The sequence below is a fragment of the Rattus norvegicus genome, chromosome 10 (genome assembly GCF_036323735.1).
Source record: "Rattus norvegicus strain BN/NHsdMcwi chromosome 10, GRCr8, whole genome shotgun sequence".
Taxonomy (NCBI): Eukaryota; Metazoa; Chordata; class Mammalia; order Rodentia; family Muridae; genus Rattus; species Rattus norvegicus.
The window spans coordinates 58,673,832-58,745,920 of NC_086028.1; the positions used below are offsets into that span (position 1 = coordinate 58,673,832).

General features: G+C 40.1%; 3 protein-coding genes and 2 pseudogenes across 3 annotated transcripts; 3 read left to right on the forward strand and 2 right to left on the reverse strand.

Moving 5' to 3' along the window:
- Positions 1 to 1,655: 1,655 nt before the first annotated feature.
- Positions 1,656 to 2,594, reverse strand: Or1e22 (olfactory receptor family 1 subfamily E member 22). Its single transcript, NM_001000027.1, has one exon. The coding sequence runs from the start codon at positions 2,592 to 2,594 to the stop codon at positions 1,656 to 1,658; it is 939 nt and encodes a 312-aa protein (NP_001000027.1).
- Positions 20,667 to 21,171, forward strand: Or1e19b-ps1 (olfactory receptor family 1 subfamily E member 19, pseudogene 1; annotated as a pseudogene).
- Or1e21b (olfactory receptor family 1 subfamily E member 21B) lies at positions 39,345 to 40,280 on the reverse strand. Its single transcript, NM_001000721.1, has one exon. The coding sequence runs from the start codon at positions 40,278 to 40,280 to the stop codon at positions 39,345 to 39,347; it is 936 nt and encodes a 311-aa protein (NP_001000721.1).
- Or1e20-ps1 (olfactory receptor family 1 subfamily E member 20, pseudogene 1) lies at positions 47,579 to 48,519 on the forward strand (annotated as a pseudogene).
- Positions 62,544 to 63,488, forward strand: Olr1481 (olfactory receptor 1481). The gene has a single exon (NM_001000527.2). The coding sequence runs from the start codon at positions 62,544 to 62,546 to the stop codon at positions 63,486 to 63,488; it is 945 nt and encodes a 314-aa protein (NP_001000527.2).
- The last annotated feature ends 8,601 nt before the right edge of the window (positions 63,489 to 72,089 follow it).

Here is a 72,089-nt window from a genome sequence, read left to right on the forward strand (position 1 = left end):
TTGAATTGTCCCTGTTTATCAATCAAGTTCAACTTAAGACAAAATATACAAATGACAATTGTGCAAAATGATTCTAACAAATTTGTTCAGGGTAAAGACTAGTCTGAAAAGATAACATGGGTAGGAAAATAATATGGGGAGTTGAGAGAAAAAAAATAATGCCAAGTAGGAAATGTTAGAAGGAAGTAGGGTAGTAAAGATGTTTCATTGTTATCCAGTATCATTAATTCATTGCTCAAAATATTTTAACTGTTATATCATTGAACATAGAGATCAGGGTAAAATGATAAATTTTTGCAGTAACATAAGATGAATGGAGACCATATTAGACAATACCTGGAAATGCATTAGACAATATGCATTTCCAGGGTTGTTTATGCAAGGTTAGGAGGAAGTTGTAGCCAGATACAAAAGACAACTTTTCCTACTTTGGCTACTCTGCTAAACCTCCTCTCTTTCATGTATTGAAGAGTTATGTAACATGTTATTCATGTTGTTCCTATGAGAATGGATAATATCTGATATAAAATATTTACCTCAATACATTTATTACAATCCCAAATGCTACCATTACAAATTTTTATTGTAGATAACTCATGTTATCTACAATCTTCATGTCTTTGTTCCTCAGGCTGTAGACGAAAGGACCTCATGCCCTACAATGAACCAGAGACTGAGACCTTAGAGAGACCTATGGTAGAACCAAACATTATTGGAAAAATGTCAATGAAATAACTCCTAATGATATTATGCTGTACAAATATATTAATACCTTGTTCAGGTGTTATCAGATAGAATCTTCTGGCACCAGATCCAGAAGATGCAGAGACCTACTGTCAAACATTATGTAGAAAAACAGTATAAATTGGAATATTCCATTGTGTTCCTCTATTCAAGATGAGAGATAATGGTACTGTGTGGACAAGGGAGTGGGAATACTGTAGGAGTCAAAGAGGTTGGAGGATAAAAGGAGAACGTGGTACCACCCAATTAAATAAACAATCACTCACATGGGCTCTTAAAGCCCATAAAGGCAAGTATGGGTTCTGCAGGGGACTCTACCAGGTCCTCTGCCTATACCTTAGGGCTGTTAACTTGTCATTTTTGTGGGACTATAAATAGTGGGATCAGGTTTATCTCTGAATCTTTTGCCTGATCTTAAGTCTTCCTTCTGTTGTGAGGGCTATCCTCGATATGAGTGCTTTCATTTTTTCTTTTTGTATCTTGTTTTGTAGTATTTAGCTCTCCTCTCTTGGAGGGCAGCTGTTTTTAGCAGAGGAAAGGGAGAGGGAGTAAATTTGGGGCGAGAGGAAGGAGGAGGAACTAAAAGGAATGGAAGGAGAGGAAAATGTGGCTGGCATATATTGTATGAAAGAATGTATTTTTATAACAATAAAAAGAATGTAAGAAATAGAATCTGATAAAACATTAGCTCTTACCTTATGATTTCCTAGAATCACATATTCAAGGCTTAGGATGGCATTACTGAGTCAACAAGATCCCTTTATCTGACTGAACCATTTTGTAAAACTTCCTTTTGCAAATGAGATTATGTAGTATGTTCTTGTATGTGGGTCTCCTTTGAAGGTACATTTTGTAATCTTAATATCAGTGTATTCATTAGATAAATTTAAGTTAATACCCCAGTGTTGCCATTATAAAGATATTTTTTTCTTGATAAGGACTCTTACAAGGGCCTCCTTTATATCTCTGTTCCTCAGGCTGTAGATGAAGGGATTCAGCATGGGAGTCACCACCGTGTACATCATGGCCATGACAGTCTCCTTCACAGTAGAGTTATTAGCTGATGGACATAAGTATAGACCAATGACTGTCCCATAAAACAGTGACACCACAGACAGGTGGGAGCCACAGGTGGAAAAGATCTTGTAGATAGCCCGAGTAGATGGAACCTTTAGAATGGAGCAGACAATTTGTACATAGGACATAACAATGAGTAAGAATGGGATGACAATAAGGAGCCCTCCCAAGATAAATATCATTAATTCATTAATATATGTGTCAGAGCACGCTAACTTGAGCAGAGCAGATATGTCACAGAAAAAGTGTGGGATCACATTGTCCTTACAGAATGACAATCTAGCCAAGAGTAAGGTGTGCAACATAGAATATAGCACATTAAATACCCAGGAGAGACTCCCTAGACACACACAAAACTTGGGACTCATGATGCTGGTATAGTGGAGTGGAAGGCAGATAGCCACATAGCGGTCATAAGCCATGGATACAAGAAGGAAGATTTCCATGCCTGCAAAAACCATGGAAAAATACATTTGTGTTAGACAACCTGTGTAGGTGATGGATGTGTCCTGGTTTTGCATGTTCTGGAGCAATTTGGGCATTGTAACAGAGGAAAAGCAGAGATCAGAGAAGGACAAGTTGCTGAGAAACAAGTACATGGGTATGTGGAGATTGGAGTCCAGTAGAATGAGGATGATGATGATGAGGTTCCCCAGGATGGTGGTGAGGTACATGGCCAGGAGTAGGGTGTAGAACAGATGCCAGTGCTCTGGGGGTATAGGCAGGCCCAGGAGGAGGAACTGGGAGATGACAGTTTGGTTGTTCATTATCATTCTTTCTCTCCAGTATACTACTGAAAAAAAACCCAGCATCTTTTAAAATAAAAAAAGATCAACATATATCTATGGTATATATTATACAACAATAAATCTGACTACCATCCTAGAAATTATAATCTCAGAACTCTAAATGTCTGTACTCAACAAAATGATTAATTATTTTTCTTAACTTTTCTTTAACTGATTTCTGCCTCCAATCCTTTTCTAAATACTTTTATATACTTCCACTAAGAGAAAATTTGACTATTTTTCCTTTCTTGCCTCCTGCTCAATTATTGTTTGTAATTTGCTTTATGTAATTTTATACATTGATGTTCTTTATGGATTTGGATAAGCTTTGCCAACACAATTTAATATAAATTTCAAGAATAACTCCCATGCCATAAAATGCCATTTGAACTCAAACATTCATGTCCCTGTAACATACACATTTCTGCTCCACAGTTAACTAATCACCTTCTGTTCATCTCATGTATGGCAGGCATCAGCATCTCAGAACCTCTTCACTTTATTGTTTACCAAAGCATTTCTTATTCTCCCACCTTTCCAGTTTCCTATAGTACAGTAGAGGAAAATAAGTTTTTTTTGTCAGAAAACTGCAAATTTAGATCCATTTATGTTTTTCTTACTTTGAACTGCCGTCATAGTTACTACAGAATCTCCCCTAAATTCTCCTCCTATTTCATCCAATCCTTTATGTGAGATTGCATCCATATATCAGGACCACATCTTGCCTTTACCGGAATATAGAAGCAGATTCAGTTCACATCTATGTTCTTATGTCTCCTGACTCTTCACGTTCAACATGCTCCATTTATACTGTGGCATTCGAACAGAGGAGTTCCATTGTATCCTTTCTGATTCAATTTTTAGATTACCACTGTTGCTCTGAATATAAGGACAAAGATCCTATCAGGGACACAAATGCTGTTTCATTATCTCACTCTTGCCAGTGGTACATTCCATATGGTCACACTAGCTTTGCTCTCATCATTAAACCCTGGAATAAATCTCTTAACCTCCTACAGTTTTGAGTTCCTTCTCCACTTGCCTCTCAGTTCCTCCACTCCCTTTCCCTTTCATTTGGTTCACCCTCACTCATATGGAAGGGGTATTGCTTGTCACATACACAGTTAAACTTACTCTGTCCTCCCACACTATGTCAAACATTCAGCCATGCTCCATAGATTTCTATGCATATCAGATTTATTTAATACTTTGACTGTGGCTTTATCATATCTTCCCACCAATTGTAAAGTATATACAGGAAAGGTCACATATTTATTTATTCCATTTGAATGTTTATAATTATTTTTAATCTCTCACTAGGGCTAATATCTGTCATATTTCATGAATTTAGTCAGTGAGAATTTCTTCCTTTCAGCTCAAACTGATGCAAATTTATTCAACTTCAATGGTAGGAAAATACCATTTAAATAGAAATGCTCAAATACTTAATTTTACATTTTATACTCTCTAATGAGTGTGAGAGATATAATGTATTTCTTCAGTGCTAGGATTAATCATTTGTTTCACTCCTCAGAAAGAATGATGACTACAAATCACATTCGTATGCTTTGATTTACAAGTGTCATTGATTTTGGTGCAGAACACAGATAGGATGAAATGTTTATGAATTATAAAAAGAAGACGCAATGAAGTTACTATGAATCTTCACTTGAGTTATTCTTCAGATATGCTATTTATGCTATTTATGATAGTTAATTTATGCATCAAATGGGTTAAGTCCACCAATTTTAAATAATTCTAGTTGATATGTAGATATTCTCTAAATGTCATTCAAATGTGTGGACTTTGAGTAAATAATTAACACTTCATCACAGAATGAGCTTCATACAATCAGATGATGAAATTAGGTGGAAAAATACAGAAAAGTTTTGCGTCTTCTGCTTTAGGTAAAAGTTTGTAACCTTCACTCTTCTCAGGGGTTCCAGTGTTCTAGACAGTTCTTTAAGTATTGACCACATGAATTTCACAATATGCAGTCTTTATCCTAAGTCACATGCATAGGAACACACACACACACACACACACACACACACACACACACACACACACACACCACACTGTGAATCTTGACAATGGATAATGAATCTTTTATGCCTTTTAAAGTTAACAAAACAGGAGAAATATCAACAGATCCAAGTAAGATTTCTGAAATGTTACAACCTAGTCTGACTTCTGGCGTCTTCACAGAATGACAGTGGTTAGTCCAACTGTATTCAGAGTTTGCACATTTAAGACATTGTGAATAAGCATTTCAGAGGAAAAACCATGTAGGAAAAAAATCATGCATAATTTAAAAAGACACTCTCCTTGTGCATCTCAGACTGGCCTTAAACAAGCAACACACATGCCTTTTTTTCCTGAGTACTGGGATAACAGGCATGTACCCATGCCCAGTTTTTGCTTTTCCTGTAAATGAAGAGTGCCTGTATGTTATGTATGCATGTGTACAACGATCAGAATCCAGAGAAATTACTATAAATTGTTACCACTTATGGATTGATGGACTCATACCTTCTTTAAATGTTAAAACCATAGTTCTCAAATTAAACATTCCCTTAGGGTTCTCTAGAGTCACATAACTTAAGGAATATATATATATATATATATATGTATATATATATATATATGTGTGTGTGTGTGTGTGTGTGTATATGTGTATATATATATATATTTGTTGTGATGAATTACAATCTGTAGCCCAACTACCCCAACAATGGTCGGCTGTAAATGGGAAGTCCAAGAATCTAGTAGTTGCTTAGTCCCATGAGACTAGTTGTTTCAGCTGGTCTTCTGTAGAAGTAGATTTCAACAGATGTGCTGGCAAGTAAATGCAAGCAGGTGAAGAAGACTAAGCCTTCCTTTTTCCAATGTCTCTAGGTAAGTCTCCAGCAGAAGGTGTGGCCCAGATTAAAGGTGTGTATCACCACACCTGATATGGGCTTTGTTTTGTCCAAGGCTGATCTTGAACTCAGAGATCTCCTCGCCTTAGCCTCCTGGGTTTAAAGGTGTATACTACCTTGACTGAGCCTAAGCTTTTCATAGCCACTAAACCTCAAGATCTACATGCAAAGTTCTAGGTCAGAAACTTGTGTCTTACAGCCTCAAGAGCTGGATCATGGGTGAGCCCTCCAATTCTGGATTGTAGTTTATTCCATATATAGTTGACAACTAGGAAGAGCCATTATAAACAGCACAGAAAGATCACAACAGATACATCTCTAACATTTGCTACATATGTGTATCATCTTGTATTCTGTAGAATCATTGAGTTTTGTTGAGTAGCGCTCATTCTACATTTACTTGAACACCTAGATTATATAAACACCACTCCAATGGACTGTATTTAGGAGTAAACTCATACAATACCAATAAAGCAGAGCTTTGTGAACTCATGCAGATAAAATTAATCATCATCGTGGGAAGGAAATTGTTAAGAGTTTGCTAAAGTCTCACAAGCTAAAGCATAGTAAACTTCTCTTTAGCACAACAGCAGTGAACTCCATCTCACAGGGATGCTCCTGTGATGAAATGGTATGATACTGAGAGAAAAATATAATCAATAATTATAATGAACCTGCCAATATGAAAGTGGTTACATGAGGACCATGAAACAAATACTTTTACAGTGCAGTGAAGTCTTGGAAGACAGAGAAAAGAATTTTATTGTACCTGAAAAACTGTCCTGCATCACACCAGAAATTTAGATTCACAGAAAGATGCCTGCTTATTTTCATGAATGTATCCAGCTCTGCTGAGGCCAAGTCCTAGTTTCTGGGTCACAATTCTTCTCATTTTCATTTTATTTTCAGGTGTAAGATATAGCAGCACCTATCTACACCATCCCTACTTGCATCCCTGTTACCATCCTTGGGCCTTAGATGCTCTGCATCCCAGAGGAATCTAGATCCTGAATAACTCATTAAAGGCATAGTAATTACTCAGGACCTTTCTAAGACCAATTTACCACAGGAATCTCTAGTGGAGACCAATTATAGTCAGTGATCACCATTTCCTATATTGAAGAGAACATAGAATTTAAAGTCAAAAAGAAGCAAAACTAATTAAAAATAGAACCAACAAGAAAGCCAAAAAACATGTAAGGATATATACACATTCCATGTTCAGGCAATGAACAGGGCTTGTACTTGATTGGAGCTCACTTTGTTATCAAGAAAAGGGAAAAAAAGGTGTCTGAATATGATCCCAAATTATCAGGAAGTATTCTGATTATTAATGACTTAAAGTGTCTCGGCCAGTTTAAGCGGTGTGTCTCACACACAAGAAACATTTATATGAACAGCCATCAGTAGTTTTTATATTTTTGGATGTGAGCCTACTCTTTTAATGGCTGAGCCATTTCTTTAGCCCATCCTATGGTTTTTTTTTTCAGCATGAGATCATAGGAAACCACACACATGGGGAAATTTAAGGACAGTATCTCAATTCAACATGATTGACTACCTGTTATAGGACTTAGTAACAGGTATATAGAACTTTCTGAAGAAATTTAAACTTCATAATTCAACATTCTATGTGTGCCAGTAGGTGAAAAGGGCCAGTATATGGCAAGCAGATGGTATGTTTAATATTTCCTTAAGCTAATGGAAAATCAGTCTATATTTTCATTATTGTTCACTAATTTTGCATTCTTAACTCTTAATGAAAATGTTAATTGTACCTACTACCACCATTATCCAACCACCAGCCATATATGTGATAGTACTTCATAACGCTGTGTTCTGTGAGTTCACCATTGATTACAAGGTCATAGGTAGCAATTATAATTCCTCCCTTCAGGATTATTTCCTAAACTGTAATTATTGGCTAGATAAAGTTCTGTACAAAATAATGAAGCACAACATTCAACCCCAGTGGATCTTGATCCTTAATGATTGAAATTTTTTTAGGTTATTAAAGATGACTAACTTTTGTCTTTGTGTGTAGACATAGTAAGTAGGATCTAAGGATTTATCCAGGATTTTAGACACAGTGATATCATCTCTGGTTGTATAGAACAATCACATTTTACTTACTAATCAATTGATTTCAAATAGTTCCAGAAGAATGATGGTTCTTTCTCTGTTGACATGAGACACAGAAATGATTCTATGGTGGGCTTAAGTTCAGATTCAATCATCTCTATGAACCATGAAAATAGCCTAGTATTTTCAGTGTCATTCAAGCAGTGTATAATCTGTTTTAGAACTCATAATTCTACAGAGAATTGTGCCCATTCACGCATACTCTTATCTCAAACCATCCACAGGCAAATACATTCTATTTACACCCTTACTGATTTTTCTATTCTTGATTTTTAACATAAATATAAGACCTTTAGGATTGACTTCAGTATGCTAGTATTTCTTCAAGTTTTTTCTGGGTAATTTTATGTGCCAATAATTTTTTAGCTGCCACATAATGTGTCATGGTACAGATATGTCATTGTCAATATTCAATAAGCCTCCTTGCCATTTTTTTGTTGACATTTTCATTCTTGATGATGGCATTTCTTAATTGAATGAAATGTAATCTTCAGGTAGTTTTCATTTTGATTAATTTCATGGTGAGGAATGTTGAATCCTTGAAAAAGAGTGTGTTGGACATTTGCATGTCTTCTTTTGAGACCTCTCCATGCAGTATTTTGCCAATTTTTTATATTTTTATTAGATGTATTTCTTTACTTACTTTTCAAACGTTATTCCCCTTTTTGCCAATTTTTATTTGGTTTATTTTTCCCTGTTCTTATTTTAGAGTCGTTTGTGTATTATGGATATTAATCTCCTGTCAGGTGTGCACCTGCCAAAGATTTTCTCACACTCTAAAGGCTGTATTTTCACTCAGGCCACTTTATGTTTTGTTGCATGAAGCCATTTTATTTTAGAAGATCACATTTGTTAATTGCTATTATTTACTGAGCATCTAGAGTCACTTTTGATGGTCCTGATCCTATTTCTGGAATTTTTCCTGTTCTTTCCTCTCATGGAACACTTTCAGTTTCAGGACTACCACTTGAATCTTGGATCCATTTGAAATTAATTTGTGTGCAAGTTGAGAAATAGAATCTAGTTCCATTCTTTCACACTTAGATATTCAGTTTCTCAGCACTTCCAACCTCTGGAGAGAGAGGCTCTTCTCTCTCCAGTGAGCATCTTTCGAATCCTTGTAAAATATTAGGTGGTTTATCAGGTGCCTCAGGAGTTTATACCTGGATCTTTATCCTGCTCCATTAGGCTGTTAATGCTCCTATGACTCTGAAATGTAACAGAAAATCAAGTACGGTGATTTCTTCAATAGCATTTTTATTATTGTTTTGAAGGATTTACTGATTTATGTGGTTATCCAAAATCTTGGCTTCCCTATGATGTGTGTTTTTTTTTTTTTTCCAATGAGTAGTGTCAGCAGATTTTGCAGGATTTGGCATTGAATCTGTCTATTAGTGAGGCATCCATTTTCACAATATTAATTCTTTGAACTCATAAACATGCAAGGTCTTTCCTTCTACATGTACCTTTTTGTAATTTTTCTTTTACAGTTCTAAAATTTTTGTGTTTTTGACTCCATTGTTTACATTTATGTTTTCTCTTGATTTTGTAGAGAATTTTATGCATCAGTACTTTACTTACATTATTTCCATTTCTTTCTCTACTCCACCATATCTTCTCTAACCCCTTTCAAATTAATGACCAATTCTTCTTATCTTCTTAATTAATTCTTCTTCTTCTTTCTCCTCCTCCTCCTCCTCCTCTTCTTCTTTTTCTTCTTTTTCTTCTTCTTCTTCTTCTTCTTCTTCTTCTTCTTCTTCTTCTTCTTCTTCTTCTTCTTCTTCTTCTTCTTCTTCTTCTTCTTCTTCTTCTTCTTCTTCTTCTCCTTCTCCTTCTCCTTCTCCTTCTCCTTCTTCCTCTCTCTCTCTCATTTTTTCATTAAATGATAACAATTTGTAAGGCTTTACATTTTGTTAGAGCCATCTTCATACTTCTAAAATATTTGGTTTTGAAATGAAATTTGCTTTCTCTAGTTCTGAACATAACATGCTTGCTTATGTTAGCACAGCTTAGGTCCCACACCTATACTAAGAGAACTTACTGATTTATCAAAAAAGGAGAAAAGAAAGGAAGACATGAAGTTGTGAGGAAGTTGATGGGAGGACATAGGGTGGGTTGTTTGAAATATTGGGAGGTTGGATATGACAGTATCTCAATTATTCTTGGGAAATTCTCAACAATAAAAATGGCTTTAGATTTTTCAAATTTAGGGCAGAAAGTCACATTGAATCCTAATACTGTTTCTTTTTAAAATGCATAGTAAGAATATTTATTTATTAAATCTTTATATACTTAAAAAAGAACCTTTAAATTTTATGTTTTCCAATACTTTATACAAACTTGTCCTTTTCCTTTAAGTATTTATTTTTGCTTCCATGATCCTACCTTCCTGTATTTTGGAATGTTTAAGACCATAGCCAGTGGATAGGCATGGCTCCCAATTGAGGGATGGGGCCACCCACTCACCTCAAAAATATTAATCAAGAATTCCTCCTGTCAAAAGGAAATGCAGGGACAAAGAATGGAGCTGAAACTGAAGGAAAGGCAACCCAGAGACTGTATTATCTAGGGATCTATTCCATCTGCTGATACCAAACCCAGACACTATTGCTGATGATAACAAGTGCTTATTGCTGATTTCCCCAGACCATCCCTGACCTCAATCAGTATCTCAGTGAAGTAGTGCTAAAAAATGTATGGTGTTGGCATAGAGACTGGCAGGTAGATCAGTGGAATAGAATTAAAGACCAAGACATGAACCCACACACCTATGGTTACTTGTTTTTTGACAAAGGAGCTAAAACCATACTGTGGAAAAAAGATAGCATTTTCAACAAATGGTGCTGGTTCAACTGGAGGTCAGCATGTAGAAAAATGCAAATGGATCCATTCTGATCACCTTGTACAAAGCTTAAATCCAAGTGGATCAAGGACCTTCACATAAAATCAGACACATTCAAACTAATGGAAGAAAAAGTGGGGAAGAGCCTCAAACAAATGGGCACTGGGGAAAATTTCCTGAACAAAACACCAATGGCTTATGCTCTATGATCAAGAACCAATAAATGGGACCTCATAAAACTGGAAAGCTTCTGAAAGGCAAAGGACACTGTTTTAAGGGCAAACAGTAACTAGCAGATTGGGAAAAATCTTTACCAATCCTATATCTGATAGAGAGCCAATAGCCAAAACATACAAAGGACTCAAGAAGTTAGACTCCAGAAAGCCAAATAATCCAATTAAAAATGGGGTGCAGGGCTAAACAAAGAATTCTCAGATGAGGAATATCTAATGGCTGAGAAGTACCTAAAGAAATGCTCAATATCCTTAATCATCAGGGAAATGCAAATCAAAGCAACCCTGAGAGTCCACCTCACACCAGAAAGAATGGCTAAGATCAAAAACTCAGGTGACAACAGATGCTAGTGAGGATGTGGAGAAAGAGGAACATTCCTCCAGTATTGGTGGGACTACAAACTGGTACAGCCATTCTGGATATCAGTCTGGAGGTTCCTCAGAAAATTGGACATTGCACTACCTAAGGACCCAGCTATACCTCTCATGGGCACACACCCAAATGATGCTCCAACATACAACAAAGACACTCGTTTCATGTTTGTAACAGCCTTATTTATAATAGCCAGAAGATGGAAAGAACCTAGATGCCCTTCAACAGAGGAACGGATACAGAAAATGTGGTACATCTACGCAATGGAGTACTACACAGCTATCAAAAACAATTTCTTCATGAAATTCATAGGCAAATGGAAGGAACTAGAAAATATCATCCTGAGTGAGGTAACCCAATCACAAAAACACACACAGGATGCAGTCACTGATAAGTGGATATTAGCCCAAAAGCTTGAATTACCCAAGATACAATCCACAGACCACATGAAGCTCAAGAAGGATGGCCAAAGTGTGGGTGCTTCAGTCTTTCTTAGAAGAGGGAACAAAAGTATTCATAGGAAGGGATATGGAGAAAAAGCTTGGACCAGAGACTGAAGGGATGACCATTCAGAACTTGTCCCACTTGGGTATATAGCATAAATATATATATATATACACAGCCATCAAAACCAGATAATATTGATGAAGCCAAGAAGTACATGCTGACAGGATTCTGATATATCCGTGTCCTGAGAATCTCAGCCACATCATGTCAAATACAAAGGTGTATGCTAGCAGGAAACAATTTAATCAGTATGGAGTCCCAGTTGGAGGAATTAGAGCAAGGATTGAAGGAGCTGAAGGGGCTTGCAACTCCATAAGAACAACCCCATAAGAACAACAATACCAAATAACCAGAGCTCCCATGATGAAACCACTATCCAAAGAGTGTACATCAATAGACCCAAGATTCCAGCTGCATATGTCAGAGGATGGTGTTTTTGGGCACCAATGGAGAAGCCCTTGGTCATGCCAAGGCTGGAATCCTCAGTGTAGGGGAATGTTGGAGCGGGGCAAGAAGAGAAAGTGGCATTTCACTTTGGTCATCCTTCTTGAGCTTCATGTGGTCTGTGGATTGTATCTTGGGTAATTCAAGCTTTTGGGCTAATATCCACTTATCAGTGAGTGCAGAACATATATGTTTTCCCGTGATTGGGTTACCTCATTCAGGATGATATTTTCTAGTTCAATCCATTTGCCTATGAATTTCATGAAGTCATTGCTTTTGATAGCTGTGTAGTACTCCATTGTGTAGATGTACCACATTTTCTGTATCAATTCCTCCATTGAAGGGCATCTAGGTTCTTTCCATCTTCTGGCTATTATAAATAAGACTGCTATGAACATAGTGGAGTATGTGTCTTTGTTGTATGTTGGAGCATCATTTGGGTGTGTGCCCATGAGAGGTATAGCTGGGTCCTTAGGTAGTGCAGTGTCCAATTTTTTGAGGAAGCTCCAGACTGATATACAGAGTGACTGTACCAGTTTTAATCCCACTAACACTGGAGGAGTGTTCCTCTTTCTCCACATCCTCACCAGCATCTGTTGTCACCTGAGTTTTTGGTCTTAGCCATCTCACTGGTGTGAGGTGAAATCTCAGGGTTGTTTTGATATGCATGACTAAGGATGCTGAGCATTTTTTAGTTACTTCTCAGCCATTCGATATTCCTCAGCGGAGAATTCTATGTTTAACTCTGTACTCCAATTTTAATAGGGTTATTTGACTCTCTGGAGTCTATCTTCTTGAGTTCTTTGTATATATTGGATATTGGCCCTCTTTTGGATGTAACATTGGTAAAGATCTTTTCTCAATCTGTTTGTTGCCATTTTGTCCTAATGACAGTGTCCTTTGCCTTTCAGAAGCTTTCCAGTTTTATGAGATCCCATTTATTGATTCTTGATCTTAGAGCACAAGTCATTTGTGGTTTGTTTAGAAATTTTCCCCAGTGCCCACGAGCTTGTGGCTCTCCCCGACTTATTCTTCTGTTGGTTTGAATGTGTCTGGTTTTATTTGGAGGTCCTTGGTCCACTTGGATTTAAGCTCTGTACAGGGTGATAATAATGGGTTGACTTACATTCTTCTACATACTGATCTCTAGTTGATCAGCAAAATTTGTCAAAAATGCTGTCTTTTTCTTCATTGTATGATTTTTATCTCCTTTGCCAAGTATCAAGAGACCATAGGTATGTGGGCTCATTTCTGGGTCTTTAATTCTATTCCACTGATCTGCCTGCCTGTCTCTGTATTAATACCATAGTTTTTAATCACGATTGCTCTGTATACTATATGAGGTCAGGGATGGTGATTTCCCCATTTTTTTTATTGTTGAGTATAGTTTTCACTATCCTGTGTCTTTTCCAAATGAATTTGCAAATTGATCTTTCTACCTTTATGAAGAATTGAGTTGGAATCTTGATGGTAATTGCATTGAATCTGTTGATTGCTTTTGGCAAGGTGGCCATTTTTACTATATTAATCCTGCAATACATGAACATGGGCAGTTTTTCCATCCTCTGAGATCTTCAATTTCTTTCTTCAGAGACTTGAAGTTCTTGTCATACAGATATTTCACTTGCTTGGTTAGAGTCACACCAAGGTATTTTATGTTACTGGGGACTATTGTGAAGGGTGTCATTTCCCTAATTTCTTTCTCAACCTGTTTATCCTTTGAGTAGAGAAGGCTACTGATTTGTTTGAGTTAATTTTATATCCAGACACTGATGAAGTTGTTTATGATGTTTAATAGTTCTCTGGTGGAATTTTTTGGGTCACTTCAGTATACTAACATATCATCTGCAAATAGTGATGTTTTGACTTCTTCCTTTCCAATTTGTACTCCTTTGACATTCTTTTGTTGTGCGATAGCTCTGGCTAGAACTTCGAGTATTATAATGAATAAGTAGGGGTAGATTGGGCATCCTTGTCTCATCCCTGATTTTACTGGGATTGCTTTAAGTTTTTCTCCATTTAGTTTGATGCTGGCTACTGGTTTCCTGTATATTGCTTTTACTATGTTTAAATATGGGCCTTGAATTCCTTATCTTTCCAAGACTTTTAACATGAAGGGGTGTTGAGTTTTGTTAAATGCTCTCTCAGAATCTAATGAAATGCTTCTATGTTTTTTCCTTTGAGTTTGTTTACATAGTGGATTATGTTGATGGATTTCTGTATATTTAACCATTCCTGTATGCCTTGATCATGATGAATGATCGTTTTGATGTGTTCTAGGATTTGGTTTGTGAGAATTTTATTGAGTATTTTTGTGTCGATATTCATAAGGGAATTTCATCTGAAGTTCTCTTTCTTTTTGGGTCTTTTTGTGGTTTAGCTATAAGCATAATTTTGCCTTCATAGAAAGAATTGGGTAGGGAAAACACCAAATGCCATCTGGAACCCTGATGCACGGAAGCTCCGGGAAAGGGTGGCGCAGATCTTCCTGGTTGCTGCCCCCTTGGAGAGCTCATAAGCAACACCCCACGAGCAAACTTGAGCCTCGGGACCACAGGTAAGACAAACCTTCCTGCTCAGAACGACCTGCCTGGTGAACTCAGGACACACAGAGGCAAAATTCCTCTAGGACCGGACACTTCCGGTTTTTAGCGGGATTCCTAAACCCTCGGATCCCTGCCCGCAGCAGCTCACTGCTCCCAAACACCATGGGAGAGAGAGTGCCCTGCCTGGACAGGCGGGCACTCCTGAGACTGCAGAGCGGAAGAGACCAACAACACTGCCCACCCCTGCCCACATCCCTGGCCCAAGAGGAAACTGTATACGGCCTCTGGGTTCCTGGAGATAAGGGCACAGCAGCAGCAGGTTCGCTGCTTCTGAGACACCGCCGGAACCTGAAGGGACCGACCAGATAAACAGTTCTCTGCACCCAAATCCCATGGGAGGGAGAGCTAAACCTTCAGAGAGGCAGACACACCTGGGAAACCAGAAAAGACTACACTCTGCCCACATTACTGATTCCAGAGGAAAACACCAAATGCCATCTGGAACCCTGGTGCACGGAAGCTCCGGGAAAGGGTGGCGCAGATCTTCCTGGTTGCTGCCCCCGTGGAGAGCTCATAAGCAACACCCCATGAGCAAACTTGAGCCTCGGGACGACAGGTAAGACAAACCTTCCTACTCCAAGCGACCTGTCTAGTGAACTCAAGACACAGTCCCACAGGAACAGCTGAAGACCTGCAGATAGGAAAAACTACACGCCCGAAAGCAGAACACTCTGTTCCCATAACTGGCTGAAAGAAAACAGGTAAACATGTCTACAGCACTCCTGACACACAGGCTTATAGGACAGTTTAGCCACTGTCAGAAATAGCAGAACAAAGTAACACTAGAGTAATCTGATGGTGAGAGGCAAGCGCAGGAACCCAAGCAACAGAAACCAAGACTACATGGCATCATCGGAGCCCAATTCTCCCACCAAAGCAAACACTGAATATCCAAACACACCAGAAAAGCAAGATCTAGTTTCAAAATCATATTTGATCATGATGCTGGAGGACTTCAAGAAACACAAGAACTCCCTTAGAGAAACACAGGAAAACATAAATAAACAAGTAGAAGTCTACAGAGAGGAATCACAAAAATCCCTGAAAGAATTCCAGGAAAACACAATCAAACAGTTGAAGGAATTAAAAATGGAAATAGAAGCAATCAAGAAAGAACACATGGAAACAACCCTGGATATAGAAAACCAAAAGAAGAGACAAGGAGCTGTAGATACCAGCTTCACCAACAGAATACAAGAGATAGAAGGGAGAATCTCAGGAGCAGAAGATCCCATAGAAATCATAGACTCAACTGTCAAAGATAATGTAAAGCAGAAAAAGCTACTGGTCCAAAACATACAGGAAATCCAGGACTCAATGAGGAGATATAACCTAAGGATAATAGGTGTAGAAGAGAGTGAAGACTCCCAGCTCAAAGGACCAGTAAATATCTTCAACAAAATCATAGAAGAAAACTTCCCTAAGCTAAAGAAAGAGATACCTATAAGCATACAAGAAGCCTACAGAACTCCAAATAGATTGGACCAGAAAAGAAACAACTCCTGTCACATAATAGTCAAAACACCAAATGCACAAAATAAAGCAAATATTAAAAGCAGTAAGGGAAAAAGGTCAAGGAACATATAAAGGCAGACCTATCAGAATCAAACCAGACAGACTAGGAGAAGTCTTGAGCCAAATGGACTTAACATATATTTATAGAACATTCTATCCTAAAGCAAAAGGATATACTTTCTTCTCAGTTCCTCATGGTATTTTCTCGAAAAATTGACCATGTAATTGGTCACAAAACAGGCCTCAACAGGTACAGAAAGATAGAAATAATCCCATGTGTGCTATCAGACCACCACGGCCTAAAGCTGGTCTTCAATAACAATAAGGGAAGAATGCCCACATATATGTGGAAGTTGAACAATGCTCTACTCAACGATAACCTGGTCAAGGAAGAAATAAAGAAAGAAATTAAAGACTTCTTACAATTTAATGAAAATGAAGGTACAACATACCCAAACTTATGGGACACAATGAAAGCTGTGCTAGAGGAAAACTCATAGCTCTGAGTGCCTGCAGAAAGAAACAGGAAAGAGCATATGTCAGCAGCTTGACAGCACACCTAAAAGCTCTAGAACAAAAAGAAGCAATTACACCCAGGAGGAGTAGAAGGCAGGAAATAATCAAACTCAGAGCTGAAATCAACCAAGTAGAAACAAAAAGGACCATAGAAAGAATCAACAGAACCAAAAGTTGGTTCTTTGAGAAAATCAACAAGATAGATAAACCCTTAGCCAGACTAACGAGACGACACAGAGAGCATGTCCAAATTAACAAAATCGGAAATGAAAAGGGAGACATAACTACAGATTCAGATGAAATTCAAAAAAACATCAGATCTTACTATAAAAGCCTATATTCAACAAAACTTGAAAATCTGCAGGAAATGAACAATTTCCTAGACAGATACCAGGTACCGAAGTTAAATCAGGAACAGATAAACCAGTTAAACAACCCCATAACTCCTAAGGAAATAGAAGCGGTCATTAAAGGTCTCCCAACCAAAAAGAGCCCAGGTCCAGATGGGTTTAGTGCAGAATTCTATCAGACCTTCATAGAAGACCTCATAGCAATATTACCCAAACTATTCCACAAAATTGAAAGAGATCGAGCACTACCAAATTCCTTCTATGAAGCCACAATTACTCTTATACCTAAACCACACAAAGACCCAACAAAGAAAGAGAACTTCAGACCAATTTCCCTTATGAATATTGACGCAAAAATATCCAATAAAATTCTGGCAAACCGAATCCAAGAGCACATCAAAACAATCATCCACCATGATCAAGTAGGCTTCATCCCAGGCATGCAGGGATGGTTTAATATACGAAAAACCATCAACGTGATCCATTATATAAACAAACTGAAAGAACAAAACCACATGATCATTTCATTAGATGCTGAGAAAGCATTTGACAAAACTCAACACCCCTTCATGATAAAAGTCCTGGAAAGAATTGGAATTCAAGGCCCATACCTAAACATAGTAAAAGCCATATACAGCAAACCAGTTGCTAACATTAAACTAAATGAAGAGAAACTTGAAGCAATCCCACTAAAATCAGGTACTAGACAAGGCTGCCCACTCTCTCCCTACTCATTCAATATAGTTCTTGAAGTCCTAGCCAGAGCAATCAGACAACCAAAGGAGATCAAGGGTATACACGTCGGAAAAGAAGAAGTCAAAATATTACTATTTGCAGATGTTATGATAGTATATTTAAGTGATCCCAAAAGTTCCACCAGAGAACTACTAAAGCTGATAAACAACTTCAGCAAAGTGGCTGGGTATAAAATTAACTCAAATAAATCAGTAGCCTTCCTCTACACAAAAGAGAAACAAGCCGAGAAAGAAATTAGGGAAACGACACCCTTCATAATAGACCCAGATAATATAAACTACCTCGGTGTGACTTTAACCAAGCAAGTAAAAGATCTGTACAATAAGAACTTCAAGCCTCTGAAGAAAGAAATTGAAGAAGACCTCAGAAGATGGAAAGGTCTCCCATGCTCATGGATTGGCAGGATTAATATAGTAAAAATGGCCATTTTACCAAAAGCGATCTACACATTCAATGCAATCCCCATCAAAATACCAATCCATTTTTTCAAAGAGTTAGACAGAACAATTTGGAAATTCATCTGGAATAACAAAAAACCCAGGATAGCTAAAACTATCCTCAACAATAAAAAGACTTCAGGGGGAATCACTATCCCTGAACTCAAGCAGTGTTACAGAGCAATAGTGATAAAAACTGCATGGTATTGGTACAGAGACAGACAGATAGACCAATGGAACAGAATTGAAGACCCAGAAATGAACCCACACACCTATGGACACTTGATTTTTGACAAAGGAGCCAAAACCATCAAATGGAAAAAAGATAGCATTTTCAGCAAATGGTGCTGGTTCAACTGGAGGTCAACATGTAGAAGAATACAGATCGATCCTTGGTTATTACCCTGTACAAAGCTTAAGTCCAAGTGGATCAAGGACCTGCACATCAAACCAGATACATTCAAACTAATAGAAGAAAAACTAGGGCAGCATCTCGAACACATGGACACTGGAAAAAATTTCCTGAACAAAACACCAATGGCTTATGTTCTAAGATCAAGAATCGACAAATGGGATCCAATAAAACTGCAAAGCTTCTGTAAGGCAAAGGACACTGTGGTTAGGACAAAATGGCAACCAACAGATTGGGAAATGATTTTTACCAATCCTACAACAGATAGAGGGCTTATATCCAAAATATACAAAGAACTCAAGAAGTTTAGACCGCAGGGAGACAAATAACCCTATTAAAAATGGGGTTCAGAGCTAAACAAAGAATTCACAGCTGAGGAATGCCGAATGGCTGAGAAACACCTAAAGAAATATTCAACATCTGTAGTCATAAGGGAACTGCAAATCAAAACAACCCTGAGATTTCACCTCACACCAGTGAGAATGGCTAAGATCAAAAACTCAGGTGACAACAGATGCTGGTGAGGATGTGGAGAAAGAGGAACACTCCTCCATTGTTGGTGGGATTGCAGACTGGTACAACCATTCTGGAAATCAGTCTGGAGGTTCCTCAGAAAATTGGACATTGAACTGCCTGAGGATCCAGCTATACCCATAAGATCCCCCAACATATAAAAAAGACACGTGCTTCACTATGTTCATAGCAGCCTTATTTATAATAGCCAGAAGCTGGAAAGAACCGAGATGCCCTTCAACAGAGGAATGGATACAGAAAATGTGGTACATCTACACAGTGAAATATTACTCAGCTGTCAAAAACAATGACTTTATGAAATTCGTAGGCAAATGTTTGGAACTGGAAAATATCATCCTGAGTGAGGTAACCCAATCACAGAAAAACTCACATGGTATGCACTCATTGATATGTGGCTTTTAGCCCAAATGCTTGAATTACCCTAGATGCCTAGAACACATGAAACTCAAGATGGATGATCAAAATGTGAATGCTTCACTCCTTCTTTAAAAGGGGGAACAAGAATACCCTGGCAGGGAATATAAAGGCAAAGATTAAAACAGAGACAGAAGGAACACCCATTCAGAGCCTGCCCCACATGTGGCACATGCATATACAGCCAACCAATTAGACAAGATTGGTGAAGCAAAGATGTGCAGGCCAACAGGAGCCGAACGTAGATCGCTCCCAAGAGACACAGCCAGAATACAGCAAACACAGAGGCGTATGCCAGGAGCAAACCACTGAATTGAGAATAGGACCCCCGTTGAAGGAATCAGAGAAAGAACTGGAAGAGCTTGAAGGGGCTCGAGACCCCATATGTACAACAATGCCAAGCAACCAGAGCTTCCAGGGACTAAGCCACTACCTAAAGACTATACATGGACTGACCCTGGACTCTGACCTCATAGGTAGCATTGAATACCCTAGTAAGATCATCAGTGTATGGGGAAGCCCTGGGTCCTTCTAAGACTGAACCCCCAGTGAACGTGATTGTTGGGGGGAGGGCGGCAATGGGGGGAGGTTGGGGAGGGGAACACCCATAAAGAAGGGGAGGGGGAGGGACTAGGGGGCTGTTGGCCCATAAACCGGGAAAGGGAATAACACTCAAAATGTAAATAAACACTCAAGTTAAAAAAAAATTAAAAAAAGGCTATTCAGAGAAATTTTTAAATATTCAGAAAAGGAGAATAAACTTAAAATTATATGGCCAGGTTCAGTCACATTAAAAATACAAGTTTTTCATAGCAAAAAAAAATGTTTCAGAAAGAACTGCCTGGTGAACTATATGCTAAAAAGAAGTTAATAAGTCCTTAATATTTATTGATAAAGGCAGGTTGATCTGAACAGTATACTACTTTTGATGATATTATTGTAGAGGACATAGATGTGTTCCATCATCTCAATGTCTGATGAATTTCAAATACATTCACCTTCATTTGGATTGTAAAATGCTGCTATTCTTTCTGTAAAGGCATTTGTGTAAAGAAATGACTAGGAGAAACCAAACTGTCATCTCTCAGTTCCTCCTTCTGGGCCTGCCCATTCCCCCAGAGTACCAACACCTGTTCCATGCCCTGTTCCTGTCCATGTACCTCACCACTGTCCTGGGGAACCTCACCATCATCATCCTCATTCTTCTGGACTCCCATCTCCACACCCATGTTCTTGTTTCTCTGCAATTTATCTTTTGCCAACCTCTGTTTTTCCTCTGTCACGATGCCCAAGTTGTTGCAGAACATGCAGAGCCAAGTTCCATCCATCCCCTATGCAGGCTGCCTGGCACAGATATACTTCTTTCTGTACTTTGGAGACCTTGGAAACTTCCTGCTTGTGGCCATGGCCTATGATCGATATGTGGCCATCTGCTTCCCCCTTCATTACATGAGCATCATGAGCCCCAAGCTCTGTGTGAGTCTGGTGGTGCTGTCCTGGGTGCTGACCACCTTCCATGCCATGCTGCACACCTTGCTCAACATAAAAGGGGTGAGAGCGGAGACACTGCCGGAACCTGAAGGAAACAGACCGGATAAACAGTTCTCTGCACCCAAATCCCGTGGGAGGGAGAGCTGAACCTTCAGAGAGGCAGACACGCCTGGGAAACCAGAAGAGACTGCACTCTGTGCACATCCAGGCGCCAGAGGAAAACACCAAACGCCATCTGGAACCCTGGTGCATGGAGGTTCCCGGAAAGAGCGGCGCAGATCTTCCCGGTTGCTGCCACAGCGGAGAGGACTTAGGCAGTACCCCACGAGCAAACTTGAGCCTTGGAACTGCAGGTAGGACCAACTTTTCCCCTACAAGAAACCTGCCTGGTGAACTCAGGACACACAGAGGCAAAATTCCTCTAAGGCCGGGCACTTCCTGTGTTTACCAGAAGTCCCACACCGGCGGATCCCGGACCGCAGCAGCTCTCTGCTCCCAAACCCCGTGGGAGAGAGACCTCACCGCCTGATCAAGTGGGCACTCCTGAGGCTGCAGAGCGGAGGAGACCACCAACACTGCCCACCCCTGCCCACATCCCTGGCCCAAGAGGCAACTGTATAAGGCCTCTGGGTTCCCGTAGGGGAGGGCCCGGGAGCGGCAGGACCCCTGCGTCTGAGACACTGCCGGAACCTGAAGGAAACAGACCGGATAAACAGTTCTCTGCACCCAAATCCCGTGGGAGGGAGAGCTGAACCTTCAGAGAGGCGGACACGCCTGGGAAACCAGAAGAGACTGCACTCTGTGCACATCCAGGCGCCAGAGGAAAACACCAAACGCCATCTGGAACCCTGGTGCACGGAGGCTCCTGGAAAGAGCGGCGCAGATCTTCCCGGTTGCTGCCACAGCGGAGAGGACTTAGGCAGTACCCCACGAGCAAACTTGAGCCTTGGAACTGCAGGTAGGACCAACTTTTCCCCTACAAGAAACCTGCCTGGTGAACTCAGGACACACAGAGGCAAAATTCCTCTAAGGCCGGGCACTTCCTGTGTTTACCAGAAGTCCCACACCGGCGGATCCCGGACCGCAGCAGCTCTCTGCTCCCAAACCCCGTGGGAGAGAGACCTCACCGCCTGATCAGGTGGGCACTCCTGAGGCTGCAGAGCGGAGGAGACCACCAACACTGCCCACCCCTGCCCACATCCCTGGCCCAAGAGGCAACTGTATAAGGCCTCTGGGTTCCCATAGGGGAGGGCCCGGGAGCGGCAAGACCCCTGCGTCTGAGACACTGCCGGAACCTGAAGGAAACAGACCGGATAAACAGTTCTCTGCAACCAAATCCCGTGGGAGGGAGAGCTGAACCTTCAGACAGGCGGACACGCCTGGGAAACCAGAAGAGACTGCACTCTGTGCACATCCAGGCGCCAGAGGAAAACACCAAACGTCATCTGAAACCCTGGTGCACGGAGGCTCCCGGAAGGAGCGGCACAGATTTTCCCGGTTGCTGCCACAGCCGAGAGGACTTAGGCAGTACCCCACGAGCAAACTTGAGCCTTGGAACCACAGGTAGGACCAACTTTTCCCCTGCAAGAAACCTGCCTGGTGAACTCAAGACACAGGCCCACAGGAACAGCTGAAGACCTGTAGAGAGGAAAAACTACACGCCCGAAAGCAGAACACTCTGTCCCCATAACTGGCTGAAAGAAAACAGGAAAACAGGTCTACAGCACTCCTGACACACAGGTTATAGGACAGTCTAGCCACTGTCAGAAATAGCAGAACAAAGTAACACTAGAGATAATCTGATGGCGAGAGGCAAGCGCAGGAACCCAAGCAACAGAAACCAAGACTACATGGCATCATCGGAGCCCAATTCTCCCACCAAAGCAAACACGGAATATCCAAACACACCAGAAAAGCAAGACCTAGTTTCAAAATCATATTTGATCATGATGCTGGAGGACTTCAAGAAAGACATAAAGAACTCCCTTAGAGAACAAGTAGAAGCCTACAGAGAGGAATCGCAAAAATCCCTGAAAGAATTCCAGGAAAACACAATCAAACAGTTGAAGGAATTAAAAATGGAAATAGAAGCAATCAAGAAAGAACACATGGAAACAACCCTGGAAATAGAAAATCAAAAGAAAAGACAAGGAGCTGTAGATACAAGCTTCACCAACAGAATTCAAGAGATGGAAGAGAGAATCTCGGGAGCAGAAGATTCCATAGAAATCATTGACTCAACTGTCAAAGATAATGTAAAGCGGAAAAAGCTACTGGTCCACAACATACAGGAAATCCAGGACTCAATGAGAAGATCAAACCTAAGGATAATAGGTATAGAAGAGAGTGAAGACTCCCAGCTCAAAGGACCAGTAAATATCTTCAACAAAATCATAGAAGAAAACTTCCCCAACCTAAAAAAAGAGATACCCATAGGCATACAAGAAGCCTACAGAACTCCAAATAGATTGGACCAGAAAAGAAACACCTCCCGTCACATAATTGTCAAAACACCAAACGCACAAAATAAAGAAAGAATATTAAAAGCAGTAAGGGAAAAAGGTCAAGTAACATATAAAGGCAGACCTATCAGAATCACACCAGACTTTTCGCCAGAAACTATGAAGGCCAGAAGATCCTGGACAGATGTCATACAGACCCTAAGAGAACAAAAATGCCAGCCCAGGTTACTGTATCCTGCAAAACTCTCAATTAACATAGATGGAGAAACCAAGATATTCCATGACAAAACCAAATTTACACAATATCTTTCTACAAGTCCAGCACTACAAAGGATAATAAAGGGTAAAGCCCAACATAAGGAGGCAAGCTATACCCTAGAAGCAAGAAACTAATCATCTTGGCAACAAAACAAAGAGAATGAAAGCACACAAACATAACCTCACTTCCAAATATGAATATAACGGGAAGCAATAATCACTATTCCTTAATATCTCTCAATATCAATGGCCTCAACTCCCCAATAAAAAGACATAGATTAACAAACTGGATACGCAACGAGGACCCTGCATTCTGCTGCCTACAGGAAACACACCTCAGAGACAAAGACAGACATTACCTCAGAGTGAAAGGCTGGAAAACAATTTTCCAAGCAAATGGTCAGAAGAAGCAAGCTGGAGTAGCCATTCTAATATCAAATAAAATCAATTTTCAACTAAAAGTCATCAAAAAAGATAAGGAAGGACACTTCATATTCATCAAAGGAAAAATCCACCAAGATGAACTCTCAATCCTAAATATCTATGCCCCAAATACAAGGGCACCTACATATGTAAAAGAAACCTTACTAAAGCTCAAAACACACATTGCACCTCACACAATAATAGTGGGAGATTTCAACACCCCACTCTCATCAATGGACAGATCATGGAAACAGAAATTAAACAGAGATGTAGACAGACTAAGAGAAGTCATGAGCCAAATGGACTTAACGGATATTTATAGAACATTCTATCCTAAAGCAAAAGGATATACCTTCTTCTCAGCTCCTCATGGTACTTTCTCCAAAATTGACCATATAATTGGTCAAAAAACGGGCCTCAACAGGTACAGAAAGGTAGAAATAATCCCATGCGTGCTATCAGACCACCACGGCCTAAAACTGGTCTTCAATAACAATAAGGGAAGAATGCCCACATATACGTGGAAATTGAACAATGCTCTACTCAATGATAACCTGGTCAAGGAAGAAATAAAGAAAGAAATTAAAAACTTTTTAGAATTTAATGAAAATGAAGGTACAACATACCCAAACTTATGGGACACAATGAAAGCTGTGCTAAGAGGAAAACTCATAGCGCTGAGTGCCTGCAGAAAGAAACAGGAAAGAGCATATGTCAGCAGCTTGACAGCACACCTAAAAGCTCTAGAACAAAAAGAAGCAAATACACCCAGGAGGAGTAGAAGGCAGGAAATAATCAAACTCAGAGCTGAAATCAACCAAGTAGAAACAAAAAGGACCATAGAAAGAATCAACAGAACCAAAAGTTGGTTCTTTGAGAAAATCAACAAGATAGATAAACCCTTAGCCAGACTAACGAGAGGACACAGAGAGTGCGTCCAAATTAACAAAATCAGAAATGAAAAGGGAGACATAACTACAGATTCAGAGGAAATTCAAAAAATCATCAGATCTTACTATAAAAACCTATATTCAACAAAACTTGAAAATCTTCAGGAAATGGACAATTTCCTAGACAGATACCAGGTATCGAAGTTAAATCAGGAACAGATAAACCAGTTAAACAACCCCATAACTCCTAAGGAAATAGAAGCAGTCATTAAAGGTCTCCCAACCAAAAAGAGCCCAGGTCCAGACGGGTTTAGTGCAGAATTCTATCAAACCTTCATAGAAGACCTTATACCAATATTATCCAAACTATTCCACAAAATTGAAACAGATGGAGCCCTACCGAATTCCTTCTATGAAGCCACAATTACTCTTATACCTAAACCACACAAAGACCCAACAAAGAAAGAGAACTTCAGACCACTTTCCCTTATGAATATCGACACAAAAATACTCAATAAAATTCTGGCAAACCGAATTCAAGAGCACATCAAAACAATCATCCACCATGATCAAGTAGGCTTCATCCCAGGCATGCAGGGATGGTTTAATATAAGGAAAACCATCAACGTGATCCATCATATAAACAAACTGAAAGAACAGAACCACATGATCATTTCATTAGATGCTGAGAAAGCATTTGACAAAATTCAACACCTCTTCATGATAAAAGTCCTGGAAAGAATAGGTATTCAAGGCCCATACCTAAACATAGTAAAAGCCATATACAGCAAACCAGTTGCTAACATTAAACTAAATGGAGAGAAACTTGAAGCAATCCCACTAAAATCAGGGACTAGACAAGGCTGCCCACTCTCTCCCTACTTATTCAATATAGTTCTTGAAGTTCTAGCCAGAGCAATCAGACAACAAAAGGAGATCAAGGGGATACAGATCGGAAAAGAAGAGGTCAAAATATCACTATTTGCAGACGACATGATAGTATACTTAAGTGATCCCAAAAGTTCCACCAGAGAACTACTAAAGCTGATAAACAACTTCAGCAAAGTGGCTGGGTATAAAATTAACTCAAATAAATCAGTTGCCTTCCTCTATACAAAAGAGAAACAAGCCGAGAAAGAAATTAGGGAAACGACACCCTTCATAATAGACCCAAATAATATAAAGTACCTCGGTGTGACTTTAACCAAGCAAGTAAAAGATCTGTACAATAAGAACTTCAAGACACTGAGGAAAGAAATTGAAGAAGACCTCAGAAGATGGAAAGATCTCCCATGCTCATGGATTGGCAGGATTAATATAGTAAAAATGGCCATTTTACCAAAAGCAATCTACAGATTCAATGCAATCCCCATCAAAATACCAATCCAATTCTTCAAAGAGTTAGACAGAACAATTTGCAAATTCATCTGGAATAACAAAAAACCCAGGATAGCTAAAGCTATCCTCAACAATAAGAGGACTTCAGGGGGAATCACTATCCCTGAACTCAAGCAGTATTACAGAGCAATAGTGATAAAAACTGCATGGTATTGGTACAGAGACAGACAGATAGACCAATGGAATAGAATTGAAGACCCAGAAATGAACCCACACACCTATGGTCACTTGATTTTTGACAAAGGAGCCAAAACCATCCAATGGAAAAAAGATAGCATTTTCAGCAAATGGTGCTGGTTCAACTGGAGGGCAACATGTAGAAGAATGCAGATCGATCCATGCTTATCACCCTGTACAAAGCTTAAGTCCAAGTGGATCAAGGACCTCCACATCAAACCAGACACACTCAAACTAATAGAAGAAAAACTAGGGAAGCATCTGGAACACATGGGCACTGGAAAAAATTTCCTGAACAAAACACCAATGGCTTATGCTCTAAGATCAAGAATCGACAAATGGGATCTCATAAAACTGCAAAGCTTCTGTAAGGCAAAGGACACTGTGGTTAGGACAAAACGACAACCAACAGATTGGGAAAAGATCTTTACCAATCCTATAACAGATAGAGGCCTTATATCCAAAATATACAAAGAACTCAAGAAGTTAGACCGCAGGGAAACAAATAACCCTATTAAAAATGGGGTTCAGAGCTGAACAAAGAATTCACAGCTGAGGAATGCCGAATGGCTGAGAAACACCTAAAGAAATGTTCAACATCTTTAGTCATAAGGGAAATGCAAATCAAAACAACCCTGAGATTTCACCTCACACCAGTGAGAATGGCTAAGATCAAAAACTCAGGTGACAGCAGATGCTGGCGAGGATGTGGAGAAAGAGGAACACTCCTCCATTGTTGGTGGGATTGCAGACTGGTAAAACCATTCTGGAAATCAGTCTGGAGGTTCCTCAGAAAATTGGACATTGAACTGCCTGAGGATCCAGCCATACCTCTCTTGGGCATATACCCAAAAGATGCCTCAACATATAAAAGAGACACGTGCTCCACTATGTTCATCGCAGCCTTATTTATAATAGCCAGAAACTGGAAAGAACCCAGATGCCCTTCAACAGAGGAATGGATACAGAAAATGTGGTACATCTACACAATGGAATATTACTCAGCTATCAAAAACAACGAGTTTATGAAATTCATAGGCAAATGGTTGGAACTGGAAAATATCATCCTGAGTGAGCTAACCCACTCACAGAAAGACATACATGGTATGCACTCATTGATAAGTGGCTATTAGCCCAAATGCTTGAATTACCCTAGATCCCTAGAACAAAGGAAACTCAAGACGGATGATCAAAATGTGAATGCTTCACTCCTTCTTTAAATGAGGAAAAAGAATACCCTTGGCAGGGAAGGGAGAGGCAAAGATTAAAACAGAGACTGAAGGAACACCCATTCAGAGCCTGCCCCACAGGTGGCCCATACATATACAGCCACCCAATTAGACAAGATGGATGAAGCAAAGAAGTGCAGACCGACAGGAGCCGGATGTAGATCGCTCCTGAGAGACACAGCCAGAATACAGCAAATACAGAGGCGAATGCCCGCAGCAAACCACTGAACTGAGAATAGGTCCCCCGTTGAAGGAATCAGAGAAAGAACTGGAAGAGCTTGAAGGTGCTCGAGACCCCAAAAGTACAACAATGTCAAGCAACCAGAGCTTCCAGGGACTAAGCCACTACCTAAAGACTATACATGGACTGACCCTGGACTCTGTCCCCATAGGTAGCAATGAATATCTTAGTAAGAGCACCAGTGGAAGGGGAAGCCCTGGGTCCTGCTAAGACTGAACCCCCAGTGAACTAGACTATGCGGGGAGGGTGGCAATGGGGGGAGGTTTGGGAGGGGAACACCCACAAGGAAGGGGAGGGGGGAGGGTGATGTCTGTCTGGAAACCGGGAAAGGGAATAACACTTGAAATGTATATAAGAAATACTCAAGATAATAAAAAAATAAAATAAAATAAAAAAAAGAAACCTATATCCAAAAAAAAAAGAAAAAAAAAAAGGGGTGAGAGCACTTATGAATAAGCTTTTGTAGAGTGGCAAACAAAGGAGCATCATTGGTTGTGGGACTTTCTCCAGCAAGGGAAAGGAAAAGACAAGGTAAGAACTATCTATGTACAAGTTAAAGGGTGATCTGTGTAGGGTCTCAAATACTGCAAGGACAGCTCGGAGCTCTACCAACTGTGCAGAGTCCAAGGGAGCGGATATTTGATGTACCTTGCCATTAATGGAAAAGGCGGCCTGGCCATTAGAGGAACCATCAGTAAAAACAAGATGGACCCCGGGCAGGGGGTGAGTGTGAGTAACTTTTGGGAAAATAACAGGAACTGAAAGCTTACCAAAAAACTAAATTAATCTATCTGGAGGATAATGATTATCTATCTTACCCTGAAAGGCAACACAGCTGATTGCCCATTCGTCCATGTGTTGACCAAGCCAGGAAGCCTGAGATGGGCTATAGGGAAGAATCATGACATCTGGATCTTTACCAAACAATTTATGTGACTGTTCTCTCCCAAGACGTATAATCTGTGCCACCAATAAGGGATAGGTCGGCAGGACCTTGTTATGAGAGGCAGGCAAATGTACCCAATAGAGAGGACATCCTTGCCAGAGAACTGCAGTAGGGGCAAGAGGTGTGGAGAGGACTATAAAAAGTAATGGATGATGGGGGGGGGAATAAGCAATTTTTAGGTTAACAATAGCCTCCTCGACCAAGGAGAGGGCCTCAGAGGCCTCAGGCATAAGGCAACGAGGTGAGGTGGGATCAGAGTTGCCTCGGAGGATATCAAAAAGGGGCTTAAACTATCCAGTGGTGAGCTTTAAGTAAGGGAGAAGCCAATTAATGTCACCCAAGAGTTGTTGGAAGTCATTAAGTGTTAGGAGGGAAGTCCTCTTAAGCTGTACCTTTTGGGAAATAATCTTATGTGGAAAGAGTTCAAAGCCCAAGAACAATTGAGGTGGATGTATTGTACCTTATCAGGAGCAAATTGAAGGCCTCGTTGCTGGAAGGCCTCTATAAGCTGTTGGGAGGCTAAATGGACCATCTCAGGGTCCTTTCCAGAAACAAGAATATCATCCATGTAATGAATTGGAACCGTGGCATAGGGCCCACAAAGTTGACAATGGGCACACTAAAAGCGAAATGTTTGCAGTCCTCAAGGTGTAATGGAATGGAAAAGAAACAGTCTTTTATATCAATAACAATTTTAAAATAACCTTTGGGGATAGCCACAGGGGAAGGAAGGCCAGGTTGTAATGCCCCCATGGGAACCACGGTCTTATTTATTTCTCTGAGATCTTGTAATAACCGCCATTTTCCTGTTTTCTTTCTTATAACAAAAATAGGCATGTTCCAAGGAGAGGTGGAGGGCTCAATGTGTCCTGCAGGCAATTGCTCCTGCACAAGCTCAAGAGCTAAAGTCACTTTGATGCTAGAAAGGGGTCACTGATCAACCCAGACAGCTTTGTCATCTTTCCAAGTAATTTTGTCTGCTTGTAGTGCAGGTGCTGAGGTGGCCCTTAGGAAACTTTTTGATAGCCTAGTCCTGTGCGATTGTTTTTGGGAGAAGGTATTATGGGTGCTCTTATTCTTTGTTCCTTTTTGCCCAATCCTTTCCCAGGATGGAATCCCTGTTGAAGCATTTGTCGAGTAACAATCTCATTCGAGCTGCACATAACCAAACCCAGTTGAGTTAATAAATCACGGTCCCAAAGGTTTACCGGGAGGGCTTCGACGACAAAAGGTCGGTTCAAGCCTGAGTGCCCCTCAGAATCCTCCCATTTTAAGTACTTAGAACTTTGGAGAGTTTTTTTAGATTGGCCGATCCCTTGCAAATGCGAGAGTGAAGGCTGAAGAGGCCAAGATGAGAGCCAGTGATCTTTAGATATGACAGTAGCATCAGCCCCAGTATCAACAATGCCCAGAAACCATTGGTTGTCTAGTTTAAGTTTAAGAGAAGGCCTTTCATGGGTAATTGTCTGGACCCAAAAAGCATCAGAAGAGCCAGGTTGGGTAGCACCACGGCGGTCCTGGAGAGACAGGTAGCGCCGGTCTAACGGCAGGGGGAGAGCCTGGGCAATCCTTTGTCCCACCTTTAAGGTCATAGGACCAGAGGTGGTGGTAGCCAGTACCTGAATTTCTCTGGTGTAGTCGTTATCGACCACCATGGGGTGTATGACGACCCCCTGCAGGGCAGACAAGGCTCGTCCCATGATCAGGAAAAAGGTATTAGGAGGCGGGGGGGGGGGCAAACATTCCAGTAGGAATAATTTGTGTGCCGTCTTCAGACCTCAATACTGTATGGGCGGCAGCACACAAGTCCACTCCTGTGCTTCCTGAGGTAGCTCTGAGGAAAGGAGGGAGTGTTTGGCCCTGGGGCAGGTATCTGAGAGGCCATGGAGGTGGGCTGGAAGTGAACGGTTCTCAGGGCCCCCTGGGGAGGGCCCCTCCACCCGTTTCACTGAAGGGGCGGGAGGGGTTACCAGAAATGTCCATTTTGGAGCGACATAGATTAGCCCGATGTTTTCCTCTCTTACAGCGAGAGGGCATTGTGTGGCCGGCAGGGGACCAGGGAGGTGGAGAGCCGGTATCTTATCCAAAGAGTCTCTCATTCTCTGGTCCATCCTCTGAATCAATGGGCATTGTCTAGCAAAATGTCCTGGCTGACCACATTTAAAACAATCTTTATGGGAGGTTGGGCTTTTAGCTACTTGTAGAGCCGCTCTGATAGCCAAATTGATACTCTGGGTGACCTTATGCAAAAACATGTCAACATCGGCACAAAGCCTGACCAAATCATGAAGCACTTTATTTTTTGTTTGTCCCTTAAGGATTGACTTGCAAGCCGAATTAGCATTTTCATAAGCAGTTTGTTTAAAATTATTGTCCTCTTCTCCGGGACCCAAAACCCTTTCTGCAACCTCCTGCAATCTAGCAACAAATTCACTAAACAGTTCTTGAGGGCCCTGGATGACTTTAGTACGGGGAGTTGTAAGGGTCCCTTTTGAGGGGACAGCCTTCCAGGCCTCCAGAGCGGCCTCTTTAACTTGAGCCAAGAGGCCTATAGGTAGCCTAAGCTGACGGCCCTCTGACAGGTATTTTCCTTGTCCAGTAAGTTTGTCAAAGGTCCAAGCTGCCTCTGGGGCCCGGGGATCTTTCTGATTCCTTCCTGCTAGCGTCTGGCAGCGGTCGAAAAAGTCAGCTTTCCATGACAAAAACTGTCTGAGAGAGAGAGAGAGAGAGAGAGAGAACTGCCAGAGTTGCTCTGAACCATTCTCTCGGGGTGAGGTATCCGCCTCCTGAGAGGGCTTCAAGCATGGATTGTGTAAAAGGGGCATTAGAGCCATAGGTCCTAACAGCATTATTAAGTTCCCTAAGGGGCTTAAATTTGAGTCTTTTAAATTCTACCATTTCCTGTGACAGATCTCGTGGTTCCTCACTATCCTTTTCTATTTCTTCTCCCTCACCCCGGTTTTTTCTCCCTCCTCTCTATCACTTCTCGATTCTTCATCACATGACTGGGTTTCTCTGGCCTGTTGCCTAGTAATGACGAGGAAGGCCAGTACCTTGGAGGTCACTGAATTGTGTCTGGCCCGTTGACCAGAAGTCTTAATAGGCCGGGATGGGGGATAGGAAAAGACAGTATTGGTAACAGTTTTCTGCAGGGAGGAGAGCTCTGAGTTGAGTTTGGCAAACTCCTTCTGTAGTGATAGAACGTCTCTCAGAGCAACAACCTGTTTAGTCAAATCATCTTTGGTTTTTAGCAAAAGGTCAACAGGGACTGAAGGGACAGGGAGAACCAGGGCATAAAAGTTTGGGGGGTAAGAGGGTGGTGCCATGGCTGAGACTAGAGGAGGCCAGTCAGGGTTGCCATAGCGAGCGGCCTCAAGATCGCTTTCCTCAGAGGGTGTCAATTTATTGGGAGGAAAGGAAGGCTTTTGTAGCACTGGGAAGGCAAGCCCCGGGGTGTCTTCCCTTTCTGTCACAGCGGCAGGGGTGGGTAAAAGGCCACTGATGTCCCGGGAGGACCCGAAGTTGGAATATCTGTGGTGACTGAGGGGCAAGGGGAGCCTTCTTTATTCTTTATCTCTGTCTCTTCTCCTCAGGGATTAACAGAGGAAAGGGAACCCTGCCGTGAAAGGGGTTTGATAAAGTCCTCTGCTAAAGAGATAATCCTTCCCTTCTCTCCCGAGGAGGACTTAAGTATGTCTCTAATGAGTGTCCAACAACTAAGGGTCTGGATAGGAATTGCCTCAGATCCTTTTCCTTTTAACAGATCATTTAAACATCTACCAACCTTTTCCCAGCTATAGGGGCTAATATCTGGTCCTTCAATAATGAACCAAGGAAAACTTCAGATATAAAGATAAAAAATTTAACAAGAGCCTTTTTCTTAACTCTAACTCCCCTTTCCCTGAGGAAGCCTTCAAGTCTTTAACAAAAACTGCTTCCTTAGAGAGCTTTTGGCCCATTCCTAATGAGACAGAAGTCCTTCTTACCTGTTCTCGACTTTCTCTCGTGAGTGGCAAGAGCATGCGATCTATGAGTGGTGACACGGTGTGTTCACTTCGGATTCGAGTCAGTCCACGGTGTCTGTCTGCTTGGTTCCCCGGCTGGGGTCACACAATCGCCTTCTGTCCGGAGGATCCGTGCCTCAGGTCCCTGTTCGGGTGCCACTTGCCCCTGCCCGCAGGGGCTTCGTAATTTACAGGAACCGAGGGGGATCTAAACCTGAGTAGGAATGCGCAAGAAAGAGGAGCGAGACCAAGCAGTGTCCTTGTCAAGGTCTGTTTATTGAGAGAAATGTACAGCATTTAAAGCTCTGAAGCAGGAATTGAAGCAGGAACTGAAGCTTAGGGTGTGGGGGGGGGGAGTACAGGGAAGTGCCCAAGGACATAAGGTGAATCATTAAACTGCAAGATATTCTCCTTAGACAATGAGGCAACAGTCTTCTGGGGACAAGTTCTTTGAAAAGGTCAAGCCCTTCTTAGGAATCGACTCAGGGCAGGGCTCTAGCTTTGCTTAGTTCTGATGGTCCCCAACAAAGCCACTCCTCAAAGACTATACAAAGACTGACCCTGGGCCCCAACCTCATAGGTAGCAATGAATAGCCTAGTAAGAGCACCAGTGGAAGGAGAAGCCCTTGGTCCTGCCAAGACTGAACACCTAATGAATGTGATTGTTGGGGGGAGGGTGGTAATGGGGGGAGGATGGGGAGGGGAAGCCTTTCTAGAAGGGGAGGGGGAGTGGTTAGAAGGATGCTGGCCTGGAAACCGGGAAGGGGAATAACAATCGAAACGTAAATAAGACATACTCAAGTTAATAAAGATAAAAAATAAATAAATAAAAGCTGATTTAAAAAAAAAGAGGCTATAAGCATAGAGGAGTTCTCTCTTGGAATATTTGGGGTTGATATCTTGATTTTTTCCTTTCCTTTCCAATTTGTATCCCTTTTACCTTCTTTTGTTTCCTAATTTCTCTAGCTAGAACTTAGAATACTACATTAAACAGATATGGGGATAGTGGGCAACCTTGTCTTGTTCGTGATTCAAGTTTCTCTCCATTTAGTTTAATATTGGCAATTGCTTTGCTGTATATGGCTTTTATTATTTTTAGGTGTGAGCCTTGAATTCCTGACCTCCTCAATATTTTCAACATGAAGGGGGGCTGAATTTTGTCACTCTTTTTCAGTATCTAATGAAATGATCATGTGGATTTTTTTCTTTGAGTTTGTTTATATAGTGGATTATGTTTGTAAATTTCCTTATATTGAACCATACCTGCATCCCTGGGATGAAGCCTATTTGATCATGATGAATGATTATTTTGATGTGTTCTTGGAATTGGTTTGCAAGAATTTTATTGAGTAGCTTAGCATCAATATTCATGTGGGAAATTGATCTGAAGTTCTCTTTCTTTGTTGGGTTTTGTGTGGTTTAGGTATCAGTGTAAATGTGCCTTCATTGAACATATTTGGGAGTGTTCCTTCTGTTTACATTTTGTGGAAGTTTGAAGAATGTTGGTATTAGGTCTTTAAAGCTCTGATAGAATTCTACACTACAATCATTTGATCCTGGGCTTTGTGGTGGGGGGACTTTTAATGTCTGCTTCTATTTCTTTAGGAGTTATGGGACTGTTTAGACAGTTTGTCTGATCCTAGTTTAACTTTGGTACTTGATATCTGTCTAGAAATCATCCATTTCATCTAGATTTTCCAGTTTTGTTGATTATAGGCCTTTGTAATGAAAGACCCCCGGAGAGGACCTTTCCCTCAGGAGGAGTCCCAAGCACCCAATGACCGAGCCAAGTCCACTCGGATGCAATCAGCAAGAGGGTTTATTGGAAAACACAGGTACCTGCGGGCACACAGTCTCTTCGGAGGACTTGCGCGCCCAGCAGCTCCAGCATGGGGCTTTTATAGGGATTGGGGAAGCAGAAGCGGGCGTACAGAAGCAGATGCATAGTTACGGGGATTGGTGGATTCAAACGAGGCACATAGACATGTTCACATATGATTGGCTATTTCACATGATGAGGTAATAAGGTATAGCTACACACATTGGCAGGTTTGGGGCGTCCTGGATGTGGGGGCTGGGGGCTTATCTCTTCCTGCCAGGTGGCCTGTGAGTCAGATCCGGTACTCCTGGTCTGTTCTGCATTCCTTTCCTTTTATGGTCTGTTAGTTCTAGTGGCAGGGCGGGGCTGCCTGGGCTTGCTTTTCACAGTGTTTAGTCCTGAGTCTGAATTTAAAACTTATTCTTTTAACTTCATATTTTTAAACCTCAAATCTGTATAATTTTCCTTTCAGTAGTAGGATCTGCGGATTTTTTAAAATTTCTTCAATTTCTGTTATGTCTCACTTTTGATTCTTGATTTTGTTAATTTATATACTGTCTCTATGCACTCTGGTTAGTCTGGCTAAGGGTGTATCTATCTTGTTGATTTTCTTAAAGAAACAAATCCTGGTTTTGTTGATTCTTTTTATAGTTCTCTTTGTTTTTATTTGTTTGATTTCAGCCCTGAGTTTTATTTTTTCTTGCCATCTGCTTTTCTTGGGTGTTTTTTGCTTCTTTTGATTCTTCTGATTCTTTTGTATTTGCTTCTTTTGATTCACCTTCATAGAATCAGGGGGAGGGGATGAGATAGAGGGTTTCCAGAAGGGAAACCTGGAAAGGGGGTAACATTTGAAATGTAAATATATGAAATAGCCAATAAAAAGGGGCGAAAGGATATGGAGGTAATGGGCCTGTTTGGCAACAGTTTTTTTGGGTGTGAATTCAATCTTATTTGGCAGTAGATCAGTCCCATAGCAAACACCAAATACAACTCAGCAGGCACAGACCCGTTCTCAAGGCAGGTAGACACCACATATGAACCAGAAGCTACAGTCCATTTCTTACATCAGGCAGACACCAGGCAATTGTAGTTCAATCCTGAAGAAACTGCAAGGCTTGACAACTGGCCTGGGGTGGGACCTTGGAAGTGGCAAGCTGCCATAGAAACCTCATGAGCAGTTCTTGGTGAAGTTGCTTTCAGTAGCAGCATTATGACAAGTTGAGCTCAACAAAGCTATGTAAGGTGAACCAATACATTGGGGGGAGTCTGACTACTCTCCTTATTCTACTTTCTTGGGTATGGATTAGGCCCTTGTGCCTTTGCCACCCCCATTATTGCCCTTTGACATTTCCCTGCAAATCCTGCACTTTTTACAATTAATACCACACTGGAACCAACATTCATGGTTCCAGTAAATGCAATTCAGATGATTACCAGCACATGGTCTGTAGCTAGGACTAATCTGTTTTGTGGTAGAAGCTGAGGGAGCCCCTTGTATCCAACTTAAGAACCTCACAACAGGGGATTTGCATGGTAAAAAATCTGTAGTGAAGATGCTGGTATGGAGATATTTTCCCCTGGTGTTTGTCCCTATGGTGGCCCTGGTTCCTCTCTACCTCAGCAAGGTATCTATCTTTCTACTGTCCTTCACTGTCTCCCTACAAGTAGACTGCCCATCATGGTCAAACTTCCAATCCTGTGGGAACATTGTCAACTCATACTTGCTGAGTTCAGGATTTCAGAGTACACACTGCTAACTCCAAGGATTGTGATGTGTCCTCCTATACCTTAGGGCTATGATGCTTCCTACTGGATAAGGACCAGCCCTATACCCTTAGAACATCCATCAAGACTCAATATGATACCATTCTGGAACACTGAGGCATTTGTGAGCCCTCGGATGTATCGCCCTGCACCCCTTTATTTCTGTTAAGGGGTAGTATCTTTAATGGGACTTTCACTGATCCATCTGACAATGACATGAATGTAAAGATTGAGAACCATGAGAGCCCCTGAGATTAATTGGGCCCCTACCCCAGTACATAATTTCCCCCTTCCCCATTCTTCTTTCGTTCCACAAAAGCTTCTGACTTTCAAGAAGTGCTGAACTGTTCTAACATACCATCCATCTAGTGGCATCCTGGTCCCACCATAATAAATTGGTCATCCTCCTATGTGAACCTGCTGCAATGTGGATGCCTGTGATTAATGCAACTCATCTCCATGCCATCACTTTGATGTCTAGAACTCACCTACAACCGCTAGGACAGGTCAAACATGATTTTGACATTACTGCAGCCACCGTTACCACCATCTTGGTGGCCGTAGTGAGGGCAATTACAGTGACAGTGGCCTTGATGCAAACTTCAACAATGACAGAAAAGTCAAACATAGGAGAGTCCCACTCTGCAAATGCCATTCTCACACAGGAGATGCTTAATCAACATCTTTATCAGACCATCCATATTTTACAACAACAGGTTGATGTCATCCAAAGAACATGAGATGGTACAGGACATTTCTCTTCTTGAGTATGACCATAGGTTTAAGTCTTTCTTCCTGACTCTCTACCAGGTATATAATTCTACTACAGATAGGCTGAGGTACATTACATCCAGAGGACATGGCCCACCAAGTTCCTCAATTATTCTATAACCTTAATGATACACATACTCTCCAGCTATGTCCTTTGAAGTGAGCTTTATTACTAAAATATGAAACTTTAAAATAAAGACCTTAAAAGGCTCTTTAACGCCTCTTGGATAGACATTTAAACAATGTTAGGGGATATTCTGTTTTTAGTAGTCATTCTCTTTAAGTGCTGCATTCTCTTTATGTGACATATGTCACTCCAGTGCTCCATCAAATAAGACCACTCTCCAAGTGTTGATGGCCCTGAAATACTCTGAACAGGGTCCCCCTCCTAAGGTTATAGAGGCATGGTTCTCAGATATATGAAAGGCTTCACATAGGCTGACCTACTCCACCTGGGCATGTTCTCCAGGGAGGCTGACCTTCCAAAACCTGTAGTCAATGACCAGAGAGATCCCAATAGCTCGGGTCAGCTAAGACAGGCATGGTTCCCTATGCCGGTTGCACCCTGAGGTGGGGTCAACAAGGTCAGAATATAGAACTCCAGATCTCACTGAGCTGCTCACTTTTAAAAGAAAAAAAAGTAGATATGTAGGAGGGGTGAATCAGCATGTTCTGACTAGTGGTCTGCAATGGTCCAAATATATACAGCAGGCACTTCCCCATTTACAAACCTCAGACCTATCTGAGACTCAGGGATGAAGAAAGACAAAGACAGAGCTGTGACCAGTGTAGCCAATCAGTTAGTGTCAGCTGTGTGGGATAAGCAGTTACAGATGGAAGGGACATGGACAGAGAATATAAGGATCCCTGTTACTACAATAAATGAGTCTGCCTCTGTTTTTCACCTGGCTCCCGGAGTTTCTGTCATTGATTCCACTCCTTACCCCTTACCCCCAAGGAGTATGCTGAGGGACTGAGGACTAGGGCAACAGTACAGGTGCTATTACACAGAATTCTTCTGGCATTAGATGGGACCAGATGCAGAGATCCATACCCTAACATGATGTAGAAAGAGTTTAAATTGAAAGTCTCCCTTGCTTCAGAGATGGGGGAACCCTGAGAAGAGAGGAAAAGATTGTAGGAACCAAAGGGAGTGGAATATACTAGGAGAGCATGGCCCCACAGTACCGACTAAGCAATGGTTCACATGGTCTCCCAAAGTGTGAAAAGACAAGCATGAGTCCTGCCAGGATCTCTATCATGTCCTCTGCCTATGCAGTAGGGCTATTAGCTTGGTGATTTTGTGGGACTCCAAAGAGCGGGATCAGGTTTATCTCTGAATCTTTTGCCTGATCTTAAGAGCCTTTTTCTCTTATTGTGTTGTCTTGGCCATCTTTAATATGAGTGCTTTTACTTTTTCTTATTGTATCTTGTTTTTTTTTTTCAGTGTTTAGTTGTTCTCTCTTGGAGGCCAGCTCTTTTCAGCAGAAGAAAAGGAGAGGGAATACTTTTGGTGGAGGAGCAAGAAAGTGTGGAGGGGAGGAAATTGTGGCAGGCATCAATTGTATGAAAGAAGAATCTATTTTTTATAATAATAAAAAGAATGAAAGGAATATAATCTGATAAAACATTAGCTTTTACTTAATGATTATCTAGAATCACACAATAAAGGCAGAGGAGGGCATCACTGAATCTCCAAGGTTCCCTTTCCCAATTTAACTACTTATAAAAACTCCCATTTGCAGATGGGAATATTATGTAGTATGTTCTTACATGTGGGTTCCCTTGTAGTATAAATTTTGTGATATTAATATCAATATATTCACTAGATAAATTTAAGTAAACCTCACAATGTTGCCATTATAAAGATATTTTCTTGATAAGAACCTTTATAATGGCCTCCTTTATATCTCTGTTCCTCAGGCTGTAGATGAAAGGGTTCAGCATGGGAGTCACCACTGTGTACATGAGAGAAATGGAAGCCTCATTCACTGTAAAGTTATTAGATGATGGACATAAGTAGAGACCAATTATTGTCCCATAGAACAGTGATACCACAGACAGATGGGAGCCACAGGTAGAAAAGACTTTGTGGATAACCCGAGTAGATGAAACCTTTAGAATGGAAAAGACAATTTGTACATAGGACACAACAATGATGAAGAATGGGATAACCATAAGGGGCCCGCCCAAGATAAATATCATAAGTTCATTTATATAAATATCAGAGCACGCCAACTTGAGTAGGGCAGACATGTCACAGAAAAAGTGAGGGATCACGTTGTCCTTACAGAATGACAACCTAGCCACGAGTAGGGTGTGCAACATGGAATACAACACATTAAATATCCAGGACATAAGCACCAGACACACACAGAGCTTGGGACTCATGATCCTGGTGTAGTAAAGGGGAAGGCAGATGGCCACATAGCGGTCATAGGCCATGACCACAAGGAGGAAGATCTCCAGACCTCCAAAAAGTTTGAAGAAGTACATTTGTATCAGGCAACCTGCATAGGTGATGGATGTGTGCTGGCTTTGCATGTTCTGGAGAAACTTTGGCATTGTGACAGAGGAAAAGCAGAGATCAGAGAAGGACAAATTGCTAAGAAAAAAGTACATGGGTGTGTGGAGATGGGAATCCAGGTGAATGAGGATGATGATGATGAGGTTCCCCAGGACTGTGGTGAGGTACATGGCCAGGAACAGGGCATAGAACAGGTGCTGGTGCTCTGAGGGGATGGGCAGGCCCAGGAGGAAAAACAGGGAGATAACAGTTTGGTTGTTCATTACCATTCTTCGTCTCCAGTATCCTAATGAGAAAATATCAGATCCTTCAAAATAAAAAATAAATCAACATATATCTAGGGTATATATCCTCCAAAAATGTATCTGACCATTTTCTTAGAAATTATAATTTCAAACTCCAAATGCCAAATTATTGGTTTTTAAACTTTTCTTTAAAACATTTGTATCTCAAATTCTTTTCTAAATAGTTCTATGTACTTGTACTGAGATGAAAAATGGACCAATATTTCCCCTCTATTGCTTCCTGCTCAATTGCTTGTAATTTGCTCTATGCAATTTTATACTTTGATATTCTTAATGAATTTGGATAAACTTTGTCAACACAATTTAGAATAAATTTCAAGAAAACCTCATATACTCCAATGTGTGATATTACAATTTCAAAAACAGACCTCTATGTCCCTCTAACATACAGACTTCTGCTTCACTGTTGACTAATCATCCTCCTTCCATTGAATGTATGACAGACATTAAGTGCAAAAGCCCTAAGAGAAATTCATGTTGTCACTTTATTATTTCCCAAAGTGTTTATTGTTTTCCTACCATTCCAGTCTCCCATAATAAAGCCAATAAGATTTCCATCAGAAATCTGTGATTTTAGATCCATTCATTTTTTCCTTAACTTGAACTGCTGTTATATATTCTATAAAGTCTCTTCTTCATTCTCCTCATATTTCATCCATTTTTCTCTGTGAGATTTTATCAATGTATCAGGAACACATCTTTTCTTTTCTGGAATATAGAAACAGACACAGTTCATGTCCATGTTCTCATGTCTCCTGACTCTTCTCTTCTCCTTCGACATGCTTCATTTACACTGTGGCATTTGAACAGAGGAGTTTAATCATATCTTTTCTGATTTATTCTTCATATTACTACTGTTTTTATGAGAATAAGGACCAGGCTCCTATCAGGGATACAAATGATATTTCATTATCTTATAGGTATCAGTGATACATCCCACATAGCCCCACATGCTTTCCTTTCATCATTCAATGCTGGGGTTAATCTCTTCACAATCCACATTTTAGAGTTGTTGTTTCTCTTGCCTCTCACTTTCTCCCCTCCCTTTCCCTTTCATTTGGTTCACCCTCACTCATACATAAGAGTTATTGCTTATCACATACACAGTTAAACTTACCCTGTCCTCCTATACTATGTGATACCTTCAACCATGCTTCGTAGCATCCTATAGTTATATCCCACATACTTAGTACTTTGATTATGGCTTTAAAATATCTTCCCATCAATTGTAAAGTATGTGCAGGAAAGGTCACATATGCCTTCATGCCGTATGATTGTTTACAATTGTTCATTCATTCTCCAACTAGCATCAATACCTGAATTTAGCCAGTGAAGATTTGTTAGCTGCACCTCAAATTGATTCAGATTTGGTCAACCTCAATGGTAGAAAAATTTCCATTAAAATATAAGTACCTGAATATTTAATACTAAATTTTACACTCTATAATGAGTGTGAGAGATCTAATATATTTATTTCAGTTTTAGAGATAATCATTGGTTTCACTTCTCAGAAGCACCAATGACTACATATCATATCCATATGACTTAATCTACAAAATGTAATTGATTCTGATGTAGAATTCAGACAGGATGAAATGTTAATAAATTATAAAAAGAAGAAGCAACAAAATTGAATCTTCGAATCTTCATGAGTTATTCCTCAGACATTTATTCTATATATGATAGTTAATTTATGCATCAAATGGGTTAAGCCTAATATTAATTTTTAAATAATTCTATTTGATATGCAGATATTCGCTAAATTTCATTAAAATGTGTGGACTTTGAGTAAATAAATATTCCTTCACATAATGAGCTTCATGCAATCAGATGAAGGATGTAGGTGGAAGAATATAGTTTGTCACAGAAAAGTTTGTGTCTTCTGACTTACATACAAGTCTCTAATCTCCACTCTTCTTTGGGATTCCAATATTCTAGACAGTTCTTCAAATATTGGCCATATAAGGAAAAGAAGAATATAATCTTACCTGAAAAACAGTCCTGTACCATGCCAGAAATTCATGTGGATTCACAGAAACACACCTGCTTATTTTCCTGACTAAATATAATTCTTCTGAGTCTGAGTCCTAGTTTCTGGATGATGATCCTGCTCACCTTTATTTTATTTGCAGACACAGGACTAGCAGCCTCTCTACTCATCACCTATCTGCACCATCACTGCAACATCCCCCTGCCATCCCTGGGCCTCATCCCAGAGGAGTCCAGATCCTGTATAACCCATTAAGTCATAGTAATTACTTAGGACCTTTCTCGGACCAATTTACTACAGGGACCTCTAGTGGAGACCAATTATGGCCACTGATCTCTATTTCCCATACTCAATAGAAGCAAAATTTAATGACAATAACAACAAGTAAAACTAATTAAAAATAGCACCAATAAGAAAGCCAAAATCATGGAAAGATACATACTCATTCCATATTTGGGTAAATACATGGCTTCTATTGGAGTGGAGCTCACTCTCTTAGCAGGGAAAGGGAAGAAGAATGACTGTACATCCTATCAAATTATCAGGAACTTTTCTGATTATAAATGACGTAAAGTTTCTCACATACAACAAAAGTTTACACAAACATCAGTAGTTTTTATATTTTTGGATGTGAAGTTAGTCCTGGTTAGTCTTTTTTTTTAGTTTGTATTTTTTTATTGGATATTTTTATTTACATTTCAAATTTTCCTCACTTTCCTAGTTTCCTGTCCATAACTCCCCTATCCCATTCCCCCCTCTCCCTTCTTCTATAAGGGTGTTCCTCTTCCCCAACCACCCACTGTAGGGAGCCATATTGGATTTGGGCCTGGCCGTTTTGTGACTGTATAGCTCAAAGTGGCTACGTGACTCTTGGCCACACATACTCCTCTAAGAGCCTCTTCCATGAATTTACAGCACAGGAAGATAACATTCACGGGATGCTTCAGCCTAAGCAAAAATCAGTTATCTCCTGAGTCAACACCCGGTGTCTCCACCACCTGACCGATTTGCCTCCAGCTATCACTGCCTATACCCTCATCTCCCCCTCCTTCCTGTTTCACAAAGGTCACTCCCCCTACCTGAAAGCCTTAAAAGCTGTAACGTTCATCCCAATAAACGAGACTTGACAACAGAACTTTTGCTTGGTCTCCTTCTTCTCTTCACCCCCATTTGGCCCACAGGTAGAAAGCCACTTCGGGACCCTGAATAACTGGGTCCCCGCTGGTGGGGACAACCCACCCCTTCCCATCTCCCCGCCCTGATATTAATGGCAGTACCATGTCTTCAGCCCATCCAATGACACTTGAGTATCACGAGATCATCGAAACCACACACATTGGGAAGTTTCCAAGGTCAACATGTCAATTCCACATGACAGACTACCCACAAGAAGACTTAGTGGAGATATACAACTTTCTTAAAAATTCAAACTTGATCATCCTCCATATCTATGTGTGCCAAAGTGTGAATCAACAAATGGAACCTCATAACATTGCAAAGCTCCTGTAAGGCAAAGGACACTGTCATTAAGACAAAATGGCAACCAACAGATTGGGAAAAGATCTTTACCAATCCGACATCCGATCAAGGGCTAATATCCAAAATATACAAAGAAATCAAGAAGTTAGACTCCAGAAAGTCATATAACCCTATTAAAAATGGGGTACACAGCTAAACAAAAAATTCTCAGCTGAGGAATATTGAATGGCTGAGAAATACCTAAAGAAATGTTCAACATCTTTAGTCATCAGGGAAATGCAAATCAAAACAATCCTGAGATTCCACCTCACACCAGTCAGAATGGCTAAGATCAAAAACTTAGGTGACAACAGTTGCTGTCAAGGATGTGGAGAAAGAGGAACACTCCTCCATTGTTGGTGGGATTACAAGCTAGTACAACCACTCTGGAAATCAGTCTGGAGATTCCGTAGAAAATTTGATGTAGTAATACCTGAGGACTCAGCTATACCACTCCTGGGCATATACCCAAATGATACTCTAACATATAACAATAATGAACCCAGATGCCCTTTAACAGAAAAATGGATACAGAAAATTCAGTACATCTACACAAGAGAGCACTAGTCAGCTATCAAAAACAATAGCTTCATGAAATTCACTGGCAAATGCATGGACCTAGAAAATATCATCCTGAGTGAGGTAACCCAATCACAGAAACACACATGGTATGCACTCACCGATAAGTGGATATTAGCCCAAAAGCTCTAATTACTCAAGATACAATCCATGGACCATATGAAGCTCAAGAAGGACGACCAAAATGCAGATGCTTCAGTCCTTCTTAAAAGGGGGAACAAAAATATTCATAGGAGAGATATGGAGACAAAGTTTGGAGCAGAGACTGAAGGAATGGCCATTCAGAGTCTGCCCCACCTGGGGATCCAGTCCATATACATACAGTCACCAAATCCAGACAGTATTGCTGATGTAAAGAAGTACATGCTGACAGGTGTTTGATATAGCTTTCTCCTGAGAGGCTCTTCCAGAGCATGACAAATACAGTGGTGAATGCTAGTAGCCAACCACTGAACTGAGAATCAGGTCCCCATTTGGAGGAATTAGAGAAAGAACTGAAGGTTGAAGAATTGCAACCACATAAGAACAACAATACCAACCAACCAGAATTCCCAGGAACTAAACTACCCAAAGAGTACACATGGACAGACCCATGGCTCCAGCTGCATATGTAGCAGAGGATGACCTTGTTGGGCACCAATGGAAGAGAAGCCTCCCTGCCTCCCAGTATAGGGGATGTCACAGCAGAGAGGCAGGAAGGAGTGGGTGGTTAGGGAGGGGGAAGACCCTAATAGAAGAAGGGGAAAAGGATATGGGATAGGAGGTTTATGGATGGAAAACCAGGAAAGGGAATAAAATTTGAGATGTAAATGAAAGAATATCCAAAAACACTAAAAGTAAGAAGGCACAGAAGGAGTTAGATGGATAAAAGAAGATGTGGAATTGGTATAAATACAGTATGCATTCATAAAATTCCCTATCTAGGTAAAATGGAAATGTAAACCAAGAAATCAAAGACCTCAATCACAAAACTTTAGAAGACTGCAAAAAGACATGAGTAGTTGGAAAGGTCTCCCATGCTCATGAGTTGAAAGAATAAATATTGTAAAAATAGATGTCTCACAGAAAGCAACACACAGAATTTTGCTCTTCAGGTGTGTTAGGATATCCAGGAAGTATGTATGAGAGCTGGATTCTGACGGTGCCATATGAAGTTGGCTTCTGTTGATTATGTTTTTGTGCTTGTCTTTTGCTGTCTGGTTGTCTCTGGTGTTGGCTGGCCTGAATATCCCAGATTGGAGCAGGCCTCCCCAGAGACAATTTGATCTTTGTGTCCCAGATCAGAGCAGGACTTCTGGGCAGCATGTGGAGCTGTACATGTTATCCTAGACTATAGGTGTAGGGGTGGACTGGAAAAAATAGAACTCTGACATGGGGGGCAGAGCCACAACTGCTGGGCTTACTAGGTTCCAGCAGGTGGAGGGATTGGGGTGTGGGATCTCACTAGTGTGTCCCAGGTTAGAACAGACCTTCCAGGAGGCAGGAGGAGCTGTGGGGTAAGGAACAATGGGCCAATCTAAGACTGCCAAACTAGTCATCTTTAATAGCCTAGTACAGATTAGACAAATGAGGATAAAAATTCCGGAGATTTGAAAGTTTGCGTTTTCCTATCATAGACAGAACTTTTCCCACATATGACTGCCATGTCCATGATATTATCCTGAAGGAAGAAATTATAAATGCCACCTATGTCACTGTGAGCAATGGTAAACTCATACAACATGGACTTATAAAGTAATCTCACATAAGTGGAGAGGAGTTGGATAATGGTGGTAGTAGTAGATACAATTAGCATTTTCATAGAAAGATAAAGAAGACAAAATGAGCGAGCAGGCATAGAAACATGAACTTCTTTCCTGTTGGCTTGAGGAAGCCTTAAACATGCCATCTGCTTGCCATATTCCTCTCTTTTTCACATATTTGCACACATAGAATGTTGGGGGATAAAGTTTTAGATTTTTATAGAAGGATGTAACTGTTCTAAGTCCTCTGTCATATAGAATTGAGATGATGTCCTTGGAAGCAGTCTCAGTGTATGTGGTTTTCTATGGTCTCATTCTGCTTAAAACTACTGCTGAGTAGGCTGCAGAGATGGCTCAGAAGTTAAAGGCTAGGCTCAAAACCAAAAATATAAAAACTACTGTTATGCTTTTTGTATAATTTTTCCTTGATTGAAACACATTAAATTATTAACAATCAAAATAATGGCTGGTAAGCCAATGTGGTTTTTCAGTCACCCTTCCTCATTCCTGTTTATTACTCAGCGAACAATGATTATACATCTTTTCATGCTTCTTTTCCTTCTTGGTGCTACTCTTTATTAGTTTTGTTAGTTTTCTTTGTTGTTGTTCTTTAAAGTCTACCTTCCCCTAAGTGTAGGAAGGAGTCATTGGTGCCTATAATTGGTCTCCATTGTAGATCACTAAGGTAAATTGGTCCTAGAAAGGCTTTAGGTAATTATTTTGTCTTTAATTCATTATACAGGATCTGGAATCCTCTGGGATAAAGGACCCATAAGGCCCAGGGATGGCAGCAGGGGCTGTGAGTAGGGATGGTGCAGATAGGTGATGAGTACAGAGGCTGATAGTCCTGTCTGCAAATAAAACAAAGGTGAGAAGGATCATCAACCAGAACCTTTGACAGCCTCAGCAGAGCTGACTACATTCAGGAAATTGAGCAGGTGTCTTGCTGTCAATCCACATGAATTTCCAAGGTGATGCAGGACAGTTTTTGAGGAATGATAACATTCTTCTTTTCTCTGTCTCCAAGACTGCACCACACTGTGTAAGTATTTTTTCATAGTTATCATGTAACCCTTTTCATATTGATGGACTCCTTAAAATTATTCATTTTTTTCTCTCAGTACCCTACCATTCCAACACAGAAGCCCTGTGAGGTGAGGGTCAGTGACATACTGCTGAAGGGTTGTTCACAATACTTTCACTTGTAGGTCATCACAAACTCTGAACAATTATGATGATCTATTTTATCTGTACAAGTTCACAAATCTCTATTTTACTGGTATTGAATGAATAAATTAATTAATGGGGGAAATAATTGCTATGATGACCAGCAGATCCATTGTTGTAGAATATATATCAGAAACAAATATGCATTATTATTTTGAATTTTAAAGGACAATAATATTCGCTCATTAGAATACTGGAGACGAAGAATGATAATGAACGACAAAACTGTCATCTCCCAGTTCCTTCTCCTGGGCCTGCCCATCCCCCCAGAGCAACAGCAACTGTTCTATGCCCTGTTCCTGGCCATGTACCTCACCACTGTCCTGGGAAACTTCATCATCATCATCCTCATTCTTCTGGACTCCCATCTCCACAGACCCATGTACTTTTTTCTCAGCAACTTGTCCTTCTCTGATCTCTGCTTTTCTTCTGTCACAATGCCCAAGTTGCTGCAGAACATGCAGAGCCAGGACACATCCATCTCCTATGCCAGTTGTCTGACACAAATATATTTTTTATTAGTTTTTGGAGACCTGGAGAGCTTTCTTCTTTTGGTCATGGCCTATGATCGCTATGTGGCCATCTGCTTCCCTCTGCATTACATCAGCATCATGAGCCTCAAGCTGTGTGTATGTCTGGTGCTAATGTCCTGGGCATTTAATGTGCTGTATTCCATGTTGCACACCTTACTCTTGTCTAGATTGTCATTCTGTGAGAACAACGTGATCCGCCACTTTTTCTGTGACATATCTGCATTGCTCAAGTTGTGTGCTCTGACATTTGTATTAATGAATTAATCATATTAATCTTGGGAGACCTCATTATGGTCATCCCATTCATACTCATTGTTGTGTCCTATGTACAAATTGTCTTTTCTATCCTAAAGATTTCTTCTACTCAGGTTATACAAAAGATTTTCTCCACTTGTGGCTCCCACCTGTCTGTGGTCTCACTGTTCTATGGAACAAATTTTGGTCTCTACTTATATCCATCAGCTAATAACTCTACTGTGAAGGAGACTGTCATGGCTATGATGTGCACAGTGGTGACTCCCATGCTGAACCCCTTCATCTACAGCCTGAGGAACAGAGACATGAAGGAGGCACTGATAAGAGTCCTTTGCAAGAAGAAAATATCTTTGTCATGATTCCACAGGGAGTTTTACTTAAAATTAACTAGTAAATATATTAATACTATTATTATAAAATGTACCTCTGCAATAAGATCCACAGTCAAGAGATTACTACATATTTGTATTTGTAAACATTAGTTTTGCACATATGATACTAGAAAATCATTATGCAACAGCCACTGTTTTATCAGATCTCCATTCTTTGCATTCTTGTTATACCAAGATTTTGTGATTGTAGACAAATTTCTGTGTTGACTGCAATATATTTTTAAATATGAATAAATGATATAACATGATCCTATGTTGTGCCCAGTAAACATTTTCTTTATTTTCTCCTTTTATTTACTCTTCTCTCATGCAATATATCCCAAACACAGCCTCCATTCCTTCCACTCTTCCAGCCTCCTCCCAACCTCCCCTCTCTCACAGAACCATTGATCCTCTGTTTCCCTTCATGGAAACAAACCAAACACAGCATAAATAGATGCAATAGGGCTGGAGAGATGGTTCAGTGGTTAAGAGCACTGACTGATCTTCCAGAGGTCCTGAGTTCAATTCCCAGCAACAACCATCTGTAATGAGATATGATGCCCTCTTCTGGTGTGTCTGAAGACAGCTACAGTATATAAATAGATGCAATAAAACTAGACATCCTTCCTATCAAGGCTAGATGAGGCAACTCAAGAGGAAAGGGTTCCAAGGGCAGGCAAAGGAGTCAAAGATATCCCATTCCGACTGAGAGAAATCCCAAGCTAAATAACCACACCATGTATGCAGGTTCAGTTTCTGGGAACCCCTGTAGACCTGTAGTTGTTTCTGTGTACCGCATTCTCCTCGTGTCTTCTACCCTTCTGACTCCTTCGATCTTTCCTCCCCCTGTTCCAAAGTGTTCCTGAACTCCACCTCAACTGCATCTGCTCCCATCAGCTGCCAGAGAAAGTCTTTCTGATGGTGATTGGGCTAGGCACTGATCTATCAGTACAGCAGAATATCGTTAGGAGTAATTTTCATTGACATTTTTTCCTGTCAGTTGTATTTGCTTCTACCCAAGCCTCTGAGTTATCTAGTTTCTGGCTCCTGGCCATCCAGGGAGAGTCCAGCATAGATTCCCTCTCAGTTGCTAGGGTCTAATGCTAAATCAGCCATTGGTTTGCCACACCCACAAACTCTGAATCACCATTGCCTCGGCACATCTTGTAGGCAGGACTCATGTGGATTTTGTGACTTGGTTGGTGTTCCAGTCCTACCACTAGAAGCCTTGTGTGGTTACAGAAAATGGCCACTTGAAGCGAGTATTCTTTATTACTAGTAGTCCTCACTAGGGTCATCCTCATAGGTTCCAGAAAGTCTCCTTTGCAGTAGGTTTCAACATCATTCCCTAAATGGCCTAGTACTCTGGTTGTCTTCCCTTTACTCTCTTCCAGCATCCCTCTCTCACCCACTTGATCTCTTGGGTTTCCTTCTCCATCTACCCACAATCCACCTGCAAAATCTGTTCCATTTTCCTTTTACAGGGTTTCCCCTTAAAGCCCTCCTTACTTAGCCTGTGGATTCTAATGTGCTTGGTTATCCTTTACCTCACAACTAATATCCACTTATATGTGAGTACATATCATGTTTGTCTTTCTGAGTCTGTGTTGCCTTGCTCGTAATATTTTTTTCTAGTTATAGCCATTTACCTATGAATTTCATGATTTCTGTTTTTTAAGAGCCAAGTAGTACTCTGTTTTATAAATTCCCACATCCTCCTTATCTGTTGTTTGGTTGAGGCACATGTAGGTTGTTTCCAGTTTCTGGACATTATGAGTAAAGCTGCTGTGCATGTAGTTAGTAAGTGTCCTTGTGGGAGAATGTAGAGTCCTTTGGATATATGCCCTTATAACTGTGTCTTGAAGTAGATCAATTCCAAATTTTCAGAGGAACCATGATACTGATTTCCATAATAGCTGTGCAACTTTGCAGTGCCAATGGAGCAGTGCTCCTCTCACTCCACATCTTTCTCGGCATGAACTGCCACTGACATTGATCTTAGTCATTCTGACAGGAATAAGATGGACTCTCAGAGAAGTTTTGATTTGGATTTCCCTGATGGCTAAGGAGTTGAACATCTCTTTAAGTGCTTCGAGGCAATTTAAGATTCCTCTGTTGAGAATTCTCTGTTCAGATCTGTACCCCATTTTTAAGTAGATTATTTTATTTGTCGATGATTTGTTTCTTGAGCTCTTTCTATATTTTGGATATTTACCCTGTTAGATATGGAGTTCAGAAAAACCTTTTCTCATTCTTTAGGCTGCTGTTTTATCCAATTGACTGTGTCCTTTACCTTAAAGAAGCTGTACTGGCTGGTTTTGTGTGACAACTTGGCACAAGCTGGAGTTATCACAGAGAAAGGTGCCATTGTGGGTGGTGCCATCCCTGGGTTGGTAGTCCTGGATTCTATAAGAAAGCAAGCTGGGCAAGACAGGGGAAGCAATCATTAAGCAGTATTCCTCCATTGCTTTTGCATCAGCTCCTGCCTCCAAGTTCCTGCACTATGTGAGTTCCTGTCCTGACTTCCCTTGATGATGAACAGCAATGTGGAAGTGTAAGGTAAATAAACCCTTTCCTCCCCAACTTGCTTCTTGGTTATGATGCCTTGTGCAGGAATACAAACCCTGACTGCGATAGAAGCTTTTCAGTTTCACATGTTCACATTCATTAATTGTCAATCTTAGTGCCTATATTATTGCTGTCCTGTTATAGAATTTGTCTCCTGTGCTGATGTGTTCAAAGCTATTCCCTGTTTATTCTGCCATCAGGTGGAGTATATCCAGTTTAATGTTGAGATCTTTGATCCTCCTGGACTTGAGTGCTAGGTGATAAATCTGGATCTATTTGCATTATTCTATATATAGACATCCAATTAGATTAACACACTTTGTTGAAGATGCTTCCTTTTTTATGTTGTATACTTTTTCCTTATGAAAACTCAGGTGTCCATATAGATGTGGATCTGTGTCTGAGTCTTCAAGTCTCTTTATGCCACTACCATGCAGTTTTTATTACTATTGTTCTATAGTACTTTTGAAATCAGGGAAGTAATACCTCCAGTAGTTGTTTTATTAGGTGTGGTGGTAAAATGTTAAACTACTTTGAGCTCCTGGCAGGGGCACACACCTCCTCTACACCCATCCACATGTTTTGGATTCCCCCAATGAAAGACACACATGTGCACCATCATTTTTAATATGTCTTACTAGCTCAACGCTTGGGCCACTCCTGAACCTCCATGTGGCTAATACACTTTGTCCTATGATATTTCTGAGTTTATAATTGCTAAATATTTTATCTCTGCTGCCCTGTTTCCTTCTGGACAACCCTCCCATGAAACTGCTTTCCTTTTGCACCTACATTTCATTCATCTCACTCTCTTGCTCCTTCATGGGGTGGTCCATCCTACATCCCTCACTTCTTCTCCTCCCTGCATTTCTTGCCCAAGAATCATAAAAGTCCCTCCTCTGTCTCCCTGCCCAGCCATTGGCTGTTGGCAACTTTATTTCCCAATCACAGCCAACTGAGGGTAATTTTCCGTTAGCCTATTTACTGAACACTTCAAACAGTGTATTTTGGGTAACACAATTAGCATGAGAACATGAGCCACTACAATCTTGCATGACTGTTTTGGCTATGTTGTTGTTTTTCCATATGAAATGAGTTTTGTCCTTTCAAGGTCTAAAAAGCATTGTGTTGGAATTTTGTTGGAGATTATGTTTAATCTGTACATTGCTCTTGATAGAATGGCCATTTTTACTATGTTAATCCTACTGATCCATGGGCATGGGAGATTTTTCCACCTGCTGATATCTTCTTCAATTTCTTTCTTCAAAGACTTGAAAGGTTTGTCTTAAAATTCTTAGACTTGCTTGGTTGGTGCTACCCCAAGATATTTTATATTATTGTGGCTATTGTGAGGGGTGTTGTTTCCCTGATTTCTTCCTTCGTTTATTTGTCATTTGTATATAGGAAGGCTACTGAATTTTTTAGTTAATATTGTAACCAGCCACATCACTAATAGTGTTTTTTAGCTGTCAGAGTTCCCACGTGGAGTTTTGTTTTTTTAAATTTTTTTCCATCTATATTAAATTGAGTATTTCTTACTTACATTTAAAATGTTATTCCTGAGCTGGAGAGATGGCTCAGCGGTTAAGAGCACCCGACTGCTCTTCCAGAGGTCATGAGTTCAATTCCTAGCAACCACATGGTGGCTCACAGCCATCTGTAATGGTGTCTGATGCCCTCTTCTGGTGTATCTGAAGACAGCTACAGTGTACTTATATATAATAAGTAAAATGTTATTCCCTTTCCCAGTTTCCATGCCAACATCCCTATAACCCCTCCCCCTCTCCTTCTATATGGGTGTTCCCTTCCCAATCCTCCTCCGATTACCACCTTCCCCCCAAGAATCCCGTTCCCTGGGGGTCCAGCCTTGGTAGGACCAAGGTCTTCCCCTTCCACTGGTGCCCTTACTAGGCTATTCATTGCTACCTATGCAGTTGGGGCCCAGGGTCAGTCCATGTATAGTCTTTGGGTAGTGGCTTAGCCCCTGGAAGCTCTGGTTGGTTGGCATTGTTGTTCATATGTGGTCTCAAGCCCCTTCAAGCTCTTTCAGTTCTTTCTCTGATTCCTTCAACAGGGGTCCCGTTCTCAGTTCAGTGGTTTGCTGCTGGCATTCGCCTATGTATTTGACGTATTCTGGCTGTGTCTCTCAGGAGAGATCTACATCTGGTTCCTGTCGGCCTGCACTTCTTTGCTTCATCCATCTTATCTAGTTTGGTGGCTGTATATGTATGGGCCACATGTGAGACAGGCTCTGAATGGGCATTCCTTCAGCCTCTGTTCTAAACTTTGCCTCCTTATCCCCTCCCAAGGGTATTCTTGTTCCCCTTTTAAAGAAGGAGTGAGGGGTTGGGGATTTAGCTCAGTGGTAGAGCGCTTGCCTAGCAAGCACAAGGCCCTGGGTTCGGTCCCCAGCTCCGAAAAAAAAAAAGAGAAAAAAAAAGAAATAAAGAAGGAGTGAAGCATCTACATTCTGGTCATCCTTCTTGAATTTCATGTGTTCTATGCATCTAGGGTAATTTGAGCATTTGGACTAATATCCACTTATCAATGAGTGCATACCATGTGTGTTTTTCTGTGACTGGGTTACCTCACTCAGGATGATATTTTCCAGTTCCATCCATTTGCCTATGAATTTCATAAGTCATTGTTTTTGATAGCAGAGTAGTATTCCATTGTGTAGATGTACCACATTTTCTGTATCCATTCCCCTGTTGAAGGGCATCTGGGTTCTTTCCAGCTTCTGGCTATTATAAATAAGGCTGCTATGAACATAGTGGATGTGTCTTTGTTATATATTGGGGCATCTTTTGGGTATATGCCCAAGAGTGGTATAGCTGGGTCCTCCAATAGTTCAATGTCCAATTTTCTGAGGAACCTCCAGACTGATTTCCAGAATGGTTGTACCAGTCTGCAATCCCACCAACAATGGAGGAGTATTCCTCTTTCTCCACATCCTCGCCAGCAACTGCTGTTGCCAGAGTTTTTGATCTTAGGCATTCAGACTGGTGTGAGGTAGAATCTCAGGGTTGTTTTGATTTGCATTTCCTTATGACTAAAGATGTTGAACATGTCTTTAGGTGTTTCTCAGCCATTCGGCATTCCTCAGCTGTGAATTCTTTGTTTAGCTCTGAACCCCATTTTTAATAGGGTTATTTGTCTCCCTGCAGTCTAACATCGTAAGTTCTTTGTATATTTTGGATACAAGCCCTCGATCAGTTTTAGGATACAACTTTTCCCAATCTGTTGGTTGCCGTTTTGTCCTAACAACAGTCAGTGTCTTTGCCTTCCAGAAGCTTTATAGTTCTTGATCTTAGAGCATGAGCCATTGGTGTTTTGTTCAGGAAATTTCCCCCAGTGCCCATGTGTTTGAGATGCTTCCCCACTTTTTCTTTTATTAGTTCGAGTGTATCTGGTTTGATGTGGAGGTCTTTGATCCACTTGGACTTAAGCTTTGTACAGGCTGATAAGAATGGATCGATTTGCATTCTTCTACACGCTGACCTCTAGTTGAACCAGCACCATTTGCTGAAAATGCTATCTTTTTTCCATTGGATGGTTTTGGCTCCTTTGTCAAAAATCAAGTGACCATATGTGTGTGGGTTCATTTCTGGGTCTTCAGTTCTATTCCACTGGTCTATCTGCCTGTCTCTGTACCAATAGCATACAGTTTTTAATCACTATTGCTCTGTAATACTGCTGGGAGATGAGGGATGGTGATTCCCCCAGAAGTTCTTTTATTGTTGAGGATAGATTTTGCTCTCCTGGGTTTTTTGTTATTCCAAATGTATTTGCAAATAGCTCTTTCTTTCTAACTCTATGATTAATTGAGTTAAAATTTTGATGGGGATTGCATTGAATCTATAGATTTTTGGTCATCTTTTGGCAAGATGACCATTTTTACTATATTAATCCTGCCAATCCATGAGCATGGGAGGTCTTTCCATCTTCTGAGATCTTGTTAAATTTCTGTCTTCTGAGATTTGAAGTTCTTGTCATACAGAACTTCTACTTGCTTGGTTAGATTCACACTGAGGAATTTTATGTTATTTGTGATTATTGTGAAAGGTGTTATTTCACTAATTCCTTTCTCAATTTGTTTATCATTTGAGAACCGAAGGGCTACTAGTTTGTTTGAGTGAATTTTGTACCCAGCCATTTTGCTGAAGTTGTTTACCAGGCTTAGTAGTTCTCTAGTGGAACCTTTGGAGTCACTTACGTGTACTATCATATCATCTGCAAACAGTGATATTTTGACTTCACCTTTCCAATTTGTGTCCCTTTGACTTCCTTTTGTTATCTGATTGCTCTGTCTAGAAACTGAGTACTATATTTAATCAGTAGGGAGAGAGTGGACAGCCTTGTCTGGTCCCTGATTTTAGTGGGATTACTTCGTTTCTCTCCATTTAGTTTAATGTTGGCTTCTGGTTTGGTCTATATTTCTTTTACTATGTTTATGTATAGGCCTTGAATTCCTGATATTTCCAGGACTTTTGTTATAAAGGGGTGTTGAATCTTGTCAAATTCTTTCTCAGAATCTAATTAGATGATCATGTGGTTTTTTTTCCTTTAAGTTTGTTTACACAGAGGATTAAGTTGATGGATTTTTATATATTGAATCACCCCCGCATCCCCGGGATGAAGTCTACTTGATCATGATGGATGATCATTTTGATGTGTTCTTGGATTCTGTTTGCAAGAATTTTATTGAGTATTTATTCATGAATATTCATAAGGGAAATTGGTCTGAAGTTCTCTTTCTTTGTTGGGTCTTTGTGTGGTTTAGGTATAAGGGCAATTATGGCTTCATGGAAGGATTTGAGTAGTGCCCTGTCTGTTTCTATTTCGTGGAATATGAGGTCTTCTAAGAAGGTCTGATAGAATTCTGCACTAAATCCACATGAACCTGGGTTGTTTTTGATTGGGAGACTTTTAATAACTGCTTCTATTTCTTTAGGAGTTATGGGACTATTTGGACAGTTTGTCTGATCCTGATTTAACTGTGGTACCTAGTATTTGTCTAGATAATTGTCCATTTCATCCAGATTTTCCAGTTTTGTTGAATATAGGCTTTTGTAGTAGGAGCTAATGATTTTTTAAATTTCCTCAGAATATGTTGTTATATTGCCATTTTCATTCCTGATTTTGTTCATTTGAATATTCTCTCTGTGCCCTCTGGTTATTGGCTAAAGGTTTATCTGTCTTGTTGATTTTCTCAAAGAACCAACTCCCTGTTTTGTTGATTCTTTATATAGTTCTATTTTTCTCTACTTGGTTGATTTCAGTCCTAAGTTTGATTATTTTCTGCTGTCTATTCCTCTTGGGTGTATTTGATTCTTTTTGTTCTAGAGCTTTTAAGTGTGCTGTCAAGCTGCTAATGTATGCTCTCTCCAGTTTCTTTTTGGAGGCACTCAGAGCTATGAGTTTTCCTCTTAGCACTGCTTTCAGTGCTAATTATGGTGACCCATAATTTTAGGTGTGTTGTGCCTTCATTTTCATTAAATTCTCAAAAGTCTTTAACTTCTTTCTTTATTTCTTCTTTGACCAAGTTATCCTTGAGTAGAGCATTGTTCAACTTCAATGTATGTGTGGGCTTTCTGTCATTTTTGTTGTTATTGAAGACCAGCCTTAGTCAATGGCGATCTGATAAAATGCATGGGATTATTTCAATTTCCTGTATCTGTTGAGGCCTGTTTTGTGACACATTATTTGGTCAATTTTAAAGAAGGAACCATCAGGTCCTGAGAAGAAAGCATATTCTTTTGTTTTAGGATGAAATGTCCTATAAATATCTGTTAAATCCATTTGGTTCATAACTTCTGTTAGTTTCTCTATCTCTCTGTTTTGTTTTTGTTTCCAGGATCTATCCATTGATGAGAGCTGGGTGTTGAAATTTCCCACTATTATTGTGTGAGGTGCAATGTGTGTTTTGAGTTTTAGTGAGGTTTCTTTTATGAATATAGGTGCCCTAGCATTTGGAGCATAGACATTCAGGATTAAGAGATCATCTTAGTGGATTTTTCCTTTGATGAATATGAAGTGTTCTTCATTATCTTTTTTGATAACTTTTGGTTGAAAGTCGATTTTATTCAATATTAGAATGGCTACTCCAGCTTTTTTCTTGGGACCACTTGCTTGGAAAGTTGTTTTCCAGCCTTTTACTCTGAGGTAGTGTCTGTCTTTGTCACCTAGATGTGTTTTCTCTTTATGCTGTGTCCTCTTTATGTATCCAGTATGTTAGTCTTGTCTTTTTATTGGGGAATTGAGTCCATTGATGTTAAGGGATATTAATTAATAGTGATTGTTGTTTCCTGTTATTTTTGTTGTTAGAGGTGGAATTATGTTTGTGTGACTCTCTTCCTTTGGGTTTCTTGCCAGATTACTTTCTTGTTTTTCCTAGGATGCAGTTTCCCTCCTTGTATTGGAGTTTTCTATCTATTGTCCTTTGTAGGGCTGAATTTATAGAAGATAACGTGTAAATTTGGTTCTGACATGGAATATCTTGGTTTCTCCATCTTACTTAATTGAGAGTTTTGCTGGATATAGTAGCCTTGTCCAGCATTTGTGTTCTCTTAGGTTCTGTATGATATCACCCATGATCTTCTCTCTTTCATAGTCTCTTGTGAGAATCTGGTGTAATTCTAATAGGACTGCATTTATATGTTACTTGACCTTTTTCCCTTACTGCTTTTCATGTTCTTTCTTTGTGTTGTATGTTTGGTATTTTGACTATTCTGTGATGGGAGGAATTTCTTTTCTGGTTCACTCTATTTGGAGTTCTGTAAACTTCTTCTGTGTCTGTGAGAATCTATTTCTTTAGGTTAGAAAATTTTTCTTCTATAATTTTGTTGAAGATATTTACTGGCCCTTTAAGTTGGGAGTCTTCACTCTCTTCTATACCTATTATCCTTAGGTTTGATCTTCTCACTGTGTCCTGGATTTTCTGGATGTTTTGGGTTATGAGCTTTTTGTGTTTTACATTATATTTGATGGCTGTGTCACTGTTTTCTATTATGTTCTGCCCTTGAGATTCTGTCTTTTATCTCTTGTATTCCATTGGTGATGCTTATGTCTATGACTCCTGATATCTTTCCTATGTTTTGCATCTCCATGGTTATCTCCCTTTGTGCTTTTTTTATTGTTTCTATTTCCATTTTCAGATCCCTGATGGTTTTTTTTCCAATTCCTTCACCTGTTTGTTGTATTTTCCTGTAATTCTTTAAGGGATTTTTGTGTTTCCTGTTTAAGGGTTTCTACTTGTTTACCTGTGTTGTCTTATATTTCTTTAAGGGAGTTATTTATGTCCTTCTTCTAGTCATCTATCATCATCATGAGATGTGATTTTAAGTCCAAATATTGCTCTTCTGGTGTATTTGGATATCCAGTATTTTCTTTGGTGGGAGAACTGGGCTCTGATGATGCCACGTAGTCTTGGTCTCTGTTGCTTAGGTTCCTATGCTTGCCTCTTGCCATCAGGTTGTCTCTGGTATTAGCTTGTCTTGCTGTCTTTGACAGTGGCTTGAACCTCCTTTAAGCCTATGTGTCAGCACTCCTGTAGACCTGTTTTCTTTCAGCAAGATCTGGGAACAGAGAACTACTCCTGGGTTTGTGTATCCTGAAGCCTTCAGGTAGGTTACTTAGAGCAGAAAAGTTGATCTTACCTCTGCTGTCAGGTGTGTCGATGCTCCTGGTCACTGACTTCCAGCTCTGAACTCAGGCAGAAGCAGGAAGGGTCCTGCCCCTGACTGCTCCTAGATTCCTGTGCCCAGAGAGCACTAGACAGGTCCTCTTGGACCAGGAATGTGAGCAAAAAATGGCAGTCTCCGCTGAGCTCTCAGGATTGTCCACATTTCTAAGAGTCCAGTGCTCTCCCCCACAGGATTTAGGTACAGAGATCTGTGGGACCAGTTCAGTTTGGATGCAGGCAGAAACCCTATACAAAACTTAAGCAAGTGAAGGGGCTCGAGACCCCATATGTACAACAATGCCAAGCAACCAGAGCTTCCAGGTACTAAGCCACTACCTAAAGACTATACATGGACTGACCCTGGACTTTGACCTCATAGGTAGCAATGAATATCCTAGTAAGAGCACCAGTGGAAGGGGAAGCCCTGGACCCTGCTAAGACTGAACCCCCAGTGAACTAGATTGTTGGGGGGAGGGCGGCAAGGGGGGAGGATGGGGAGGGGAACACCCATAAAGAAGGGGGGGGATGTTTGCCCTGAAACCAGGAAAGGGAATAACACTCGAAATGTATATAAGAAATACTCAAGTTAATAAAAAAATTAATAAATAAATTAGTTAAATGAAGAAAAACTTAAGCAAGTAATACTATTATTTTCCTGGTGCATTCCTTTTTTTAAAAACATAGCATTTTCATGTCCAAATAAAAATGCTAATATGACCTATATTGTCAAAATTATCACATGAATAATATGAAGATTTCTTCAGAAGGAAAACATGCATTATAACACAACATGAAAAATTTCTTCCAACATCATTTGAATGCTGCATGTGCAACAAAGTGTTAGTGAAAAACAAAATTATGGATCTCAACTATTGCTGCAAAATAACAGGGACAATAGACTTTGGCATTAGACAGTAGTACAAGTGTAGATAGTGGCTGGGCAAGTGGTGTGGTGATGGGTGTCATTGATATTTTTCTTAGAGCCAAGAAGCCAAAAATAATTTAATTGAATGAGAATGTGTGCTTCAATTTTAACAATTAAACATGATCCTGGGAAGTGTAATTTCTCATATTTCTCTCAATAACACTATTAACAGCTTTAGAAAGTTATGTCATAAAAGTCTGATATCTGCCAGTAACACATTCATTCCTCAAAGGGCTTATTTACTGGAGTTACAACATATTGATGGACTATCAAGCTGCAACCTTTCCAAATGATATGTCTTTAAAGGTCACTTAAAAATTATCTTCTAAGAAATATTATTTTGTTCACCATATAGTCTTTGTTTACATAACAATTCAAATACTCCTCTTCACCCCAAAAAGAATAAACTACACCAAACAAACAAGTTAATATCCACCCATGAGTTGCTCTCCCACTTTATGACCCTCAAAGTGTAGTTATCTGTGATCAGTGATTATCAGTCATTTCTGTAGGTCACTGAGAGAACTGGCAATAGAGAAGTTAATGAGTTACTGCAGCACTGGACTCCTCTGGGACTTACAGCCTCTTATTATAGAGATGCATGGTAGGGGAGATATGAAATGTTATGTAGACACTACAGAGGACCACAGGTCTGCTGACTTCCTGTGCCCATACTGAATATAAAAACACAATCTTTTATCAGGATTTAGGAATCACCCTTGGCCATCCAAGGTAAATTATCTGGATAGTGAGCTATTCCTTTTCTGTTTTTTTTTTAACTTGAAAGTATTTTCTTTTTCTTCCCAATTGCATATTCACAGGACAATCTTTTGGGTATGATAATATACATCTTTGTCTTCTCTGATTTGTATTATTATCCTATAGTTGAAGTATTTGGTTTGTGATAAATACTAATAAACATTTTAGTATCTATGTGGTTCTTACAATTGATCTGTCTTCAATAATTCTCCTAAAACATATCATTTCAAGCCTGGGTCTAGGAAATTGAGTTGAATTATGTAACTTAATTTGGTTTCTGTGGGGAGAGATTCACTGTGTCCCAGGTTGATCTCAAAATCATAGTGATCTCCTGCCTCAGCCTTCTAAGTGCTTGAACATAGGTCTGCACTACTACATGGAGATAAGTTATGTAGTCCTTCTGGTTTTAAGTCTCTTCCTCTCTGTCTCCTTTCTGTCTCTCACTCTATGTGTTTCTGTCTCTGTCTCTCTGTTCTTCTGTCTCTATATGTATCTCTCTATGTCTCTGTATATCTCTGTCTATGTAGAGGTCAGAGGTTATCAAAAGTCATGTATATTTCACAATATGTAAGATCTTATTGTTTGCTATAATTTATGCTAGGCTACCTGACTTCCAGTCTTCCAAGGATTCTCTTATCTTCACATTTCATCTTCCATAGGAGCACTGGGATTACAGATATATGCTACCACACCCATTGTATCATTCACAGGGGAAACAGAATTTAGGAAACTGGGTTATGGTTTTCCTACATGTCTCATCTTTCCATAATATTAAAACATGATTTTGAAGTATGCATCACTGAATGAAACAGCATTAAATATCCATAAACAGAGTGAAGGTTTCTTCATCCTGAGGCAGTTGGGTGGTTTCACTGAACGTTGGGCACGCTGACCAAACACTATACATTTGGACTATACACCTACCCTCGCATGTCTCTTAATGCCCCTTTTCTGATTTCTTTGCCATCTTAAAACTGCTAGGGTTCTTTAGTCAAGACTGTCTAGAAGAAAATAGTAAAACATAACAGAAAGGGCAATTTATTTAAAGGATACAGTCTATACAATATTAGCAGCTGAGGGTCTAATACCTGCAGAGACAGCCTCTAGGAAGAGTAGGGACTAAAGTCTTGTGTCTAAAATCAGAATTTGTCTTTGGAAGACTTCTCTTTTTTTATATCCTTTATCTTGTTCCATAGGAACTGCCATATTATAAAGATTGATTTCCTAGGTCTGCTTACTTCAATATTGACATTATTGAAAATACCTTCCTAACATCATTAAGAATTGACTGGCACTTGTCAAAACTTGTTATCATCGCCTTAAAAATATCAATCTCTTAGTGGTATGTATGGATAAGGAAGAACTCAAGATAATTTTGCATATATGTCCATACCTTTTTCTTGTCCATATATTTTCAATAATTTATAGAAATTGTCATTAAATTTTCCTACATCAATACCAGTGATATTCTCTGTAGATGCTTATAATTATAATAATTACTAAAAACAATCATAAACTCTTACACTCAGTGTTTAATAAATACAAAATTACCTCTCTGAACTTGATCACTTAGTGTCAAAGTTTTAGACACTAAAACTTTGGTCAAGTAGAGTAACTTTGCATTCTGCAAAGCTTAAAGAAATACATATGTTCATATGTGTGGGTGTACATATACATATACATGTTAGATAGATGGATAGATAGATAATATGGAAAACTTCTTTAGAACCATCACAGAATGAGAAAATGATAAATCACAGGCAATTCAATTCATCTAGGATGACTAGCAAGGTAAATCTAAGAAAAAAATTCAATTTCATGCCAAGACTAAATAGAAAAAATGTTTCAGAAAGAACTGCCTGGTGAACTATATGCTAAAAAGAAGTTAATAAGTCCTTAATAATTATTGATAAAGGCATGTTGATCTGAACAGTATACTACTTTTGATGATATTATTGTAGAGGATGTAAATGTGTTATATCATCTCAATGCCTGATGAATTTGAAACACATTCACCTTCATTTGGATTGTTAAATGCTGCTATTCTTTCTGAAAAGGCATTTGTGTAAAGAAATGACTAGAAGAAACCAAACTGCCATCTCTCAGTTCCTCCTTCTGGGCCTGCCCATTCCCCCAGAGTACCAACACCTGTTCTATGCCCTGTTCCTGGCCATGTACCTTACCACTGTCCTGGGGAACCTCACCATCATCATCCTCATTCTATTGGACTCCCATCTCCACACACCCATGTACTTGTTTCTCAGCAATTTATCCTTTGCCGACCTCTGTTTTTCCTCTGTCACGATGCCCAAGTTCTTGCAGAACATGCAGAGCCAAGTTCCATCCATTCCCTATGCAGGCTGCCTGGCACAGATATACTTCTTTCTGTACTTTGGAGACCTTGGAAACTTCCTGCTTGTGGCCATGGCCTATGATCGATATGTGGCCATCTGCTTCCCCCTTCATTACATGAGCATCATGAGCCCCAAGCTCTGTGTGAGTCTGGTGGTGCTGTCCTGGGTGCTGACCACCTTCCATGCCATGCTGCACACCCTGCTCATGGCCAGATTGTCATTCTGTGCAGAAAATGTGATCCCCCACTTTTTCTGTGACATCTCTGCTCTGCTGAAGCTGTCCTGCTCTGATACGCATGTTAATGAGTTGGTGATATTTGTCATGGGAGGCATCATACTTGTCATTCCATTTGTGCTCATCATTGTGTCCTATGTCCGAATTGTATCCTCCATTCTCAAGGTCCCATCTGCTCGAGGCATCCGTAAAGCCTTTTCCACCTGCGGCTCCCACCTGTCTGTGGTGTCACTGTTCTATGGGACAGTCATTGGTCTGTACTTATGTCCATCAGCTAATAACTCTACTGTGAAGGAGACTGTCATGTCTTTGATGTACACAATGGTGACTCCCATGCTGAACCCCTTCATCTACAGCCTGAGGAACAAAGACATAAAAGATGCATTAGAAAAAATAATGTGCAAAAAGCAAATTCCCTCATTTCTATGATGGCAATACTTCAGATCTTCATATAATTTCTTGTAGAAAATGTTACTATTGTGCTGTTGTCACAGAATTTTTCCTCATCATGGATCCCTCTGTTTAAAGGTCCCACAACATAACTTTTCAACACACAAATTAGAAGTTTATATGAGGAGTTGAATTTTAGAAGTAAGTTTGGGGGATCTGAATATGCACATGCTACTTGTCCAGGTGGTCTTGAAAACACTAGCATAGAATTAAAGTCACATCTCTAATCCCCATGGTTTTCTATTTTAATTTACTCCATTTTATCATTTTGTCCAAATGTCTGTTTGACTGTGTGCTTATAAAACTGTACTTTATAATCTCACATCAATATTTAATAATATCCAAGTAACTCAGCTTGTAAGCCTTTTTCCAGTCTTACACATGCTCTTTCTATAATTTGTCATTAAATAATTGCATCACTTAATTCCCTAGACTATGTGTTCATCATTTGTGTTGTTTTCTAGCATAGATGTTTGTTGTCTGTTCTCAGTGATATCTATAAGTTTATAAAATTCTCAAAAATGAGTATTTTTTAAAAGGGGCAAAGATAAAGATAGAGGGTTCATGGGGCCTCACCAGTTTTTTTAACTATTAATTGTTCACAGACTCTGGGAATGGATAGCCACCGTCTGTAGTAGTGTATTTATAGCTGATCTCACCAGGGTCCAACAGATAGACTAGATAATCTCAATAGGTCACAAAACAAAATGAATAGTCATAAATGTGAAAAGCAATCTGTGGAGAGGAGAGATATGACAGAAATCGTAGGGAAGAGGTGAGAGTTGTGTACATGTGTAAGATTATCAGAAAATTATCTAAAAATAATTTATAGTAACCATTAAAGAGAGCCACAACTGCACACAATACAAAGATCAATTTATGTGAGGAGTCCTGCCTCGATGGCTACATCAACAGCATAGCTACTGCATTCTGTGTCCAGGTAATATCACAGGAGAAGGAATGGAAAGATTACAAAAATCAGAATACCAGGAAGTCTACTGTGTGACTGCCTTTCTTAGAAATGTCCACTTTAACAAGGCCTGAGCAGTGACAATATCAATAGACATGCTAATACAGAAGTGAGCAAAAAATCTCACAGGGTCTCAACACCAGACGAAAAACTATAGGCAACTAATGATTACTAAGAAAAAGAGAGTTAAGTACTCCCAGGGATTAACCCCCTGATTGATTACCCAATACAAAGCAGTTAGCTTTGAAATCATATCTATCCAAATAACAAACATGAGCTCATCAAGTTGTGCTTATATAGTTTTGATTGATAGACAGACAGACAAGTATATAATAAGCAGATAGATAAGAGACAGACAGACAGAGAGACAGACAGACAGATAACAATAAAAAGAAAAAGAGGCTACTGCTTTGAGAGTGGATTGGAGGGAGGGAAAGGAAGGGGAAAGCGATGTATTTACTTTTTAATAAAATTTTAAAATTAAACAATTTAATACTAATGAAATAATGATAGGAGAGGGCCACCACCACCATACCATGCAGTAAGGATAGGCAGAGGATGCCCAAAGACATGCCCATTTTGTGGACCTCTCTGCAGCAGGAGCCACTACAATGTACAAATATGTGGTGGAGAGATGGGAGCAAAAGAAAATCTGAATGAATTGAGCACTATGAAGAGAGAAGGAACTGAATACTTGAGAGTGGAGAGAAATAGCCTGAGATGAATAGCCTGCCCTGTCACCTGATGCCATAGTGAAGCTCCAGCCTGCACTGCCACTGAGGGCCATGTCTAGGTCTATAGCCACGTAGCAGCAGTAGGTCTGTATCAATGTTTGTGGTTCATATTACCAACAAAAGCCATTTTGAACATCCCTGATCTGTGTTGCCACCTGAATGGTGATGCTGAAACGTTATGCAGAGTTGAACCCACCCTCACTGCCTTCAGCATTCTGAAAAACTACTCCCACCCCTCAGTGGCCGCAGCACTCAGAAGAAAAGGCCCTGCAACGGGCCCTGCATCATGCCATCCAGTAGAACTGGGTCTGCTGGTAGAAGCACAATCTCTGAGCACATGGCTCTAGAGAGCTTGTCCTGTCATCCCATTGCCACAGGTGGTATAGGCTAAGGAATGATAACCTCCCTCACTCCTCACTACCTTCAACTGGAGAGCTGGCCCCAAGGTCCTGAGAGTAGGAGGGCTGGCTCTGCCCCTCACTGGCTGCAGAATTTATGAAAGAAAGGCCATGCACCTCACGTGGGTAGCACAGTAGAGCTGGCACTTCTGGCTTGGGCACCAGTGAGCTGGCCCCAAAAGCATGAGATCTGGAAAGCTGTTTCTGCCCTTTGCTGGTTGTGGCATTGCTTGTGCTAGCTGGAACAGTGATGGAAAACTCACCCTGATGGTGTGAAAGCAACAGAGTTTGTGGACTGACCACCTCAGCTACAAGACAGCTCAGATACAGAGCTTTGAGTTGGCCCACCCTAATATCGACCCCATCTTTGAACTGCGAGAGCTCATGAAGATGAAAGGGCTGGCCCTTCAGATCCAAGGCTGGAGAATCTCCATGATACAGGGCCAACAACAGGATATCCAAAAAGAGTAATCTATGTAGGATCCAGTATTGATAGTGTAGTAGAAGCCAGAGGCCTCAAACTAGACCAATAATTCATTCCAATGAACACTTGAAAGCAAAGGCATGTAAACAAAAGGGTATACTGTGTGACAAACTACAATTTCCACAGAATGGTGTTTGTTTTGTTTTAATTTCTTTTTTTTATTCTTTTGTGGAAAGAAGTTGCAGGGGCAGCGGGTAGATACAAAGGGATGAGGAGTGAGTAGGGTTGTGGTGTATAATGTGAAAGTCACAAATAATCAATAAAAAGTGATAATAAAATAGAATAATAATGTATACTATCCATTTGTATCTTTCTTGGGCATATTTCTAAAGAACTCTTTATCCTAACACAAAGATACTTGCTCTCCCATGTTTATTGTTATTCAATGTACAATAGCCAGGAAATGGAAACATCCTAGATGTCCATCAACTGATGAGTGAATAATAAAAATGTGGTACATTTACATAGTGGAATATTATTCAGCTGTTAAGGAAAAAAATCATGAAACTTGCAGATAAATGCATAAAGTTTGACACAACCATTCTGAGTGAGGTGACCCAAACTCAGAAAAACACCTTTTCAGCTAATTGTTCTTAATTTTGTGTTTCTTCTGCTGAGACTTGACTATCCATTCATTAGCCACTTGTCTATCAGATTATTTGGGCTTTGTGTTGTTTGGTTACTTTCAGTTATTTATATAGCCTAGATGGTGATATATGCATGATGTGTAATTGGAAAAAGTCCACCCATTCTGTAGACTATCTCTTTACTCCACAGATATTTTTTGTTGTGAAGAAGCTAATTTCATATATCACATTTGTCAATTCATCCAATTATCTCCTGCACTGTGGGAGTTCTTTTCAGATAGTCCCAGCCTGTGTTTAGTTATACCTTGAAGTGTTTTATTTAATTTCTTATAGCAGTTTCAAAGGTTAGGGTCAGATAGATTGATAGATAGATGATAGATGATAGATAGATAGATAGATAGATAGACAGATTATAGATAGATAGCTATAATGAAATAAAATTTTAAAATGTAAGATCTACAAATGAAAAAACATGCATTGTTTGTTTTATTGTATCTTGCTTTCTTCACTTGTTAAAATATTTATTTTTATTAATTTTGATAAAATATTTTGTGAAAATTTCATATATTAATAAAATTTTACATACTTTTAGTCTTTCTTCTCCCTTTCCAATTTTCCTACTTTATCTAATTCCCTCTCAAATTCATAACCTCCTCTATTTTGTATGTATATATTTATATACACAGACAGATATACCGATAGATATGGACAGACAGACAGATAGATGTATACATACTGCTGGGTCCATTTAGAAGTGCTCAAACATGCATATGTTTAAGGCAGACAACTTTGGATTGAATAATCAACTTATCAGGGGTTCATACCTGACAAAGAATGATCCTTCCTCTCTCAGCAGCCATTAGTTGCCTATAGCTTTTTATCTGAGGTGGGACCTTATGAGACCCATCCCCCCATTCATATTAGCTCATCAACTAGTGCTGTCATTTTGTTGGTCTTATTTAGGCAACATTGTTGAGATTTCATAAGTACATCATCTCTATCATACGTGGAAAACACTATCCTATAGCAGATGTCCTGGTCCTTTGACTCTTACCATCTTTCCACCCCCTTTTCTAAACTACTTTCTGATTCTGAGATACAGAAGTTGTGTTGTAGATTTATCTTTATGGTTTGAGTATGCTGTGGTCATGTTCTCCACATTTTGACAAGTTACGGATTTCTATAATATTCTCTGTCTGCTGCATTTTTGAAGTTTCTTTGATAAGGTTCCTCAGCTACACTTATCTGTAAGTATAAGGACATGTATTTTTTTAAATGAAGTTAGAAATTATACTAGTTTAGGAAAGTGAAGGGATAAGTTCTCTAGGATCCATGATTTCATCTGCCATAGGTAGATGGTTAAGTTTTGCAGTACCAGGTATTAATTACTTCCTATTGAGCAGAACTTAAGTCCAATTAGATAGATGTTGGTTACTCCAGCCTTGTAACTTCATTGTTTCCAAGTTTCTCATTTTGAATTTTTTCACAATGTACATAATTTTTGAAGTTGTTAAGTGATATTTTATTTTCTAATTTTCTATTTAATTTAATGTTGGGGTGATGGTTTGTATAATGCTCAACCCAGGGAGGGGCACTATTAAAAGGTGTGACCCTGTTAGAGTAGGTGTGGCCTTGTTATGGTAGGTGTATCACTGTAGGCATGGGCTTTAAGACCCTCATCCTAGCTGTCTCGAAGCTAGTATTCTGCTAGCAGCTCTCAGAGGAAGATGTAGAACTCTCAGCTCCTCCTGAACCATGCCTGCTAGGATGCTGCCATGTCCCCACCTTGATAATGAACTGAACCTCTGAACCTGTAAGCCAGCCCCAATTAAATGTTGTCCTTATAAGAGTTTCCTTGTTCATGGTGTCTGTTTGTAGCAGTAAAACCTTAACTAAGACAGATGGTATGCAGAAAAGCTATTTGATTTAGTGTCGTGATTTTTTTTCCATTGTTCTACTTTGTGGAAAGTGTGAGATCTAAGAGATTTGCGATAGAGACTTAAAATCCTGTAAATGTAGATATGTGATGGGATAATTTAAGTCCTGTGGGATTGCTTTTCCAAAATTAGATTGCTGTGTCCAAAAATAAACATTACTATCATCTCTTTTTTTTTTATTAACTTGAGTATTTCTTTTTTGTTCTTTTTTTTTCTTTTTTTTTTCCTTTTTTTTTTATTAACTTGAGTATTTCTTATATACATTTCGAGTGTTATTCCCTTTCCCGATTTCCGGGCAAACATCCCCCTCCCCCCTCCCCTTCCTTATGGGTGTTCCCCTCCCAACCCTCCCCTCATTGCCGCCCTCCCCCCATAGTCTAGTTCACTGGGGGTTCAGTCTTAGCAGGACCCAGGGCTTCCCCTTCCACTGGTGCTCTTACTAGGATATTCATTGCTACCTATGGGGTCAGAGTCCAGGGTCAGTCCATGTATAGTCTTTAGGTAGTGGCTTAGTCCCTGGAAGCTCTGGTTGCTTGGCATTGTTGTACTTTTGGGGTCTCGAGCACCTTCAAGCTCTTCCAGTTCTTTCTCTGATTCCTTCAATAGGGGACCTATTCTCAGTTCAGTGGTTTGCTGCTGGCATTCGCCTCTATATTTGCTGTATTCTGGCTGTATCTCTCAGGAGCGATCTACATCCGGCTCCAGTCGGTCTGCACTTCTTTGCTTCATCCATCTTGTCTAATTGGGTGGCTGTATATGTATGGGCCACATGTGGGGCAGGCTCTGAATGGGTGTTCCTTCAGTCTCTGTTTTAATCTTTGCCTCTCCCTTCCCTGCCAAGGGTATTCTTTTTCCTCATTTAAAGAAGGAGTGAAGCATTCACATTTTGATCATCCGTCTTGAGTTTCGTTTGTTCTAGGGATCTAGGGTAATTCAAGCATTTGGGCTAATAGCCACTTATCAATGAGTGCATACCATGTATGTCTTTCTGTGATTGGGTTAGCTCACTCAGGATGATATTTTCCAGTTCCAACCATTTGCCTACGAATTTCATAAAATCGTTGTTTTTGATAGCTGAGTAATATTCCATTGTGTAGATGTACCACATTTTCTGTATCCATTCCTCTGTTGAAGGGCATCTGGGTTCTTTCCATTTTCTGGCTATTATAAATAAGGCTGCGATGAACATAGTGGAGCACGTGTCTCTTTTATATGTTGAGGCATCTTTTGGGTATATGCCCAAGAGAGGTATAGCTGGATCCTCAGGCAGTTCAATGTCCAATTTTCTGAGGAACCTCCAGACTGATTTCCAGAATGGTTTTACCAGTCTGCAATCCCACCAACAATGGAGGAGTGTTCCTCTTTCTCCACATCCTCGCCAGCATCTGCTGTCACCTGAGTTTTTGATCTTAGCCAATCTCACTGGTGTGAGGTGAAATCTCAGGGTTGTTTTGATTTGCATTTCCCTTATGACTAAAGATGTTGAACATTTCTTTAGGTGTTTCTCAGCCATTCGGCATTCCTCAGCTGTGAATTCTTTGTTTAGCTCTGAACCCCATTTTTTAATAGGGTTATTTGTTTCCCTGCGGTCTAACTTCTTGAGTTCTTTGTATATTTTGGATATAAGGCCTCTATCTGTTGTAGGATTGGTAAAGATCTTTTCCCAATCTGTTGGTTGCCGTTTTGTCCTAACCACAGTGTCCTTTGCCTTACAGAAGCTTTGCAGTTTTATGAGATCCCATTTGTCGATTCTTGATCTTAGAGCATGAGCCATTGGTGTTTTGTTCAGGAAATTTTTTCCAGTGCCCATGTGTTCCAGATGCTTCCCTAGTTTTTCTTCTATTAGTTTGAGTGTGTCTGGTTTGATGTGGAGGTCCTTGATCCACTTGGACTTAAGCTTTGTACAGGGTGATAAGCATGGATCGATCTGCATTCTTCTACATGTTGACCTACAGTTGAACCAGCACCATTTGCTGAAAATGCTATCTTTTTTCCATTTGATGGTTTTGGCTCCTTTGTCAAAAATCAAGTGACCATAGGTGTGTGGGTTCATTTCTGGGTCTTCAATTCTATTCCATTGGTCTATCTGTCTGTCTCTGTACCAATACCATGCAGTTTTTATCACTATTGCTCTGTAATACTGCTTGAGTTCAGGGATAGTGATTCCCCCTGAAGTTCATTTATTGTTGAGGATAGCTTTAGCTATCCTGGGTTTTTTGTTATTCCAGATGAATTTGCAAATTGTTCTGTCTAACTCTTTGAAGAATTGGATTGGTATTTTGATGGGGATTGCATTGAATCTGTAGATTGCTTTTGGTAAAATGGCCATTTTTACTATATTAATCCTGCCAATCCATGAGCATGGGAGATCTTTCCATCTTCTGAGGTCTTCTTCAATTTCTTTCCTCAGTGTCTTGAAGTTCTTATTGTACAGATCTTTTACTTGCTTGGTTAAAGTCACACCGAGGTACTTTATATTATTTGGGTCTATTATGAAGGGTGTCGTTTCCCTAATTTCTTTCTCGGCTTGTTTCTCTTTTGTATAGAGGAAGGCAACTGATTTATTTGAGTTAATTTTATACCCAGCCACTTTGCTGAAGTTGTTTATCAGCTTTAGTAGTTCTCTGGTGGAACTTTTGGGATCACTTAAATATACTATCATGTCATCTGCAAATAGTGATATTTTGACCTCTTCTTTTCCGATCTGTATCCCTTTGATCTCCTTTTGTTGTCTGATTGCTCTGGCTAGAACTTCAAGAACTATATTGAATAAGTAGGGAGAGAGTGGGCAGCCTTGTCTAGTACCTGATTTTAGTGGGATTGCTTCAAGTTTCTCTCCATTTAGTTTAATGTTAGCAACTGGTTTGCTGTATATGGCTTTTACTGTGTTTAGGTATGGGCCTTGAATTCCTATTCTTTCCATGACTTTTATCATGAAGGGGTGTTGAATTTTGTCAAATGCTTTCTCAGCATCTAATGAAATGATCATGTGGTTCTGTTCTTTCAGTTTGTTTATATGATGGATCACGTTGATGGTTTTCCGTATATTAAACCATCCCTGCATGCCTGGGATGAAGCCTACTTGATCATGGTGGATGATTGTTTTGATGTGCTCTTGAATTCGGTTTGCCAGAATTTTATTGAGTATTTTTGCGTCGATATTCATAAGGGAAATTGGTCTGAAGTTCTCTTTCTTTGTTGTGTCTTTGTGTGGTTTAGGTATAAGAGTAATTGTGGCTTTGTAGAAGGAATTCGGTAGGGCTCCATCTGTTTCAATTTTGTGGAATAGTTTGGATAATATTGGTATGAGGTCTTCTATGAAGGTTTGATAGAATTCTGCACTAAACCCGTCTGGACCTGGGCTCTTTTTGGTTGGGAGACCTTTAATGACTGCTTCTATTTCCTTAGGAGTTATGGGGTTGTTTAACTGGTTTATCTGTTCCTGATTTAACCTCGATACCTGGTATCTG

What these genes read in the sequence shown, in the direction of transcription:
- Or1e22 (NM_001000027.1), bottom strand. Translation starts at nt 2,594, where the DNA reads ATGATAATGAACAACCAAACTGTCATCTCCCAGTTCCTCCTCCTGGGC.
- Or1e21b (NM_001000721.1), bottom strand. Translation starts at nt 40,280, where the DNA reads ATGGTAATGAACAACCAAACTGTTATCTCCCTGTTTTTCCTCCTGGGC.
- Olr1481 (NM_001000527.2), top strand. Translation starts at nt 62,544, where the DNA reads ATGACTAGAAGAAACCAAACTGCCATCTCTCAGTTCCTCCTTCTGGGC.